General features: G+C 40.2%; 1 non-coding gene across 1 annotated transcript; it reads right to left on the bottom strand.

Moving 5' to 3' along the window:
* Window positions 1–24,725: 24,725 nt before the first annotated feature.
* Window positions 24,726–24,832, bottom strand: LOC131222092 (small nucleolar RNA R71). The gene has a single exon (XR_009159799.1). It is a non-coding gene; the product is annotated as a small nucleolar RNA R71 (small nucleolar RNA).
* Window positions 24,833–70,193: the final 45,361 nt, after the last annotated feature.

The following is a 70,193-nucleotide window of genomic DNA, read 5'->3' as shown; positions in this document are numbered from 1 at the left end:
GATTATGTTAGCCATAGATTAATTATGCCTATTCATCCAGTAGTTTGGGGAAGCTAGAACGCCTCTCTTTTAATCGTGGTCTTAACTGAATTACTAGGCACGGGACGACTACAGTGGTCCTATGCTTGTATTCTTGATCCATCTAGGCCCGTCACACCCAGGTAAATGCATAAGGTAAATTGTAAAAGTGGTGCTTATGGTCACTATGGGGAGGCTCGTTACCCCAGCATAGGCCAACAGCATGGATACGGTGTCCCATACCACCATGCCCGGCTCACGAGTCTTAAGGAACATGGTACCATGATTCATAATGGACCAAAACAATGGTAAGGGAGGTACCCCAGATTTAAGCAGTTGTGGTCGTACATGGTGAACATATGATAGGTCAGCCAGTTCTTTGGGAAATTTTTGTTGGTACGGGCACACAGTAACATAACTGACATGGAGCGCGTAAGCACCCCGCGTGGCCTAACCATTGTCGGTAGTCAATGTCCGACCCACATCGTTCGAACTTACCTAAGGTGGCCAACCTAATTTGGTCACCTAAATGCGAGAATTTACCGGCTACCTGGACTACACTGGTAGTCCCATTTTTATTCAAATCATGTCAACTAGCATTCACAACATAGGGGTTAACATTTTATAATCAGGTTTTGATAAACTACTCATTTACACATTTCATCAAACACATAAGTAACACTACAATACAACTTGCGATTTATTTAATAGAGATTTTAGTGTACTTAAGATAACAAGTAAACTTCACCATAGCAATCATAAATCATAACTGAACATTAACATTGATAAATCGCAACCTAAACATTTATAAACCACAAATTTCGGTAGCACGCCCGACTCGGACTCGGTCCTAGGAATATGCTTCCAAGGAAGAATCATCGGTCACCTATACAAGTACACGGGTTCGTTAGGGTTGGGAAAGACCCATTTGGAAACCTATATCTATAGGAAAGTTTGTAGTCTTTACCCTAAGTCGTAGCCGGAGAAGTTCTAGTAGCGGGAGTGGTGGTAGTTAGTGTCACGCCCCAAACTCGAAAAACGGGCTCACAAAATTTTCGATCGCAGAATTCGTCGCCAACAGCCTCCGTAGTACCCCATTCTCGGATTTCGGCACTCACATGCCAGATTCCGATCCTGGGATCCTACAAGGAGGATTTTCAATATGATTTTTTTTTTATAATGAAGCATAACCACAAGTATACCCAATTCATAAAGGCAACATCATCATCACATATCCACTAATATAATCAATTGAATACAATGCTGAAAGGGAAATACATAAATCAAAGCTCCAGAAGACAACTGCACACTCCAAGCTCAACGTTGCTACAACCTAATGCCACCTGCACGCATCTATCGTGCATAAGCTTATAGAAAGCTTAGAGGTTGGTGAAAGTGTAAGGTAAGTGCTAAGTATACAATAAAGCCCATAAGTCATGCATCATCAGGATAAGCAGAAATACTGACAAGATCAGGAATCGTATGATATTAGAGTAAGCTGAAATATATTGGTAGGTCCATGAATCATACAATAACAGAATACGCAATGCGGATCGGATATGTAAATGTAGCAACCAAATATCAGATGCCGATGATGCAATGCAATATGCAAATCATGCTAAGTCCATCTAGGCCATATAAGTGTAAAAACATAATAACCCAAAATACTAAGTACTGTGGATGCAATGTAATATGCGGTGCGAATGCAATGACATGCTGGAATGTGAAGTCGGGATGATAGTACATAGTATTGCAGGCTATGGGGTCCACCATAGGGGACTTCTATCCAAACTAGCCCCATACCTAAATTTGAATAGTCAGACTCAATGTGGTAAACTCCCGATCTCAGGTTAGTCACGCGCCCAACCGAAATCTTGGTCATGCGATGGTACACGTAACAAATAGTTACGCACCACCAGCCTGAGTGGATGGTGAATGAATGAATAAATGGATATGCAATTCCTGCTCAATAAATCCACATATTAGTACGGTTGCTCTCTGAGAAAATCACGGAGTCTATTACACTCAACACCGACTGCCTCCTCCTAGCTGCATAGCCCAGCGAGCGGAATAGACCTCACTATCCGCTGACTAGTAGTCTGCCAATACCTACCCGGCTCGTCGATAGCCGACCCATTTACGAGCTGGTCATACTTAGCCTAGCTTATAGCCCCCTCACTTGGGCGGATAAGGCCACACCCCCTCCCAATCGATCACAACATAATGGGAGACGCGGCCTACTGGTATTCAGCACTCGGGTGCTCATGTTCCACTCAGTCTAGACGTTGGGGCACCTCCCAGCCTTGGAGATTTTGAGATTTTCACCTAAGGACATCTTAAGTGCCCATAATGTTAGAACCAAGTATTTCCGGTGTCCCATTTAGCCATCCACAATGTGCCTGTGGAGGCCACGACCCTAATGTCACTATGGCGTATAATGATCACGTCACACATATGCGAGATGCATGAGTCACACCGTACAATCATGCAACAATCTTGTGCGTACCTGCACTCATATGAGGCACTCCGTCTCATAAGGAGTCCTGTAAATGTCTCAGCCCAACGACTTATGCTATGATCAAACATTCCTCATATCAAGCATACATATGATGCGTATGACATGAGGCATGGAATTATACTAAGTATGTTATAAAGTGATGAACTATCCTTACAACGAAGATGGGCCTAGACGGCCTACACGTAGCAAGTATGTGCCTATCAATGGGCCCTAGGGAGAGTGATAATAGAGACATTTAACCAACATTATTCTTACAATATTAATTAAACCAACATTGCTCCCAAGGCATGGCCCGCCATAAATATCATTACACAAACCATGGTGGAATCACATTCAATAGGCCTCATGTACATCCCATTGGGCCTCGACCCATGGGCCTCAAATACATCAAATGGGCCTCATCATATGGTCCTCATATATGTTAAGGTGGGCCTCAATAACGGGCCCTGAATACATCACAATGGGCCTCAACCTACGGGCCCCAAATAAGTCACAATGGGTCTTAACCCATGGGCCCCAAATACATTACAATGGGCCTCTAGGATGGGCCATAAACACATAAAAGGTGGGCCTCATAAGGCAGTCCCTGATTGGGTAAAAATAGATGGACAGTGGGTCCAACACATACATCATGGTGGGCTGGCCTAAGGTGGCCCATGATTGGGGCACATAAGTAGGGTGGGCCTCATAAGATAATGTGACCCATAGCCCTAATAAAATGAATAAACATGTGGGTATAATACACACATCATGGTGGGGCCACTGGGACATAAAAATCAAGTCAATCCGTGGCTTGTGTGGGCCACACCACACACATCAGTTGAGGGGTACATTCATAATCATTCGTTAGGCCCACCAATCTGTAGTTCACAAATCCAACCCATTCATAAGTTAACATATTGATAGATGAAGTGGAAACAAAAATATAAGCTTGATCAGCAACTTCTGTGGCCCCTAAGAAATTTGAACGAACGGTGGATGTCACTGTCCACTAATCTTTGGAGTGTAGTCCACCTAATAGGCAGATATGCCTCATTTTGTCTCAAGCCTTAAGGCAGCTTGCCAACTGGATGGACGGTTTGAACGTAACACAAACATCAAGAGTGGGGTCCACTGGCCGTCTAGTAACCCAATAAAATGGCTGGGCGGCATAGATACAATACATGCATCATGGTGGGGCACACATCACTTGTTGACGTCCTATACAGCAGCAATATTGTTGGTGTGTGGCGTACACCAGCCAATCCTCTAGAAAGAGGTGGGTCCCACGTGGGGCCCACCATAACACTTATCTTCCATCCATCCCATTAATATGGTCACATGGACCTGAATGAAGGGGAAAAATAAATTTCATAGGGATCCAAAACTCTCGGGACCTAAAAGGGTTTTCAAAGGCAGACGTGCAATCACCATTGTTTCATATGATGTGGGCCACCTGAGCCATGTATAGGGCTGATTTTTAGGTGGCCCACTGTCCCACAGGGGACCCAACAGATGCATGATGTGGATGTGCAAAACACATCATGGTGGGGCCCACGTATGGGACCCACTTCCCTGCCCTCCAGCGTCAAACGCAGGACACCGTGCATCCTGGCATCAGCAGCAGCAATAGTGCTGCTGCCTAATTTATTTTATTTTTTTAAAACTGGTTTTTCGCAGCACTTTCCTATGTGGGGCCCGCATCAGAAAAATCCACCCCAGCCATTGGCCTCTACAGACCATAGCAAATCCATCAAGCCCAATATTGGGCATATTTCGGTGTACAGAAACAACAGGGTGTATTTTAACGGTGAACACCACTGTTTCCTATGCTATGGCCCACCAGATACTCAGATCAGCTTCATTTTTCGGCTCAATGCCTAAAATGACCAGGAGAATGGAATGGACAGCGTGGATTAAACCCATACGTCAAGGTGGGGCCTATATGAGCAGTCATTCCCAAAAGCTTTTAACCAAAGTTACTATTTGTATTTCCAAGTTCACTTCCAAGTTCATGTCCAGACGCATGCTGGACTATTTTTGGGTATAGGAATATATTTAAGGTGGGCCCTACTTAGGTGGGCCATTACATGGCTAGGTGTTGTAGAACCTACACATATATAAAGTGGGCCTCACCTATAAGTGACTTGGATCAAATACATGCTTCATGGTGGGGTCCATCCAAGTGGGCCACATGGCCATATCAACACACAAAGAAAATAAATGAAAAAGAGAGGGAGAGAGAGAGAGAGAGAGAGAGAGAGAGAGAGAGAGAGATCGAGGGACACGCGTGATGGAGGGCTCTACCACTATGAGCCTTCCCTTACATTCAATCATACATCAAGGGGGGCCCAATACACGCGGGCCCACCAAATCAAAGATCAATAGTGGAAGTTCCTTCTCCACCAAAAATGGACGGTCTAGATGACCTCTATCCATACAAATTAAGAAAATAAACATCATGATGGGGTCCATGGAGAATGGCCCCACCATGAAATGATCATGATAATCAAGAGGGCCATCGGCCACATCGTAGGGTACAAAGTGAGATTCATACCATTGATCGGTAGGCCTTACTTAGTCCATCATAAAAACATAGAAACTAGCTAATAGAAGCACCCACCGTTCAATCTTCTTGGTCCGTTGGAACACCAGTCTCCTTGTGCTTTACTTTGATGGAGGGTGATGAGAGTTGAATGGCTAGGATGAGAGATCTTGGGATGGAAAGTGGGCCACACACATCTCACCTTCTCTCCTTAGAATGCATGGACATCCACCACTCTTGCTAGCTTGGAAAATGTGTTGAGAAATGAGAGAGAGAGGGTTGTAAGGGAGAGAGAGTGATGGGTGATGTGAGGTGAGTGATGGATGTGAAGTGAGTGATGGGTGAGGTGAGAGGTTAGTTGACTTGGTGGTTGCTTGACTTGTGGAGAAAGAAAGTATGGGTGCTTTGTACTTAACATGAGATGATTGATTGATTGATGTGACATGTTGTAGGGATTCTCTTAAGATTGCAAACGCGTGCCGTTTTCTTCGAATTAAACGCCGGCCCACATCTCCCTGCCAGGGTATCGGATTGGTGGGTGAGACGCGGCACCGGAACCGCGACAACGATGCGGTCGCAATAGTACAATCTTGAATTAAGCCGACTCAATCTACAGGATACGGCTTAGGGTCACACGCAAACATTGATTATACGTCGCAGGTTGCCGGAATTTGATGAAAATGATCGCGGTAGTCGACGGAACAGTACGGACTAGGATACGGGTCTTACAGTTAGGCTTGTGAGTCAACGGAAGAAAATCACCCTTCGTAGCAAGCATTCCTTCGATCTCTCCTTTCCTTATCTCTCTTTTCTCTTCTCTTTCTCATCTTAGGGCTCCCAATTTCGGATTGGGAGGAAATGGGGTGATTTGGGAGCAATTTATAGTTCCAAACGATGTGTAAATGGCCCTGGGGTCACTCTATTTGATACTTATACCCTATAGGTGGTCCTTTTTAACTAATGGGGCCCCTAGGAAGGCCTGTGGGCTCATCTATACCACGTAGTAGGTTTCCTATGAACGGATCAATGTTAGAACAGTTTCGGTGCGATCGGATAAGCAAATCGGCTGTGGGAAGCCTGTGTCCGATTAACAGTCGGTAATATTCAATAGGGGTCGCGATTATACGGATGTGTGTAGGGAATTATCCTTACCTTATGTATGAAGTTTGGTTACAAACCGATGGTTCGAAGCTCTCAACTTTACGCATGAGTAGCTCATGCACCCATCCTTCGGCTTAAGTTGAGCAGTCCTAGACACCATCCAGGCTTGACTCCCGCGATGGTCATCGAGCCCAGTAGGACGGATATTGCTCTATAGTTTCAAGGCTAGTGGACCCTCAATGTGAGCTTTAGGTTCCTTACAGAGTTTCATGGTACTCCCAAGAGGGGCGACCCCTCGGAATTTCACCCGGGCTATTGGATGGTGTTACGTTAGTGCACTTGTGATCCTAGACTATCTTCATTGGTAGGGATAGTGGCCCGAACTTAATTTTCCTAGTGTTAAGTATAACGCACACCTAGTCGTCGCTAGTTACTCGGGTATGGCCCTCGGGGGTCCCGTTCGTGGTTGAACTTGGGTCCCAATACGAACTTTTCCAGGACGTTATAACTGGTGGTACTTTTCTACTTGGAGGGGAACTGGGAAGGCTTTGGTCATAAACGTCCTGACCTCTAACAAGAACTGGAAGGACAAGTGATTCTGGGCCTCGGGAAGTTGGGAAGTGCCAGGAGTGACCCTGCACTACACTTGGGTCCCAATTGCTTTCTCTAATTCAGGTCGGTATTGTCCGGACTTGGTCCTTTTTCTTTGTTTTTATCTTGGTTGTCTTCACCATTCTAACTTGTTTACGTGTGCTTCTTTTTGCAACCATTCCCAAGTATCCTTCCATGCTTGGGGGTGAATCTTTTACTCAGATTAAAGGAGCAAGGTTGGTAGAGGCCCAGGAGAGATCTTAGAGAGGGCTTCTCTAGTCCGAGCTTCTGCTTAAGTCGAGCCTCGATGTAACATCCCAAACTTTCGCGGCTCGGGTACATACTTGTGCCCGAGAATTCTGGGTGTTAATAATGTAAAGATTTGGATGCTTCAAAATCTTACCTTGATGTTCTTTTCATTTATATCACATCCAGTTACATTCACGAAGGTAATCATTCACGAGAGTAAAATCAATTGCATTTATTATTCCATTAGATTACAAGAATTTAACAAATTATCAAATGCCCTCTCAATGGGAGCTTATTACATTATCAAAGTTTATAGTGAAAATAAATAAAACTAAACATAAAGTTATTTCTTTATTTTTTCAGACTAATCTTTCGTAAGGGGATTGTTATCTGTGTCTTCAATCTACACATCACATGCATTATCTATATGGTTAGAGAGGGTCAATGCCCTGCTCATAGTGATGGTTATCCTTTAAGATTAGCAATAATTCAAGAGATTCATAAGAGCAATGTAAGGGTTCCGATACATCTCGTACTTCACCACTGCGAGTGGTATCGGTATGCACAACCAAAAGATATGAATGCATGCCTAGCAAAGCATGTGCGGCTCATCATACGTAGTGATCATCATAATGTGGATTATAATTTATAGAAAACTAACTTGCCCCGCATCCCATTACTACGGAGATTCGTTGGCGTGTCTAACGCTTCCATGGATTTATGTGAATACCTCAAGATGACACAACACACGGATCAGATGAATTACGTGACACGATTTATTCATGGAGCAACTATTTGCGACATCCAATCCCGGAAGTGTTGTAACACGCATTGCAGATTGCTTACATCGATTTATGCACTACTAGAGTCGGGCATGTCTGACCTGATCCACTAGATCCGACCCGATCCAACCCGATCCTAACCGAACTGATGACTTGGATCGGTGCGGATCGAGTTGGCTCATTTAAATCTGACAGTTTATCGGATCGAGTTCGGATCAGGGTCAATCCAGACTGATCCGATCCGAAACCCGATCCGACCCGATCCGAGTAGGGCCATTCTCTCTCTCTCTACCATTCTCTCTCTATCTACAATTCTACTATAATGGCTGATATAGCTAAGTACCTAACGAAGCTGAAGAGCCTTCTTTCCATTCTCCAAGGACGAAGAATAATGGTATTCGCATACGGCTTCATGTTCGCATTCATCGCCTGCAACATCTTCCTCATCTTCAATCCCAACGATGGTTCTTCGCCACCTTGGGTCAATTGCATTTTCACAAATTCAACTTCAAATTTGACTTCTTATAAATCCCAATTCTTGTTGAGGGTTAAATATTGCATATTGGACGCCATCTATTACCTGGTTTTATGAACATGATAATGCTTAATGTTCTATTTTACTTATGTTTGTGTTGTAAGGTGAATTTAAGAGCTTGTATTGAAAAGGATATTAAAAGCATGAATTTAATACTCAAGAATCACTAAAGTCAAGATTGGATCTAATGAAACCAAGAATGAAGAATGCACATACTGAAGATCCAAGAAAATTAGGTCAAGAATGAAGAAAATTGGAGTTTTAAAGTGAAATTCGGCCATCTTCGATTCGTCCTGGCTACGGCTCAACCAGTCTTGGCTACACACGACTAGTCTTAGACTTTGCTCGACCGGTCGAAGATATCTCAACTCGAACTCAAACAACCAAAATCACTAAAATTAGGTCATCCTCGACCTGTCAAAGGAAACCCTCGACCAGTCGAAGGTGACCCTTGACCAGTTGAGGGTTGTCCTCGACCAATCCTGTGTTATGTAAAACTTGCGTGGTTTGCGTAAATTTGAGACGATTTTCAAAAATTTTCACTCAGTGCAAAAGTTTAAGACCTAAAACTATAAATAGGGGTCCCTAGGACACTCCTAGGTATCATCTAGGGTTTAGGGAGTGGAGTAAAAGCGTGGAGAAGCATACGCCAATATTTTTTTCTTCCTTTTCCTTAGTTGTTTTTATGCTTTTGTTAAGAGATTCTAGTTCAATCATGTCTATGGTTGGCTAAACCTCTTAGCTAGGGCTAAGAGGTGAAGCTTGTAGTGTGATTGAGATATTTTCTTTGTTTTGATTTATGTTTTATTGAACTCTCTTGGATTCTAGTTTGATTATGAAGGAATATTTTTAGTTTTTAATAGTTTGTTATGACAAATTACAATAGATCTGCAATGGCTTGAGATATCTTCTTTTCTTGAATTGAGATTATGAAATTAGGAGATTCTGTTGTTCACCATCATCCCTTAGGTATGATAGGATGATGGCATCCCTCCTAACCTTCACAATTCTCTTATGATTGGTTGTGTGATTGGTAGATCCTGTTATTTGCCTTGTCTCCTGGACATAGTTAGGTGATGGAATCACTTTCAAATCCTCACAACTTTCATCCATTGATGATTAGATCTATGAGAAGTTCAGAGATCTGACAAATCTCTTCGTCCTTGAATCAAGCAAGGTAGCATCCTGAGAACCTATAAGTGGATCCTTAGAAACCTTAGTTTCACACCTTTGAATTTCTTAAAGTTTTTCATTGTATCTCTCACAATTACTCTCTATACTTTCAGATTTAGGTTTACATCTTCTTCTAGTTCTAGTTCTAGTTACCTTCAAAAGACACACAAGTTCAGTCCCTATGGATTCGACCTCGGTCTCATCGAGATTATTATTGCATCGCGACCCTACACAGGGTTGTGAACAAGTTTTTAGCACCGTTGCCGGGGATTGACGGTTGCGTTTTTTGAGATTAGCTAGTTTTGGAATTAGTTTAAGATTAGGATTTTTCTAGTTTCTATTTTTAGGATTATGTTTTTTTTTTTGAATTATTTTAGAAACTAACTTAGCTTTCTATTTCTAGGTTTAGAAACTTTCCATTTTCTGTTTTAGAAACTTTCCTTCTTTTTTTTTCAAGGAAATAGTTTACTTTCCTAATTCGTTTTTAGAAACTTTTTAATTTAGAATTTCTATTTTTAGAAACTGACTTGTTTTGTTTTGTTTTGCAGGATCTTAATTTAGTGACTTCTAATTTAGTGACTTCTTTTTAATTCTCTCTCTCTTTCTATTTTTAAATTTTTATTTCCCTTCTTTCTTTTAGGTTTAGATTAGAATATGAAATTGAGGGCTGAGAGTTTTTCATGCCTAAGTGGTCCGTGACAACACTCAACGTCTTTTGAGTAAAGGAGGATTGGTTGAGGGGTTATCTATCCATCATAAGATTAGACACTACTCGAGATCCTTAGAGTTAATTGAGGTTATGGCTGCAAATCAACCAGGCAATCAACTAGGAAGACAACCTCAACCTCTGGTTGAGGAAGTCTAGGATGAGAATTGTAAGACCCGTATCCTAGTCCGTACTATTCCGTCGACTCCCGCGATCCTTTTCGTCTAATTCCGGCAACCTGTGTCGTATAATCGACATTTGTGCGCGACCCTAAGTCGTATCTTGTAGATTTAAGTTAGCTTAATCTAAGACTTGTACCATTGCGACCGCACCGTCACCGCGGTTCCAACACCACGTCTTGCATACCGATCCGATACCCTGACAGGAAGATGTGGGGTAGTGTTTATTTCGAAGAAATGCCGTGCTTTTGTGATCCCAAGAAAATCTCTACAACATGTCTCATCAATTAATCACATCATATCATGTCAAGTACAAGAGCAACCCATGATTCCTTTCTCCACAAGTCAAGCAAACCCCAAAGTCAACCAATCTCTCACCTCACCCATCACTCACCTCACCCATCACTCACCTCACATCCATCACTCACATCTCTCTTCCAACCACCACACCTCTCTCTCTCTCTTTCTCAACACAATTTCCAAGCAACAAAGAGAGCAAAAGAGTGGACGTCCATGGCTTTCCCAAGTGAGAGAAAAGTGTGATGTATGTGGTCCACTCCCTATTCCAAAATCTTTCATCTTATCCATTCAAACCTCATCTCCCTACATCAAAGTGAAGCACAAGGAGATCGGCTTTCCAACGGACCAAGAAGATCGAACGGTGGGTGCTTATTAGGCTAGATTTTTGATGTTTGATGATGGGCCAAGTGAGGCTTATCGATTGATGGTATGGATCTCACTTTAGACCCTTGATGTGGCCGACGGACCACCTTGATATTTATAAGGCCCATTTGAGGAGGCCTATCTTGATGTATTTGTGGCCCGTTGTTGAGGCCCACCTTGATATTTATAAGGCCCATTTGAGGAGGCCTACCTTGATGTATTTGTGGCCCATTGTTGAGGCCCACTTTGATATTTATAAGGCCCATTTGAGGAGGCCTACCTTGATGTATTTATGGCCCGTTGTTGAGGCCCACCTTGATATTTGTAAGGCCCATTTGAGGAGGCCTACCTTGATGTATTTGTGGCCCGTTGTTGAGGCCCACCTTGATATTTATAAGGCCCATTTGAGGAGGCCTACCTTGATGTATTTGTGGCCCGTTGTTGAGGCCCACCTTGATATTTATAAGGCCCATTTGAGGAGGCCTACCTTGATGTATTTGTAACCCGTTGTTGAGGCCCACCTTGATATTTATAAGGCCCACTTGAGGAGGCCCATCTTGATGTAGTCATGGTCCATCCATTAAGGCCCACCTTGATATACATGTGGCCCATGTTATGGGCCCATTGTAATGCATCCAAGACTCATGGGTTATGGCCCATTACAATGTATGTAAGGCCCAATTAGTGTGGCCTATTTAATGTATATATGATGCCATGTGATTAGGCCCACCTTGATGTATTTGGGGCCCATGAGTTGAGGCCCATTGTGGTGCATTTGGGGCCCATGGGTTGAGGCCCATTGTGATGTATTTGGGGCCCATGGGTTGGGGCCCAATTGATGTATTGAAGGCCCATGGGTCGAGGCCCAATGGGATGTACATAAGGCCCATTGTAATGTGACTCCACCATGGTTTATGTGTTGATGTTTAGGGCAGACTATGCCTTGGGAGCAATCTTGGTTTGACGTTCACATTGTAAGAATAATGTTGGTTAAATGTCCACATTATAACTCTCCTTAGGGCCCATTGATAGGCCCATATTTGTTGTGTGTAGGCCATCAAGGCCCATCTTCGTTGTGAGGATAGTTCATCACCATATAAAATGCTTAGTATAACTCCATGATTCATGCCCATACACATCATATGTATGCCTGATATGAGGAATGTTTGATCATAGCATACGCTATTGGGCATACTATTTATGGGACTCCTCGTGAGACGGAGTGCCCACATTAGCGTACCGTATGCGCAGGATTGCTGCATGACTGGATAGTGTGACTCATGCATCTCACATATATGTGACTTAATCATTGTACGCCCAACCGACATCAGGGCCGTGGCCTCCACATACACATCGTGGATGGCCAGATGGGACACTGGAAATGCCTATGGGCACATAGGATGTCCTTGGGTGAAAATTCCAGAACCTCCTTAGTACTAGGAGATGCTCCAATGTCTAGACCGAGTTGATTATGAGCGCCAGTGCCTATACTATGAGGTCGTGTCTCCCACTGTGTATGGTCGGTTGGAAGGGGGTGTGGCCTTATCTGCCCGAGTGAGGGGGCTATAAGCTAGGCTGAGTATGACTAGCTTGTAAATGAGTCCGCTATCGACGAGCCGGACCCGATATTGGCAGGCGGATAGTGAAATGGCCAAGCTATATGTCTTAGAGGGGGGGGGGGGGGTGAATAGGACTATGCAAATTAAAAATAAATACAGCGGAATATGAAGTAAATAATTGATAGCAATCATAGAATAGGAATGGAAAGCAATCTAAAATAGAGAAATAGAAATACAAATTGTTCTAAGGACAACCTTACACCAAAAACTAAAGTTTATGGTAGGACAACCTTATTTCTAGAACAAATAGAGAAACTGAAGCTCAACGTAATAATAAAGAGATAGTAAAAATATAATGCTAAAATGTAAATCTAAATTATTACAACATTCCCCACTGTGCTTGAAATGAAATGATTACAACATTCACATTCACATATACATTCCACAATTCTGAATGAGATAAGATAGGAAATATAAATCACACATCCACAACACAAAGAATTATAGTGGTTCGCCTTTGTGTTCACTAACTGTTAAACAACAGCCACACAGAATGCTACTCCGCTCCTAATATCCTCACACAAGGGATATTAGCGTTCACTATCAAATAGGTTTTCATAGGTTCATCCAAAACCTTCACAATTATGTCTTTTTCAAAGGGCTTACACAATTCAAAAACCCTCACTTCTGAGTTTTCTTGCTCTCCTCAGATAACCAACAACTTTGAGATTTTTCTAGCTTAACCTCAAACAAAATCAAACAATGTAAATTACACAAATTGTAAAATATCTGATTTTCTCCTTCATTGTAGCAGCCCAGAAGAACCAAGTCGGAGTAGAGATTTGAATGTCAAAGTTCAATGTCCAATATTCACTTTATAATGGTTCTAGGTTCTAATAGATTTTAATTTAAAACAAAAGGGCTAGCTCTAATTGATTTTGATTCTAGAAAAAGGAAAATAACAATTCCTCTTTTCAGATTAGATTGGAATGCAAGAAAAAAATCAATTAAAAAAGCTAAAGAAAGAGAATATTAAATATGCACACTTAGCTTATATGGAGCACCGACTTATCTCTCAGAAGACCGAATTAATTTAGCTTAAAGTTCATATTTTATTCTGAGATTCGTGCTCTATTTATAAGTGAGCAAATCACACCTTCGACTGGTTTAAGGACCTCTACGACTGATCGTAAAACCAACAAATATTTAAAAAATTCGGGCGCGATAAGATTTGGCAGTTTTACGACTAGTCGTAGGTCGTCTACGACTGGTCGTGGGTCTCCTACGACTGGTCATAGGCTCCCTTCGACTAGTCGTAGGTGGCCGAATTTCAACACTGTTCTTTGAGTCGTAGGTCTACGACTGGTCGAAGATGCAGTCGACACTGTTCCTACGACTGGTTGAACAGTCCCCAGGACTAGTTGAAGCTTAACAGAAAATTTTCAATATTTTTGTAACAAACTTACGACTGATCCAGGAATTTCTTAGACAGGTCGAAGCAGTGCTAGGACTAGTCGAACAAAGTCAAAGACTAGTCTTAGAACAAACCAAACTCACCTATAGAAAACATATGAATTATGTATCCAAAATGACCTACTCTAAAGGTCAACCTAAGGTCAGTCATACCTCGGGTGTGAAGTATTGAACATAGGAGACATGTGACCTTTGAAGTCTTGATGGAGCTCAAACTTGAAAGCTTCTTAAGATCTTGAGGTAGAACTTGAATGCATCTTGAGATCTTGATAACAATCTCACTTTCTCGAGTCTTGACTTGTGAACAGTGATTTTTAATCAAAATTGATCTTGATAGAGCATTGTTCTTCATATATACAAGCTTCATAGTAGTGTCTTTGGCACCACAAATTTGACAACACATAGGGCTATAAACTATGACACTTACAATCTCCCCCTTTGTCAAATTAGTGACAAAATACACTTTCAAGATATGTTTCATAACACAGAATATATGATTAAAGAATCATGCACCAGTTATTATCAACCAGCATCCTGCAGACTTGTAAATCAATATTCAGTCCACCTCTGCATACCACTACACATACTCCCCTTGTGTAACATACTCATAAAACATCATAGAAAACAATGCTACTCCCTCCTCATGACAACATCCATATATACATGTCTATAACATATCCATACTCCCCCTTTTTGTCATAATAGGACAAAGGAAGCACAAAATAGATGGCTGAGGAGAAATAATCAATGAGAAATATGAGAGTTAACATAGTATAAGCAACACACATAATTTATAAACTAAGTTAAGTTAAAGAGAGTGACAAACTCAAAAATAGTTAGGAGTAATAAAGTTATTACAAACCAGTAAACTTAAAAATACTAATCTGACCCAGATGAAGGAGCAGGAATGGAAGAATCAAGTTGATGCATGCCTTTGTTCAAGCGCCTAAGATATTTGCGCATATATTTGTACTGTAAATCATGGGCAACAGACATATTTTCCATCTTAACATTTAGATTCTCAACTTTATCTTCCAATGCACTCAGACGTGCATCAAATGAAGAAGGCTTATAATCTGGATCATTTGTAGAATCAGACTCAAGCTCTTCAAAAATATCATCCATGTTAATATCATCGGAGGAAGATCACCAGCTTCTTCCTCATGTTCAGCTTCAGCACTGCCAACACTATCACCTTAGTCAGGAAGGTAATCTAGTTTCATGTTATTGATATTGGAATTGTTAAATATCAGATGATGGATAGGGGCCTCTCCAACCGGCATGTCGACTGACATATGTGTAGCCAAAACAGTCATCAAATATCCAAAAGGAATGTCACTATGACCAGGATGGAGACGAAACTGAATGATGAAATGACAAATCAAGGATGGTAAATAAATGTTAACACCTCTAACAACAGAATGAAGAATACGAACCATGAAGGACGTCAATTCAGATTTGTTACCCGACCGAGGATACAAATTAGACACAAAGATTTTGTAAAGAATTCTGTATTTGGGTAACAAATACCTTGAGGGAAGCGCATTTCCTTTATGCATCCATTGTACATCTAAATTGCATAAGTCCTTAGTCAGCATATGTTTTTCAGCGACAGAGGGTTTATCATATAAAGTATGGATAGGAATACCCTCATCATTCACTGGAATATCCATAAGGGCTGAAATCAAATGTCGATCAACTTCAAATGGCCCTTCTCTTGAGGAGATAGAAAAAGTTAAATTTTTCAGAGAGAAAGCACATATGCATGCAAACATGGATTGGGCAATGGACCGGTATGCATGCCCACCCCAAAGCAATAAGTTATTCCGACCTACGGATTCGAGCATAGAAAAAATATCAAAAGGAGCAACATGATTAATATCAACTAGATGCTCAACAATAACATTACGTAATCGGATGTCCCAAACATAAGATGGATCGTTCTCAGGAGCCTTAAGATGACGCTTAGTGATAGGGGCTAACCTGGAAGAAGAAGACGGACCACGAGATGTAGATTTTCTTCCTTTAGAAGTCATATACAACAAAGAATTCAAGAATATAGAGAGTTGCAAAGGATTGGGAAATGAGTTTTCTCAAATCAGATTTTTCAAAAGAAAATCCCTAAATCTCAACTAAATTCGAAATAAACAACTCCAAGAGAGAAATAGAAGCAATCTAGACACAAATCTACAAGTAAAATGCAAATGGAGTACTAACCTTGAAGATTTTGGAAGATGGGTTTGACTAGTGTGTCGGCTTGTTGGAGAGAGAAGTTGAAATGAAGAAGAAGATGTTTTCCCCAAATTTTAAGTGAATCCACGCGATTCACGACTGGTCATGGATATACACGACCGGTCGTATCACAGACATGCATCAAATGAAGAAGGCTCAAATTTTATTTTTAAAATCTGATTTTTGCATATTTTTCAAGATTTGAAAACTAAACTAGCAAATATATACACTATGATACAAATAGGCATAATTAATCATTTTAAAATGCACATGCCGAGATCAAATTTCATTTTGTTAAACTTGCTTTTGTCGAGTGGTTTACTGAAAATATCAGCACGTTGATATTAATAGGGATATATTCCAAAGATATAACTTTTTCTTCTACTAATTCCCAAATATAATGAAATCTAATGTCAATGTGCTTAGTACGAGAATGCTGAATTGAATTTTTTGAAATATTTATGGCACTAGAATTATCATAATATAATAACATAGAATCCTATTTAATTCCATAATCACTTAGCATACGTTTCATCCAAACAAGCTGTGTACACGCATTACCAGTTACGATATATTCAGCTTCAGCTATTGAAAGTGATATAGAACTTTGTTTCTTGCTAAACCAAGAAACTAAACAGTTTCCAATATAAAAACAACCACCACTAGTTGATTTTCGATCATTAAGATTACCAACCCAGTCAGCATCCGAGTACCCAGCTAATTGAACACTAGTCTCATGAGGATACCAGAGACCGAGATTAACAGTACTTGCGACATATCGTATAATCCGCTTGACAACAGTCAGGTGCGACTCTTTAGGTTTAGATTGATATCTAGCACAAATACCAATACTTAGAGCGATATCTGGTTTACTAGCAGTTAAATACAATAGACTACCAATCATACTCCGATATAATTTCGGATCCACATTTTTACCTGCAGAATCTTTTGAGAGTTTCAAGGTTGTACTCATAGTAGTATCAAAGTTCTTACCATTCTCAAATCTAAATCTCTTAATCAAATTCATAGCATATTTAGACTGAGAAATGAACAATCCATCAGGTTTTTGTTTTACTTACAGCCTGAGAAAATAATTCAATTCCCCAACCAAGCTCATTTTAAACTGAGATTTCATCAAATCTGTAAACTCAATAGTCATGTCAGTACAGGTAGATCCATAAATGATATCATCAACATAGATTTGTACTAATAAGATGTGATCCTTATGTTTTTTTAATAAACAGAGTTTTATCAACACATCCCATTTGAAAATTATGGCTTAATAGAAACTTTGTTAGTTTCTCGTACCATGCCTGAGGAGCTTGTTTTAAACCGTAAAGAGCCTTTTTAAGATGATACACATGATTGGCATTTTTGGGGTCTTCAAAACCCATTAGTTGTTCAACATAAACTTCCTTATGCAGATCGCCATTTAAAAAACCACTTTTTATATCCATTTGGTAAATCTTAAACTTTCTAAAACACGGAATGGATATAAAGAGTCTGATTGGTTCAAGACGTGCCACTGGTGCAAAGGTTTCATCATAGTCAATACCTTCAATTTGAGTGTAACCTTGTACCACTAGCCTAGCCTTGTTTCTAATTATATTGCTAAGTTCGTCAGACTTATTTTTGAAAATCCATTTGGTTCAAATGATATGTTTATCTTTAGGTCTAGGTACGAGATACCAAACATCATTTCTCACAAATTTGTTAAGTTCTTCTTGCATCGCAACAATCCAGTTTTCATCAGCAAGAGCTTCTTTTACGTTAGATGGTTCTATTTGGGATGTAAAACATACATAATTACATATATCCTTAAGTTGTCCACAGGTACGAACACCAGTGAGAGGGTTTCCAAGAATCTGTATGGTTGGATGATCTTTAACAATCCTTAGTTCAGAATCAGTCTGATTAGATGAAGTATCAGGTTTATCAATTATAAGAACTTCATCATTATCTGAACTTGAGATAGGTGTGCTTAAGTGATCATCAATGACCACATTGATGGACTCTTGTATCACACTGGTCTTTTTGTTTAGAACCCTATAAGCTTGACTGTTTAAAGAATATCCTAAAAAGATCCCTTCATCACTCTTCGTATCAAACTTTCCTAGATTTTCACGATCTCGTAAAATATAGAACTTGCTACCAAAAACTCAAAAGTATTTGATAGTAGGCTTTTTATCGAACCACATTTTGTAAGCCGTTTTATTATTACCTTTACTTGTGTAAATCCGGTTAATAATATAGCAAGCTGTATTGACTGCTTCAGCCCAAAGATTCTTAAAGAGCTTCATACTGTTCAACATGACATTAGCCATCTCTTGAAGCACTCTATTTTTACTTTCAACTATTCCATTTTATGGTGGAGTTTTGGGTGTTGAGAATTCATGTAATATTCCATGGTCACTACAGAACTTCTCAAAACCGCTATTCTTAAATTCAGATCCATGATCACTACGAATCTTACTGGCTTGAGAACATTTTTCAGTTTGAATCCTTTTGAGAACCTTTTTTACTTTTTCAAGGGTTTCTGATTTGTCCCTTAAGAAGACAACCCATGTATATCTGGTAAAGTTATCTACTATTACCAAGATATATTTTTTGCCACCTCGACTTTCCGTCCTGGTAGGTCCTACTAGGTTCATGTGGAGAAGCTCGAGTGGTCTTGATGTGGTATTAGAATTTACCTTTTTGTGTGAGTTCCTTGTTTGTTTGCCAATCTGGCATTCACCACATATTTTATCTAATTTTTGCAGTTTGGGTAAACCTCTTATAAGTTCCCGTTTGCTCAATCTATATAAATTTCAGTAGTGTACATGTCCAAGATGTTTGTGCCATAAGTCAGTCTTGTCTGTATGGACCATGTAATACGATTGATTAGATGAGCTGGATTCGCTAACAATGTAGCAGTTTTCAAACGTTCTATGTTGAGTTAGTATTACTGAACTCTTGTTGTTTAGAATCTCACAGCTTTGATTAGAAAACTGTACACTATGGTTATTGTCGCATATTTGAGATATGCTAAGCAAGTTCTGTTTTAGATCTTTAACATATAAAATATTTTTAAACAAAGGAAGGTTATAGAGTTGAACAATATCTTTGCCCATAATCTTGCAATTGCTGCCATCACCAAATGTGACTGAACCATCAGTCATGTCTTTGAGATCGGTGAATAAACCTTTATCACTAGTCATATGCCTTGAGCATCCACTGTCTAGGTACCACTTTGAATGGCTTGTTGCTTTGAAAGCGGTGTGAGCTACCTAGTAGGCAACTTTAGGAACCCATTTCAGAACTGTTTTAGGTTTAGGAGTATATTTGGTCTTCTTTTGACTGATGTTGTAAGAAAGACCTACTGAGTTAGATTTTAAGAGCTCCTTGAGTAAATCTACTATCTTTTCAGCAAGAGGGTTTCGGTTTTGATTTTTAAAGTTGACATGGCTGCTTTTAGGTTTTTGAAAAGTTTTTGTATTTTTAGAAAAACCTTGATAAGTACTTTTCCCTTTTGAGTTTGAGGACTCTCCTTTCACAAACTTGAGAGGAGTATACTTTTGATTAGGAGTTGTATTCTTATCATAGCCCAATCCGAATCGATCACCACTTTTTCTTGATCTGGATAATAGTTTTTCTAACTTTGGATCTCCTTGGGCATAACTCCATGTATCCTTTAAACTCAGAAGAGAAGATAATTCATTTTTACGTATCTCATTTTCAGATTTCAGATTTTCAATCAGCGAGGTTTTGAATTCTAAATCGCATTTTGATTTTTCAAAACAATCTGAAATTTGTGATTTTTCTAAAATAAGTGATTCAAAACATTTTTTGAGTTTAAAAAACTTTTCTTTTTGAAGTTTAAGTTTGACAGCAATTTTACAACTTTCCTTGTATAGGACATTGTAAGCATCTTGAAGATCATTTTCATTTTCATAATCATTGTTCAGATTTTCTTCGTCAGTTGAATCATCGTGATCTAAAAAAGTGAATTTGGCTAGAGTCATAAGGGCTTTAACTTCACTGCCCGACTCAGTCTCAGAATCTTCTGATTCAGAAGAAGCTTCAGAATCAGATGATTCATCCCAAGTAGCCAACATACCCTTTCTTTTTGTTTTGTCCTTTTTAGGACATTTGTTTGCTAAGTGCCCATACTCTTGGCAGTTGTAACGTTGACTATCTTTCAAAGACTTCCAACTTTTAGATATAGGTTTAGATCTTTTCTTATCATTTGATTTTTGAAAATCTACCCTTTTCTTGCTTTTGAAAATCTTGTAAAATTTCTTCGCTAAAAGAGCCATATCGTCTTCAGAATTTTCTAAATTCGAGTTTTCTTGAGAAATAACTTTAGAAGATTTGAGAGCAATGGATTTACTTTTAGGAGCTTTAAAGTTTAACTCATAGGTTTGTAAAGAACCAACTAGTTCTTCTACCCTCATATTATCCGTATCACGAAGTTCCTGGATTGCGGTTACCTTAGAGTTGAACCGTTCAGGAAGTGAGCGTAGTATCTTTGCACACACTTTACTTTCTAAGATTTTATCGCCAAGACCCCACATTGAGTTTACAATGTCATTTAATCTTGTGTAAAAGTCCATAAACATTTTATTTTCCTCCATATGAATTTCTTCAAATTTAGTTGTGAGGAGTTGGACTTTAGATTTTTTAACAATTGTAGTACCCTCATGTATCATTTCTAATATATCACAGGCTTGCTTTGCAGTATCACAGGATATGATTCTTTTGAACTCATTCAGTGATAGTGCGCAAGTGATTGCATTTAGTGCTTTTGCATTGGCAATACTTTTATTTTTCTGAAGGGTGGTCCATGAGAAATATGATGTTACTTTCATTGATTTTGAACGATCAATACCAGTCACTTCAATGGTAGGTGGGTTTCATTCAGTCATTGTGGCTTGCCACACACTCTCATCCATTGATTTGAGAAAGATCCTCATCCTAGCTTTCCAATAGGCATAATTGGAGCCATCAAAGGGTGGAGGCCTAGTGACTGATAGGCTATCAAAATTTGACATCTTATATATAGCTTAGATCGTTAGCTCAGGAATTAAATCCAAATAAAAAGCAATAAGAGCGAGCTATTAGGCTTTGATACCACTTGAAATGGCCAAGCTATATATCCTAGAGGGGGGGTGAATAGGACTATGCCAAATTAAAAATAAATACAGCGGAATATGAAATAAAGAATAGATAGCAATCACAGAATAGGAATGGAAAGCAATCTAAAATAGAGAAATAGAAACACAAATTGTTCTAAGGACAACCTTACACCAAAAACTAAAGTTTATGGTAGGACAACCTTATTTCTAGAACAAATAGAGAAACTAAAGCTCAACGTAATAATAAAGAGATAGCAAAAATATAATGCTGAAATGTAAATCTAAATTATTACAACATTCCCCACTATGCTTGAAATGAAATGATTACAACATTCACATTCACACATACATTCCACAATTCTGAATGATAAAAGATAGGAAATATAAATCACACATCCACAACACAAAGAATTATAGTGGTTCGCCTATGTGTTCACCAACTATTAAACAACAGCCACACAGAATGCTACTCCACTCCTAATATCCTCACACAGGGGATATTAGCGTTCACAATCAAATAGGTTTTCACAGGTTCACCCAAAACCTTCACAATTGTGTCTTTTTCAAAGGGCTTACACAATTCAAAAATCCTCACTTCTGAGTTTTCTGGCTCTCCTCAGATAACTAACAACTTTGAGATTTTTCTAGTTTAACCTCAAATAAAACCAAATAATGTAAATTACACAAATTGTAAAATATCTGATTTTCTCCTTCGTTGTAGCAGCCCAGAAGAACCAAGTCGGAGTAGAGATTTGAATGTCAAAGTTCAATATCCAATACTCACTTTATAATGGTTCTAGGTTCTAATAGATTTTAATTTAAAACAAAAGGGCTAGCTCTAATTGATTTTGATTCCAGAAAAAGGAAAACAACAATTCCTCTTTTCAGATTAGATTGGAATGCAAAAAACAAAATCAATTAAGAAAGCTAAAGAAAGAGAATATTAAATATGCACACTTAGCTTATATGGGGCACCGACTTATCTCTCAGAAGACCGAATTAATTTAGCTTAAAGTTCATATTTTATTCTGAGATTCGTGCTCTATTTATAGGTGGGTAAATCACACCTTCGACTAGTCTAAGGACCTCTACGACTGATCGTAGAACCAACAGATATTTAAAAAATTTGGACGCGATAAGATTTGACAATTTTACGACTGGTCGTAGGTGGTCCACGACTGGTCGTAGGCTCCCTTCAACTGGTCGTAGGTGGCCAAATTTTAATGCTGTTCTTTGAGTCGTAGGTCTACGACTGGTCGAAGATGCAGTCGACACTGTTCCTACGACTGGTTGAACAGTCCCCAGGACTAGTCGAAGCCTAACAGAAAATTTTTAATTTTTGTAACAAACTTACGACTGATATAGGAATTTCTTAGACAGGTCGAAACAGTGCTAGGACTAGTCGAACAAAGTCCAAGACTATTCTTAGAACAGACCAAACTCACTTATAGAAAACATATGAATTATGTATCCAAAATGACCTACTCTAAAGGTCAACCTAAGGTCAGTCATACCTCATGAGTGAAGTAAGGACATTGAACATAGGAGACATGTGACCTTTGAAGTCTTGATGGAGCTAAAACTTGAAAGCTTCTTGAGATCTTGAGGTAGAACTTAAATGCATCTTGAGATCTTGATAACAATCTCACTTTCTCGAGTCTTAACTTGTGAACAGTGATTGTTAATCAAAATTGATCTTGATAGAGCATTGTTCTTCATATATGCGAGCTTCATAGTAGTGTCTTTGGCACCACAAATTTGACAACACACAAGGCTATAAACTATGACACTTACAAATAGTGAGGTCTCTTCCACTCACTGGGCTGTGCAGCTAGGGAAGAGGCAGTCGGAGTGGAGTGTAATAGACCCCGGTAATTTTCCCAGGGAACAACCATGCTGATATGTGGACTTATTGAGCAGGAATTGCATATCCATTCATTTATTCATTCACTATCCACTTGGGCTGGTGGTGCGTAACTATTTGTTACGTGTACCTTCACATGGCCAGGATTTCGGTTGGGCGCGCGACTAACCTAAGATCAGGAGTTTACCACATTGGGTCGGACTATCCAAACTTAGGTATGAGACTCGTTTGGATAGAAGTCCCTTGTGGTGGACCTCGTAGCCTGCGATACTACATACTATCATCCCCACTTCACATTCCAGCATGGTCATTTCATTCACACCTCATATTACATTGCATTTGCAGTACTTAACATTTTTGGTTACTATGTTTTTGCACTTATATAGCCTAGATGAGGTTGATGGTATTAATGACTTGTCAGGATTTGCATATTGCATTGCATCCTTAGCATCTATTATTGTATTTTATGTTTCGCATTACATGGCCTTGGTATGGCTGATAACATCCATGCCTTGCATCACATAGCTTTGGTATAGCTGATAGCATTTATGGACTTACCACATATTTTCGCATTACTTTGATGTTGTATGATTCATGATCTTGTCAGTATTTCTGCTTATTTCGATGGTGTATAATTTGTGGGCTTTATTATATACTTGGCACTTACCTTACACATACTTTCACCACCCTCTAAGCTTTCTATAAGCTTATGCATGATAGATGCATGCAGGTGGCTTAGGTTGCAACAGCATTGAGCTTGGAGCGTGCAGTGGTTTTCTGGAGTTTTGATTTTTGATATATGTATTTTCCTTTTAGCATTGTATTCAAATATTTATGTTAGTGGATATATGATGATGATGTTGCCTTTGTGATTTGGGTAAACTTGTGGTTATGCTCCATACAAAAAAATCATACTGAAAATCCTCCTTGTATGATCCCAGGATCAGAATCTGGCGCATGCGTGTTGGGAGCTGAGAATGGGGTACTACGGAGGCTGTCAGCACCGGATTCGGCGATCGAAAATTTTGTGAGCCCGGTTTCCGAGTTTGGGGCGTGATAAGAATGAGGTGCGTCAAGCACCCCCGCCTCGTACTTTGCGAGACATTTACAACCGGTGGGGGTGAGCACTCCCTGATGCATGGTTTCTCCAGAAAATACAGTACATATGGATATTAAGCCAGGGGTGATTCAACTCCTTCCAAAATTCTATGAATTAGAATCTAAAAGTCCATATCTGCACTTAAAAGAGTTTGACAAGATCATAGCCACTTTATATTTTCCTAATGTGTCTAAGGACACGGTCAGACTAAAACTCTTTCCCTTTTCTTTGAAAGAGAAAGCTAAGACGTGGTTGGATTCACTACGTCCTCGATCTATTGATACATAGAATGATATGATAAGGGAGTTTATAAATAAATTTTTTTCACATCATAAAACAAACACCCTTAGAAAGTCAATCATGAACTTCGCCCAAAAGGAGGATGAAACATTCTTCCAATGTTGGGAGCAGTTCAAGGATTTTGTCAGTTCATGCCCACAACACGGTTTTAAAACGTGGCACATTACACACATTTTCTATGATGGTCTGACATCTTCCATGTGCCAATTGGTTGAGACAATGTGCAATGGGGAATTCATGAATAAAAATGTCGATGATGTGTGGGACTACTTGAATAGACTTGTTGAAAATGCACAATTATGGGACACCTACCCAAAATCAAGCACCACTTCTTGGCCCACTTAATCAAGGAAAGGGGCGGATTATACCTTCTAAAAGAGGATAATGATATCAATGCTAAAGTGGCTAATCTCATAAGGAAATTCTAGGCCATGGAACTAAAGAAGGATAAGGTTAAAGAAACTGTTTATGGTATTTGTGCTTGCAATGTTCACACAATTGAAAATTGTCCAACAATACCTGCCTTTTAAGAGGTGTTGAATGAGCAATCTAATGTTATGAACAATTACCAAAGACCTTTTAATGGACCTACCTTTAATACATACAATCTTAGTTGGAGAAATTATCCAAATTTCAGTTGGAGGAATGGACAAAAAGGTTTCTTCAATCAAATTCCAAATCAAGGGAAACCTCAAGAGGATCCGGTTCTAAAACATATTCAAGATCAAGAGCTTCTAAGTTAGAGTATATTGTAAGCCATTCAAGACCTTTCAAAGGTCATACAAGGGCATGAAATAAAAATTTTGATTGGGGAGAAAGGGATCCTTCCGGCCCAACCTCTCCCTAACCCTAAACCACAATATGAAATTAGCGACCCAAGCTCTTCAAATCAATATGTGGGACAAGCTAAGTTTATCACCACTCTTAGGAGTGGAAAAGCAATTGACAAATCTATTCCGGTAAGGACTGAAAAGTCTAAGGACCTGGAAGAAGGCATGGATAATAAACCTTGCTTTGCCCCACATGGGTTAGAACCGGAACCTTAAGGCAAGCCAATTGCTCAATTTCCTCAGCGGTTGATTGTACCAAAACCTCTCTAACTCTTAGGACATTCTAGAGGTGTTAAAACAAGTGAATGTTAATATTCCTTTATTGGATGCGGTTAAACAAATACCTTCAAATGCCAAATTTTTGAAAGACTTGTATACGACTAAATGATGACAAAATATTCTAATGAAAATCTTTTTAACTGAAAAAATGAGTGCCGTCCTAAAGAAAGATATGCCATAAAAATACAAAGATCCCAGTAGCCCAACCATACGTTGTGTAATTGGGAACTACCAATTGAGCATGCACTTCTTGACTTAGGAGCGAGCGTAAATCTGATTCCTTACTCGGTCTACAAACAGTTAGGGTTGGGTGAACTGAAACCCACTTTAACCACATTACAACTTGTTGATTGCTTAGTTTGTATACCGAGAGGGGTAATTAAGGATGTGTTGGCCGGGGTTGACAGATTCTACTACCTGGTAGATTTTATCATTTTGAATACGTAACCCATCAGTAACATGAGCACTCAAATTCCCATGATTCTTAGTCACCCATTCCTCGCCACTTCAAACACAATCATTTATTGCAGGAATGGAGTTATGAGTATGTCTTTTGGGAATATGACATTGGAGTTGAATATTTTTTTCAACACAGGCAAATGGTTAGAGGATGAAGACGATTTTCACGATATTAACCTAATTGATTCTTTCATGAAAGATAGAGTACTTCTGACCTTATCCTCTGACCCTCTAGAGACATGTTTGACCCACTCCCATGATTTAGATGATGATATGATTAGGGAGACGGGTGCCATGCTTGATGATGTGCCTGTACTTGAAGTTAACTGGTGGAGACCATAATTTGAAAAATTGTCCCAAACTGATGTAGTGCCTCTACTGTCTAACCTCAAGGCACCAAAGCTTGACCTAAAACCTTTGCCCTTTGATTTGAAATATGTTTACTTAGGCTAAGAAGAGACATACCTGTGGTGATTTCATACTACCTTGAGAAAAAACAAGAGAGTACGCTTATTTCTACTCTCGAAAAAGATAAAGGATTTATTGGGCATATCATCACAGATCTCGATGTGGTGAATGAACTCCTTTTAACTGAATGTTTCGACTCTTTAGAAAATTGCCTAGTGCACTTTATGGATTCAAACAATCCCATGATACAAGACAGTGGATGCTTGGTAAGGCAATACCTCTGTAGTTGTTAATGACTGAGAGAACCCTTATTCTAAAGAACCGCCTCCCCCAGATCCTGAATGTTTACCATTAAAGGAGAAGGAGCTAAAAATTGAATCGAAGACTGAAACTTCGGAGTATGTTGAGATTACACCACCTACTAAGAATTTTTTTGAATTCCATTTACTTGTAGTCTCTGATTCATCATGGTTTACTAACCTCGAAACTCTTTTTGCCACAGGTGAATCATATATACTTAGAGGTTTTAGGAGATTAAAAGGAAACTTTATGCTGAGGTCCATCAATTTCTTTGGACATTCATGCTCCAGGACATCCAAGCCTACTGCAAAAAGGGCTTTTGGATGATCTTGTAGAGGCACCTTCTGAGAAATTTATCAAGATACTGGCTGGAGGAAGAACTTGGATGCATGACTGAGTAGATTTTCCGTGCTTTCACAGTTGAGGCTTATAATTTATTGCTTTCATAGAATTAAGGATTAGGATAGTTTACTTCCACTATTTTAGGATAGTTTACTTTTTGTTTGCTTAGGATAGTTTTCTTTTCGGTTGTTTAATTCCTGTGTTAACCCACCTTCAATCCTTTAAAAAAAGCTTCAAAATTCCTTCATCAGGTACTATCTTTTCATTACTTCTCCTTCAATTACATTGTCTCTTTTGCAAATCATGCATATTTCTTTTACATTGAGGACAATGTAGATTTTAGGTTGGGGATGGGAGATTAGGTAAACTAATCAGTATTTTCTCAGTTTTGAGCAAAATTTGTAAATTTTTGAAATTTTTTCAATGTTTATCTGTTTGGAAAGTGATAAGTTATGTATTTAAAACTGTTTTGAGTATGATGATAAGATAGAAATCGAATTTTGAATTATTGGAGTTGGAGCAACTAAGTAACCTATCACTTATGGTTCTTACATTCAATTGATTAAGAGTAAGTTTAAATATTATGTTATTCAAATTGTTTTCTGTGCAAAGTATTAGATTTTTTGATTGTTAGTATGATGATCATTGAAAGATATTGAGAACCAAGTTCGGAGAATTTTATCCACCTTAAAAGAAGAAAAAGAACCAATTAAAAAATAGGAGATCGACAAAGAGGTCATAAAAAATGAAAAATGACAACATCTTTGAGGGGAATGAAAAATGTCTTTGAAAATGATGTAATGTCTAAAGAAGAAGAATAAATACAAATGACCGTCGATATAAAATCAAAAACTGAAAAAAGAAGGAAAAGGGGATAGGTTCAGAATTAGTACTTGTGTTTTCAACCAATCTTGAAGTGATGAGCATGGCTAATATTACAGAAAGATGGTATTTTCACTGAGCACTTGAAAAACTTGATATGTGAATTATGCTCCGACTTAATGGATAAAGGACGTATTGGATTGGTTGCTAATGTGATTCAACTCTAGGTTTTCAAAATCTCAATTTCTTATCTTGAATCTACTCATTCATACTTGATTATACAAAAGATCATTTTCTGAAAAAGGTTTAAACATTGCGCATTATGGTTCATTGTTCGCATACTTTGATCAGGACTAGCAAAATACTGGTTGGGGATTGTGTTAAGGGTCAAATATTACATATTGGACCCCATCTATTGCCTGGTTTTATGAACATGATAATGCTTAATGTTTTATTTTAATCATGTTGATTTTACAAGGTGAATTTAAGAGCTTGGATTGAAAAGGATGTTAAAAGCATAAATTTAACACTCAAGAATCACCAATGCCAAGATTGGATCTGATGAAACCAAGAACGAAGAGTGCATATACTGAAGATCCAAGAAAATTAAGTCAAGAATGAAGAAAATTGGAGTTTTGAAGTGAAATTCGGCCATCTTCGACTAATCTTAGCTCCGACTTGACTAGTCATGCGTACGCTCGACTAGTCTTGGACTCTGTTTAACCGGTCGAAGGTGTCTCGACTCGAACTCCAGCAACCAAAACCACTAAAATTAGGTCATCCTCAACCCATCGAAGGAAACCCTTAACCAGTTGAAGGTGACCCTCGACCAGTTGAGGGTTATCCTAGACCAGTCTTGAGTTGCGCAAAACTTACGCGGTCTGCCTAAATTTGAGACGGTTTCTAAAAATTTCCACTTGGTACAAAGGTTTAAGACCTAAAACTATAAATAGGGGTCGCTAGGGCACTCTTAGGCATCATCTAGCGTTTGGGGAGTGGAACAAAAGAGTGGAGAAGCTGTCGCCAAGAGTTTTTTCTTCCTTTTTCTTAGTTGTTTTTATGCTTTTCTTAAGATATACTAGTTCAAGCATATTTATGGTTGGCTAAACCTCTTAGATAGGGCTAAGAGGTGAAGCTTGAAGTGTGATTGAGATTTCTTTGTTTTGATTCATGTTTTATTGAACTCTCTTGGATTCTAGTTTGATTATGAAGGAATATTTTTAGTTTTTAATGGTTTGTTGTGACAAATTACAATATATCTGCAATGGCTTGGGATATCTTCTTTTCTTGAATTGAGATTATGAAATTAGGAGATCCTATTGTTCACCATCGTCCCTTGGGCATGGTAGGATAGTGGCATCCCTCCTAACCTTCACAATTATCTTATGATTGGTTGTGTGATTGGTAGATCTTATTGTTTGCCTTGTCTCCTGGGCATGGTTAGGTGATGGAATCACTTCCAAATCCTAATAACTCTCATCCATTGATGATTAGATCCATGAGAAGTTCAGAGATCTGACAAATCTCTTCGTCCTTGAATCAAGCAAGTGGATCCTTGGAAACCCTAGTTTCACACCCTTGAATTTCTTAAAGTTTTTCGTTATGTCTCTTACAATTACTCTTTATACTTTCAGATTTAGGTTTACATCTTCTTCTAGTTCTAATCTTAGTTACCTTCAGAAGACACAAGTTCAGTCCCTGTGAATTCGATCTCGGTCTCACTGAGTTTATTACTGCATCGCGACCCTACACTTGGGGTTGTGAACAATTCTCTTCATTCTACTTTTACTTCTTCCTTAACAACTTGACTTTCATAGTAGAGAATTCCAATTCCAGTAAAGAGAATTGAAGTCCGGAATAGTGTTTGTAGTTATTCTTATTTTAGTTCTTTGTTTTTAATTCGCGGGCTAGGATTATAATTGCTCAGTGGAGTTCTTCTGGTTACCGTTCCTCGTTCAAGAATGGGAATTCTTGGAGCCGAATGGAACAGCGAGGGAGACCTTCGATTGGATTTAATTGAGGGATCGTCTCCAGAATATAAGAATGCAAATCTTGTTTTCTTCAATACAAGACACTGGTGGACTCATGAGAAGACTGCTAAGGGGTATGTTTTCGCGATTTGGATTTTACATCTGGATCGATCTTCGAACCGTGCCCAATCCTATCCGACTCGGTCGGATCAGGCCAGCAATGGTTCAGATCGGTTCTAGTCAGATGACCCGGACTTGGTCTCAGATCGGATCGAGTTCGGGTCAGGCTATGTAGATTTCAAACCGAGTCGAGTTGGGCCCAATTCGATCCGACTTGGTCCGATGCCCAGCTTTATGCACTACTACCTAAAATTCATAGAATTACATGTCAACCAAGATGGTCACTACCCAGAGCACATTATGTCCACGATAAAATATATGAATCACTAGATGTGAGGCCTCTAACACATCACTTGCACCAAAGGGGAAATAAATTGAACCATGAGAGTTTTGGAATTCAAAGACACATGCCCAAGCTATAAAGGTAGGAAGCACAAGGCTAATCTAATAAAGGAGAAAAGTAGCATTATGCTATCTCAATAAAAAAGAAGAGTAGTACATAGGCTAACTCAACAAGAATAAGAGGAGATGAGCAAAAGGGCAAAGCTTGTATCCATCACCCCACATAAATTCATAAAAATCATGCATAATTAAAATCATAATTGAACCATAATTCCCAAAATGATAAAAAAATGATAATGGTAAATCAATCAATTGCATGGAAAATCACAGTAATATGAAAGTATGCAAAACAAGATAAATCATAACTCAAATTAGTGTAAGCTTTAAAGAAATCCCTCACCTTAACCTTAGATCTAAACCCTAGGTAGATCTCGATATAAGAAAGCTTCTACATAAATCATGAAATCACTTGAGCAAGAGGGAGACACCATATGTTTGGAGAAGGAAGATGATGATGAATGTCTAGGCTTCTCTCTTTCTCTCTCTCTCTCTCTCTCTCTCTCTCTCTCTCTCTCTCTCTCTCTCTTTCTCTTTATTTTCTTTGGGCGTTAGAGATTGGGCTTTTGAGTGGAGAGGGGAACGTGCACCCCCTTTATAAAAGGAGTGAGTGTGTGAGAGAGGTGTGTTTCACATCCCACTTGGATTGGGTTTCTCCAATTTTCCTTTTCTGATGATCTTTCTTTAAATCTAATTTTTCCAGTGTGTCGGGGTCATTGAATGGAGCCGGGTATATGATTTTCTTGGTGATCCGAAATTTAGATTTGCCTATCTTGAAAATTCTCGTAATGGTGCTAAAACGAACTTGATCTTAATTAACGGTCCACACGTAATGATCAGGGGCCAATTTTAGGAGAAATGAGTAGTTAAGATAGGAAAACAGTTGGAAAAAATTTGGTGGTTGATTGATGGTGGAAAAAACTTAAATATAAAATTTCACCTTTTGTACCAAAATGAATGAGCTAAGTTCAACATTTAACGGTGTAGGATCATATATTGGGGTCTAAATTTTGTATAACCTCGTAATCATATGGGACCAAAGTGTGGTCCAAATTTGAGTTGCGATGTACGGAAGAAAGTAGTTAAATCGGAAGATCCAGATTTATAAGGGTGTGTAAGCCTCGATAGGATAACTTCGCATATAAGGAAAAGCCTACCAAAGTGGGGTCTTCATATTTCACATTTGGGTCATATGATGGGCAATCCACGTCGTTCATATGAAGGGAAATATCCTATTACGACTACCCATGAGGTTTCTTCACTCGATGGACACCAAAATCAATGGTTAAGGGGCTGATTTGTCAATTAGGTTACTTTTACAATGATCTAAGAGCTAAAATTTGACATGGATGGTTAATTTATGATACATAGGCGTGGAATAAAATTTCACATTAAACGGATCGTGGGAACCATGTGATCTAGAATCAAGGGTTTAGGTTAATGGCATTTTCATAATTATTGCTAAATAAGAGTTTTAGAAAATCTAATAGTTCTACATGGTTATATGCAGGTTTCTAAGTAATTCTTACAAAAGAACTTAAATTTAAATTATTATGAATAAAGAATTATTCACTAAATTAATTAAGAGAATGTATATATATCAACAAACATAATGGATGGTCAGATGACATGTTAAAAATATAAAAAGTTGATGGTTAGTACTCTGATCATGTATGTAAGTGGATTTATGGTCAATTTTATAAACGGATGATCACATGTGGATTTTTGGAGTAATCAAAAGACAAAACATGTATACCGTTAGATTCAAGTGACTTGTTCACTGGTGTAAGTTTCTCAGATTGTAGTTTTGATGGTGGGTTACGAATATCCATAGGTGGTGAATAAGATGAATAGATTAAAATATCAATTTAATATGTGTACGAGCAGATGCAGATATCAAGTAGTTAGTTTACTATGATTGGGTGGTCCAAATTCAAAGTGGACGGTTAGATATCTTTATCTATCGGCGGATAGTTGGTTGAATGGTTGGTTATGATGGATAAGTGGGAATACTTGGACATATGATGATCTTGTCTTAAAATCAATGGTCGGATGACTTAATCTATGGATGAAGATCATTCTCAATGGTCAGATTCATGTTGGAGAATATGTGTAAGGTTAAGATAGCTAAGTTGGTATTGTACACATGTACATATTAAGTTAAATTTCATGGTAACACTCGAGAACTTTCAATATTCGAGTATTGAAAAGTTCGGGGTGTTACACTCGATTCCGAGCTAACAGGTATAAATTCGGAATGACCTTAAGACTTGGAGAAACCATGACTTCATCGCTAATCTTTTGGTCATGTTGATGCAGATATGCTTGAAGTTCGACCAATCATGAAGCGTAGGGCACCCCTCCCTGGGGAGTTAACTCCAAAGAAGAGGGAGAAGATGACCTCCAAGAGCAAAGGGAAGGTCTGCCCTTCAGCCCCCGTGATCGTGGAGGTCGCAGACGAGGCAGTGGCCTTAAAGCCTATCTCCACAGTGTTCACACCCCAAGTATAGGGTTGTGATGTAGTAATAAACTCAGTAAAACTGAGGTCAAATCCGCAGGGACTAAAACTTATACGTAATCTGAATATAACCAGAACTAGAACTAGAATAAGATGAAATCTAAATTAAGTGAATATGAGGGAATAATGGTAAAATAGGAAACTAAAATTTGTAAAATTCAATGATAAGAAACTAAGGATTCAGAGGATCCACATGTAAATATCAGGGAGATCTATGCTCGATTCACGAACACAACTGGACTTCGAGTCCCATCTTCATCCAGTTGGAAGATACATCACTAAAGCTCAATCTGAACTTCCTTTGATCTAGTTTTCAAAGAGATGAAAGGTATATGAATTAGAATGGATTCCATCACAAAACTATGCCCATGAGACAAAGTAAACAACAGAACTAAACCAATCCACAACCAATCAGAAGATGTATGAATGTTAGGAAGGATTCCATCATCCAACCATGTCTAAGGGGCAATGGTGAACAACAGGGCTTCCTAACTTCACAATCAAATAATGGAAAAGAAATACTTAAAGCTATCACAGATTCATTGTAATTTCAGTCACAACAAACCATTAAAAACTAGTAGCATTCCTATTAATCAAACTAAAATCAACATAAGTTCAGTCTAACATCAATCAGAGCCATAGAAATATTCCCATCACTCCATAAGCTTCACCTCTTAGCCCTAGCTAAGAGGTTAGCTAACCACAGGCATGATTAACTAAGTCTCAAAAGAAAAGAAAAGAAAAGAAAAGAAACTAAAACAGGAAAAAACTAGAAAACAAAGCTCTCTCTCTCTCTCTCTCTCTCTCTCTCTCTTTCTCTATGCATGTCCCAACTTTTTGATGCCTCCCTCTCTTTGTTCTCTTTCTTTTATAGCAGGAGAGGGCGGTGGAGAGCTGTCGGTGGAGAAGGTCGGTTTACTCAACATCTGTGCGAAGAGGTGGTGACTGGAGTCGATTTACGCTCGGCCGCGTCTTGTGCAGGTAACAAGGAGTTTTTAGAAACTCCTTTCGCAGAAAAACGTGGAAGTGAACCCCATGATCAAAAGAGATTTGATCTAGCCTCTTGGTGGTGATCGGCCTCACCTTGGGTTTCATCTGAATGGTCCAGATCATCTGTCCGATTAGAGATGGTGGGCCACATCATCTTGTCATGCGTCAGCTGCTAACAAATCCATTTCCACATCCTTTGTTGCTGTGAATTCGTACATGTGCATTGACGCAAATGGTCACCATGGCTATGGTCGACACCCCCCTTGGATGCATTGGACGGTTTGGATCATCAATTTGGATGATGATTGTTGCCCACTGACGTTCAACCGATGCCCTGTTTCACTCCTACGCAGAAAAAAATGGAAATTTCCGTTTTAGCTAGAAGCTGCGGGTCAAAGTCGGTTTAACTCGACTCTGGCTGCAGTGCACGGCTAGTGCACTTAGTGTGTTATGCACACACTACTCAGGTGGGGTCCACTGTGATGTTTATGAGGAATCTAATCCATCCATCCACCTTGTCTCTTCATATAATGGGATGAGTCCAAATTTGAAGCATATCCAGATCTTAGGTGGGCCCTGAATAAGAGATTCATTAGTTAATTTGTCTGTTGGGCCACTTCCATAGGGATCTGAGAGCCGAAATTTGACGTGTACGGTTAATTTATGGTCCTTAGGCCATATCTAAAGTTTCGAGCCGAGCGGATGGTGAGAACCCTGTGATCTTTCATTTAAGATGATTTTCAGGCCTCTTTAGCGTGAAACACCTAATTTTCTTGAATCTCGGTCGTGTAAAATCATCGATCTCGGTCCACTAGAGTCCTTCCCTTGCCTTGGTGATTCCTGAGCGTTAAATCCATGCTTTTAGCATTGTTTTCAGTCCACGCTCGTCAATTCAGCTTGCATCACAAACACGATTAAAATAGACTGTTAAACAGTATCATGTTCATAAATTCAAGTGATAACTGGGGTCTAATATGGACTATTCAACCCTCAACACACATCTCTTGAAGTGATGGTTAGGACAACTTCGCCCGAGGAGGCTTGTCTTATAGAGGCCCAGGAGACTGTCGGGCCCACTACTGAGTCTCTTGCGCCTTAAGCGGGAGAATTGCCCTGAAAGAGCCACAGAGAGGGTCAACGCTCTCTCAGGACGGTACGAAGGACTTTAGAGGGCCTTCCGCTATTCATGACCCCAAGTGTTGGGTCATGATATAGTAATAACTCGGTAAGACTGAGGTCGAATCCACAGGGACTAAACTTGTACGTATTTTGAAAATAATTAGAACTAGAAGTAGAAAAAGATCTAAATTGAAACCTAAATAATTGAGAGTAGTGGTGAATAATATTGATTAAAACTTACGAATTTAAAGGTGGTAACTAGAGTGCCAATGATCCACTTGTAGCTATCAAGTTACTACCTTACTTGATTCAAGGAACACAATTGGAATTGGAATCCTAACCTATCCCATTGGAAGATAAAGCAATTTAAATGAAATATGAACTTTTCATTAACCTAATTTTCAATGGAGGAGAATTGTGATGATTGAAAGAGATTCCATCACCCTACCATGCTCAAGAGATGATGGTGAATAACAGGATTTACCAATCTCACAATCTCAAAATAGGAAAAAAAGATATCCAAAGCTATTACAACATTTATTGTAATTTGAGTCACAATAATTCATTGAAAACTGAAAATATTCCTTTAATATCAAACTAGAAATCAATGAGGTTCAATAAGATCAAGAACCAAAGCAAGATAATCATCCAAACACGCTACGAGCATCACCTCTTAGCCCTATCTAAGAAGTTTAGCCAATCATAGACATGATTGAAACTAAATCTCTTAAATAAAGCATGAAAAATAAACTAGGGAAGAAGAAAAACTCTTTGGTGGCTACTCCACCCTTGTGTATGCTCCTTGAGACCTTTCCAAACCTTGAAAGATGCTTTGGATCATCTTAGGGAGTCCTATTTATATTTATGGAACTCTAACTTTCACACCAAGTTGGAAAAATCTAGAAACTGCCTCAAATTTACGCACTCTGTGCAGTTTCCCAAAATATACTTCTAGAACTTTCAGTTTTTAGACTCAAAATTTCAAAATATGTTTTTTCAAGACAATTTTCAGGAATATGTTTTTTTAGGATAATTTTCAGGATTCCTTTTCTTTTTTTTTTTCACTTCAAATTTTTGATTCTCTTCATTCCTCACTTGGTTTCCTTGGATCTTTGGCATGTGAATTCTTCATTAATGACTTCCAAATCTCCAAATCTTCATTTAATAATCTTTTGAGCATAAATCTTCATTTTGACATCAATTTCACCTTAAGCTCTCGAAATCACCTCGCGTATGAAAACATGCATAATTAGATCGATTAAGCACTATCATTTTTATAAAACCAAGGTATAAATATGGGAAAATATGCAATATTTCATACTCAACACACCCCAACCAACATGTTGCTAGTCCCGAGCAAAACATGCGTGAAGTGATCTTCAATCTTCAATCTTCAAATCACTTTTAGAAAATAATATTTTCTGCAATCAAGTATGAATGAGTACAATCTAAAGAAGCGAGAGTGCAATTTTGAAAACCTAGAGCCAAATTACATGAGTAATCAATCAAAAAGTTTCTTTATCAATCATTTAAGGGCATAAGTTCATATATCAAAAATTTTCAATGTGCTTAATGAATTTTATTTACTTTCCATAACATACTACTATTTTATAATGTTAGCCAAGCTCACACCTTAAGTTTTCTTGAATAATCAAGTGCTAATTCCGAACTTATCACCTTTTCCTTCTTTTTCAGATTTTTATTTTATATTGACGGTCCCTTTTATTTATTCATTCTTTTCAGACTTTTCATTCATTTCTAGTCTTTTCATCATACATGACCTTTTTGTCATTCTCTCTGTTTTTTAATTAGTTTTTTTCATCTTTTTAAGGTAGATAAAATTCTCTGGACTTAATTATCAATATCTATTAATGATACACACACTAACAATGAAAAATTTTACTACAATTAACAGAAAGCAATTTCAATATGGCTTGTGATTTAGATTAACATGATATTCAAACTTCCTCTTAATCGATTAAATGAAAGAACTTAAGCGATAGTTTTACTCAGTTGATCAAACTCCAATAATTTTAAATTTAATCTCTTATCTTATCATCATACTCAAAGCATTCTTAATTCCACAAATTATCATTTCCCAAACATGTTTTTAGCTTGAAAAATTGAAAATTTTCACAATTTTCGTCAAAACTAAGAAAACATTGATTAGTTTACCTAATCCACACCCCCAACCTAAAACCTACATTGTCCTCAATGTAAAAATATATGAGCATGCAATGCAATGAGACAAAAAAATGGGAAGTGATGAGAAGATGATACCTAAAAAAGGAGAATTGAAGCTTTTCCGAAGTTCTTAACATGTAAATGGGTTTACATGAAGATTAAACAAACTGAAATCAAACTATCCTAATCCTAAATCGTATGAAAGCAATAAACCTAACTACACCTCCATCAGACTAAGAGGTCAATCCTAGTACACAGGATTAGTCAGAGGCATGGACATGTCCTTTGAATCAAACTTCTCAACAAATGGCTTGAGACGATGTCAATTCACTTTGAAACTATTGTCATTCGTTGAATTCTTTATCTAGATAGCCTCATGAGGATAGATATTAATAACAATGAAGGGACCGGTCCTTCAAGATCGAAGTTTACCTGAAAAAAGATGTAACTGAGAATTGTACAGAAGGATTTTTTGATCGGTTATGAATGATTACAGAAGGATGTTCCTGTCATGGAATACCTTCATCTGTCCTTGTAAATTCTCAAGTTCTCATAAGCGTCGTTCTAGATTTTTTTGAGTTCAGTCAATTGAAGTTTACGCAGCGAGCTAGCGTTGTCCAAATTAAAGTTCAAATTTTTCATAGCCCACTCGGCTCTATGCACCATCTCCACATGTAGGTGGCAAGCTTTCCTATAGACGAGTCTAAAGGGAGATATTCCAATGAGGGTCTTAAAAGCTGTACGGTAAGCCCATAAGGCATTAGTCAAGCAAATTGACCAATCCTTATGGTCAGCGTTAACCATTTTTCTAAAATTTGTTTAATTTCTCTGTTAGAAATCTCCGTTGCCCGCTTATTTACGGTTGGTATGGAGTGCTCACTTTATGAGAGATGACATATTTCTTCATTAAGTTCTCAAATGGCCTATTACAAAAGTGTGAACCTCCATCACTAATGATGGCCTGAGGCGTTCCGAACCGGGAAATGATATTTTCTTTTCAGAATCGAATGACCGTGTTATAAGCATTATTCCGACATAGGATTGCTTGGACCCACTTAGTGACATAGTTTACTCCTAACAAAATGTAAATATTCCTAAAGGATGGGGGGAATGGTCCCATGAAATCGATGGCCTAACAATCAAATGCTTCAATGATAAGAATGAGGTTCAGAGGCATTCTATTTCGATGGGACAACCCTCCCAATTTCTGACAATGCTCACAAGCTTTGCAAAACTTATGAGTATCTTTGAACATCATGGGCCAGTAAAAGTCATACTGCAGAATTTTGGCCGTAGTCTTTTTAGCAGAAAAGTGACCACCATGGGCCTGAGAATGACAAAAGGAGATGACACTCTGATGTTCATTGTCTGACACACATCTCCTTAGAATTTGGTTTGGGCAATATTTAAACAAATAAGGATCATCCTAGAAAAACTTACGTACCTCGACGAAGAATTTTTTCTTATCTTACATAGTTTAATATGTTGGTGTGAAACCTGTAGCAAGATAATTCGCAATGTCAGTAAACCAAGGTAATTAGGAGAGTTTAAACAATTGTTCATCAGGGAAAATGTTATTTATCGGTGTTGGCTTAAGGGAATCAGGGAGGTCAAGTCGAGAAAGGTGGTCGGCCACTACATTTTCTACTCCTTTTTCGTCTCGAATTTCAATGTCAAATTCTTGGAGTAAGAGAATCCATCTTATTAGGCGGGGCTTGGCATCCATCTTAGAAAGAAGATACTTTAGTGCCACATAGTCCGTGTAGATGATGATCTTGGATCTGATAAGGTAGGACCTAAGTTTATCCAGAGAGAACACTACGGTTAAGAGTTCCTTCTCCGTAATATAGTAGTTCACTTGGACAGAATTTAGAGTTATACTTGCATAGTGAATAACGTAGAGCTTCTTTTCTTTTCTCTAGCCCAACACTGCCCCAATGGCATAGTCAGATGCATCATAAATAATCTCAAAAGGGATGCTCCAATCGGGTGGCTGTATGATATGTGTGGTAGTTAGCATACCCTTGAGCTTAGTGAAAGCTTCTTGGCATTGTTCAGTCCACTCATATGGTACATCTTTTTGAAGTAGATTGTATAAAGGACGAGAGAAATTACTAAAGTCCATATGAATTGTCTATAGAATCTGGTGTGTCCTAGGAAGGATCGCACGTTACATACGCTTTTGGGTGGAGGTAGGTTAGAGATAAGATCAATTTTAGCCTTATTTACCTCAATTCCTTTGGACAAAATTATGTGTCCAAGCACAATTCTCTTGGGAACCATAAAATGAAATTTATCCCAATTCAGAACCAAATTCTTTTCCTCACATCGCTTTAGCACACATTTAAGATTTTTTAAGCCCTCGGTGAAGGATGGACCAAAGATGGAGAAGTCTTCCATGAAGACTTCTAAATATTGCCCCACCATGTCAAAAAAATACTTAACATGCATTGCTGAAAAGTGGCAGGAGCATTACACAGTCCGAATGGTATCCTTCAGTAAACAAAGTTGCTAAATGGACATGTGAACGTTGTCTTTTCTTGATCTTCAAGGGTATCTCAATCTGGTTGTAGCCCGGATAGCCGTCAAGGAAGCAATAGTGAGAGTGATCAGCTAGCCTTTCCAAAATTTGATCAATAAAGGGCAAAGGAAAGTGGTCATTCCTTGTGACGATATTTAATTTTCTATAGTCAATGCATATTTTCCAACCACTAGTAACTCTAGTTGGTACGAGTTCATTATCGACATTAGCTAGAATGGTAATTCTGTACTTCTTAAGAACTACCTGAGTTGGACTTACCCATTGACTGTCGGATATACGGTATATTATACCCACATCTAACAACTTAAGTACCTCAGCCTTAACCACTTCTTTCATATTTAGATTGAGTTGACGTTGTGGTTTTTGGGAGGTTTTCACATTATCCTCAAGATGAATGTGATGAGTACAAATCAAAGGATCAATTCCCTTGAGGTTCGCAATTGACCATCCAAGGGCTCCTTTATGCTCGATGAGAGTAGAAATAAGCATACTCTCTTGTTCTTTTTCTAAGTGGGAAGCGATCACCATCGGGTATGTCTCATCTTGACCTAAGTAGATATATTTAAGATTACTGGATAAATGTTTTAGGTTAAGCTTCGGTGCTTTGAGGATAGATGGTAGAGGCACTACATCAGTTTATGGCAATTTCTCAAATTGTGGCCTCCACCGGTTAACTTCAAGTACCGGCGTAACATCAAGTAAGGCATCCATCTCCCTAATCCTGTCATTATCTAAATCAGGGGAGTGGGCCAAGCATGTTCTAAAGTGTCAGAGTATAGAATCAAAAGTGCTCTATCTTTCATGAAAGAATTGATCATGTTAATGTCGTGGGTATCGTTATCATCCTCTGATTGTTTGTTCATGTTGAAAAAGATGTTGAGCTCAAATGTCATATTTTCGAAAGATATTCATAATTCCATTCCTACAATTGATGATAGCATTTGATATAGTAAGGAATGAGCGATCAAGAATGACGAGTATTTTAGTGCTCATATTTATAATAGGTTGAGTATTCAAGACATTAAAATCTACTGGATAGTAGAATTTATCAACTTGGACCAAGACATCCTCAATCATTCCTCTCAATACACTAATTGAGCGATCGACAATTTGTAATGTAGTTCGGGTGGGTTTCAATTCTCTTAGACCCAATTATTCATAAACTGAGTAAGGGATTAAGTTAACACTTGCCCCCAAGTCAAGAAGTGCATGCTTAATCCGGTGGTTCCTAATTACACAAGTGATGGTTGGGCTATAGGGATCTTTGTATTTTTGTGGCACATCTTGCTTGAGGATGACACTCACTTTTTCTATCAAAAAGATTTTCTTTTGTATGTTTTTCCATCATTCGATAGTGCATAGATCTTTAAGAAATTTGGCATATGAAGGTATTTGTTTAATGATATCCAGTAGAGGAATATCAACCTTCACTCGCTTAAGCACCTCTAGAATATCCTGAGAGTTAGAGAGAGGTTTTGGTGCAATCAATCATTGAGGGAAGGACACAATCAGCTTACTTTGAGGTTCTGGTTCTAACCCATGTGGAGCATTGCTACATCTCTCATTCTCAATTTTTTCCGGATCCTTAGGGTTTTCAGCCCTCACCAAAATGGTTTTGTTAATAATCTTCCTACTCCTAAGAGTTGTGATAGACTTAGCTTGCTTCATCTGATTTGAAGAGCTTAAGTCACTTATTTCATATTGCGGTTTTGGATTAGGGAGGGGTCGGGCTGGAAAAGTCTCTTTCTCCCCAATCGCTAACTATGAATCAATCCTTTGAATTGATGATGCAGATATTCCCATTGTTATTTTGAGATCTTGGAATGCTTGCATTGTGTTCTGGTTAAATAGCTCTTAGTTTTGCATGAATTTTCGAACTGGATCCTCTCGTGGTTTTCTTTAATTCAAAAGTTAAGTAAGGGCCTCTTGAGGATTGGCCGTTTGTCCGTTCCTCCAACTGAAGTTTAGATAGTTCCTTCAATTGGAATTATATGTGTTTGAGGTAGGTCCGCTGAATGGTCGTTGTTAAGTATTTACGACATTTGATTGCTCATTTAATAAATCTTGAAAAGCAGGGATTGTGGGACAATCCTGTGTCGCATGAATGTTGCTAGCACAAATATCACAAATAACTTATATGACTTCCCTTGGTTTGATAGCTTCCACCTTCTTAAGTTCCATGGCCTCGACTTTTCTTATGAGATTCCCCACCCTTGCACTGATGTTATCTTCTTCTTTTAAGGCATACATTCCTACTATTTCCTTTGATTGAGTAGGCTTAGAAGTGGTGGGTCATCGGGAGGTGTCCCATGATTGCGTATTTTTTGCCAGTTGATCAAGGTAATCTCACACATCATCGGCCTCCTTGTTTATAAATTCACCATTACACATCATCTCTATAAATTGGTACATTGGTGAAGTTAATCCATTATAGAAAAAACTTATTATCCGCCAAATCTCGTAGCCATGATGTGGACAGAAATTTGTGAGATCTTTGAACCTTTCCCAGCATTGGAAGAAGGTCTCTTCCTTTTTCTGGGTGAAGTTCATGATTGCCTTCGTTAAAGTGTTAATTTTATGAAATGGGAAAAATTTTTTAAGAAAATTTTGAGTCATCTTTGCCCATGTATCGATAGATTGTGACTTTAAGAAGTGCATCCATGTCTTAGCCTTCTCCTTCAGTGAAAAAGGGAACAATTTGTGTCGCACTGTGTCCTCAGATACGTATGGAAAATGTAATGTGGCGACTATCTCATCAAACTATTTGATGTGCAAGTATGGACTTCTAGATTCTAGTCCATGGAATTTAGGAATTAGTTGTATCACTCTAGGTTTAACATCCACGTTTCCTACATTAAGTGGAAACACCATGTAGGAAGATGTACTCACTCCCACCGGTTGTAAATAATCTCATAAAGTACGAGGCAGGAGAGCATTATGCACCTCATTCTCATCTTGAACCTCCTCAACTAGAGGTTGATAATGATTTGCAGCCATTCCTTCAATTAACTGAGAGGATCTCAAGTGGTGTTTAGTCCTTTGATAGATAGACAACCCTTCGACTAATCCTCCTTCACTCAAGAGATAGAGAGTGTTATCTTGAACCCAATTGGGCATGAAACACGCACAACCCTCAAGCACAACACACTAAAACCTAGAAGAAAGAAATCTAAAGCAAATAAGAAATCTAGAAAAAAAAGAGAGATTTGGAAAGAGGTTACTGAATTGAAGTTGCTATGTTAAGATCTTACAAAACAGAAAACAATGTTAGTTTCTAGAAATAATTTAAGAAAAAATCATAACAAAAAAGTTAACTCTTATCTTAACCTAATTCTAATACCAATTAATCTCAGAAAAATGTACCTATAATCCTCAGCAATGACGCTAAAAACTTGTTCACAACCCCAAGTGTAGGGCCGCAATGTAGAAATAACTCGGTAAGACCGAGGTCAAATCCACAGGGATTAAACTTATACGTATTATGAAAATAACTACAATTAGAATTAGAAAAGATCTAAATTGAAACTTGAATAATTGAGAGTAATGGTGAATAATGTTGATTAAAACTTATAAATTTAAAGGTGGGAACTATGGTGCCATGGATCCATTTGTAGCTATCAAGATGCTACCATACTTGATTCATGTCATGCCCCAACTCGAAAATTGGGCTCACAGAATTTTTGATCGCCGAATCCAGCGCCGACAGACTCCGTATTGCCCCATTCTTGGCTCCCAACACCCATATGCCATATTTCGATCCTGGGATCCTATAAGGAGGATTTTCAATGTAATTTTTTTATATTTATAATGGGGCATATTCACAAGTATAACCAAGTCACAAAACAACATCATCACATATCCACTATATCAAAAACTTAGAGTATAATGCGGAAAAGGAAATACAAATATAGATATCGAAACTCCAAAATAATTTGCCACGCATTCCTGCCTCAATGCTGCTACGATCCAATGTCACCTGCACGTAACGGTTGTGCATAAGCTTACAAAAAGCTTAGAGGGTGGTGTAAGTGTGTGCGCAAGGTAATTGCCAAGTATGCAATATCAGAGTAATGCGGAAATACGTTGGTAAGTCCATGAATGTTATCAGTCGTACCAAGGCTATGTGATGCAAGGCATGAATGCTATCAGCCATACCAAGGCTATGTGATGCAAGGCATGAATGCTATCGGCCATACCAAGGCTATGCGATGTAAGGCCCATATGACCCATGTTAAATGCGAGATGCAAAACATGCATGCCAGTCCTCATCCAGTACATATATAAGTACGGTTCCTCTTTGTGATATCACCGGGGTCTATTACACTCTACACTGACTGCCATCACCTTAGCCGTACAGCCCAACAAGTGGAAGAGACCACACATCTGCTTAACCAGTAGTCTGCCAATACCTACTCGGCTCATTGATAGCGGACCCATTTGCGAGCTGGTCAAACTTAGCCTAGCTTACAGCCCCCTCACTCGGGCAAGATAAGGCCACACCCCCTTCTAACCGACTATGGCACAGTGGGAGACGTGGCCTATTGGTATTCGGCACTCATGCGCTCATGTATCCACTTGGTCTAGACGTTGGAGCATCTCCTGGTACCAAAAAGGTTCTGAGACTTTTACCCAAGGATATCCTATGTGCCCACAGTGCTAGATCCAATATTTTCGGTATCCAATCCGGCCATCCACGATGTGCCTGTGGAGGCCACGACCTTGATGTCGCTAGGGCGTACAGTGATCATGTCACACAAATGCGAGATGCATGAGTCATACCATCCAGTCATGCATCAGTCCTGCGCGTACCGCACGATCATGTGGGGCACTCCGTCTCATAAGGGGTCCTGTAAATGTCTCAGCCCAACGACATATACTATGATCAAACACTCCTCATATCAATCATGCATATGATGTGTATGGGCATGAATCATGGAGTTATACTAAGCATGTTATATGGCGATGAACTATCTTCATAACGAAGATGGACCTAGACGGCCTACACACAACAAGTATGGGCCTAACAATGGGCCTTAAGGAGCTATAATGTAGACATTTAACCATCATTGCTCTTACAATGTGGATGTCAAACCATCATTGCTCCTAAGGCATGGCTCACCATATACTTCGTTACATATATCATGGTGGAACACACATCGCAATGGACCTCATATACATCACATTCGGTCCCTCACAAAGGCCTCACATATGTCTCATTGGGCCTCACTCATGGTCCTTATATACATCACATTGGGCCTTCAAATACATCACAATGGGCCTCATATACATCAAGTGGGCTGCATCAATGGGCCGCACCAATGGGCCTCATATACATCAAGTGGGTCGCATCCACGGGTCGCGCCATCAACACCATTAATCTATTTTAAGAGGTTATTTTAGAGCATTACCCAAATGAATCATAACGAAAGATCACCTGGACCATAACACAAATAACAATGGAGATAATGATTTTCACAGTTAAAACTTCACAAGGCCCACCATCACATTTATTTTCCATCCAATTTGTTCATACGGTCACAAAGACTTGAATCAAGAGGAAAAACAAATATCATATTGATCCAGAACTTCTATGGTACTAAAAGGATTTCAATGGTAGCCGTTCAACTCTCTATTGTTTTCTGCAGTGTGGTCCACCTGATAAATCTGCCTCATTTTTAGTCTCAGGCCTTGAGACGAGCTTGCTAATTGGATGGACGGTTTAGATGTAACACATACATTAGCGGGCCCCACAGAACTGCTGACGTCATGGGGCCCACTGATGGATGGTATAGATGAAGCACGTACAACGTACGGACCCACAGGGCCTTTTGACGTCGTTAATAGCCATATAGCTGGCGTGTGGTGTCTGCGTACATGTGTGGCCCACCAGAAAGAAATGGATGGACGGTCTGGATCACACCTGTGATTAGACCATCTTACTGACGTTAATACATCAGCTGCATAGCTGATGTAGGTACTCCAGCCAATCTGCTTCCGATCTAGGTGGGTCTCACGTGGGGCTCACCATCATATATTGTATATTATAATATTATTTATTTATTTATTTATTAAAAACATGCAGCAACGTCCAAGCCTGGGACGGCTTGGATGATCTGCATACATAAAGTACGGCCCCACATGTGGGGTGGGTCCCACCATCCAAGCAATGGACGGTGTGGATGTACAGTGCATACATGAGGGTGGGTTCCACCCTCCAAGGATTGGACAGTGTGGATACACCACATACATCACGAGTGGTCCCCACAGCTGGATGGTGTGGGTGCTACACGCACATCACGTGGGGCCCCCACCGTTTGGACGGTGTGGATAAAATACAAAAATCATGGTGGGTTCCCATGTGGTGTGGCCCACCCACTATATACATGTTACATATATATAATTTTATTTTATTTATTTATTTTAAAACTAACTGATGTTAGTGATTTTCCTTCATACGGTAGGGATGTAATACATCCATCAAGGTGGGGTCCACGTACACATGGCTCACCAATCACATACATCAAGGTGGCCCCACATACTCGTAGCCCACTGATGGACGATGTAGATCTAATCCATTCATCAAGGTGGGCTGTAAAAAGGGGAAAAAGAGAGAGAGATAAAGAGTATCGTGTGATGGAGGGACCCCGGCACTATGGGCCCTCCCTTCCATGTATACAACATACATCAAGTGGGTCCCATTACATCTGGGATCAGCAATCAAAATCAACGGTGGAGATCCCTTCTCCACCATAATGCAAGGTCTAGATGACCCTTTTCATATAAGGAAATAAACATCATGATGGGGTCCATGGAGAATGGCCCCATCATGGGATTGATATATGAATCATGGTAGGCCATCGGTCACACCTAAGGTCCAAAGTGAAATCCAGACCATCAATCGGTAGGCCCCACTTGGCCCATCATCAAAACATAAAGTCTAAGCCTATAAAAAAAACACCCACTATTCGATCTTCTTGGTCTGATGGAATGGCAAACTCCTTGGCTCTCTCTTTGATGGAAGATGATGAGGTATGGATGGCTATGATGGGAGATTGGATGGTAGGGAGTGGGCCTCACTTATCTTATTTCCTCTCCTTAGTTACTTGGAAATGGTGGAGAATGAGATGGGATGGAGTGAAATGAGAGAGGAGTGATGTGTGTAAGAAGGATGGGATGAGAGGGATGGGTAGTGTAAGAGAGGGATGGGTATGTGTAAGAGAGAGTTGACTTTTGGGGGGTGAGGTGGCATGGGGTATGGGTTGCTTGTCTTTGTTGGTAAGAAAGGGATGGGAGAGATATGGGTTGTGTACTTGACTAGTACTTAATTGATTGATATGATGGGTTGTAGAGATTCTCTCAAAATTCGTAACATGTGGCGTTTCTTCAGAAAATATGTGAGCCCATAATTCTTGGCCTGCATATCGCATCAGTGCGTAAGATGCGGCGTTGGAACCACGACGATGGTGTGATCGTGATGGTATAAGTTTTGAGTCGAGCGTACTTAGATCTACGGGATGCGATTCAAGGTCGTGGGCAAATGCTGATTACAGGTCGTGGGTTGTTGAAATTCGACGGGAAGGATTGTGAGAGTTTATGAAATGGTACGGACTAGGATACAGGCCTTACAGCTCTCCCCTGCTAATAAAAATTTTATTCTCGAAATTTACACTCTCATCGCAACTAAACATAACTCATAAAAGGAGAGAAATCATGACATCATTTATAATCAGGGACAATACAAAATACAATCAATTATAAAAAAGATGGGGATAACACTCGTGAATCTTAACCTCACGCTCGCAAGATGCCTCATCCACACTATGATGACCCCATTGAACCTTCACCAAGGGGATGACCTTGGTCCGGAGGACTTGGTCCTTTCGATCAAGGATACAAACTGGCTGCTCAATGTAAGAAGAGTCATCACGAACCTCTAACGGTTGCCAATCAATAATGGGAATGATTCTGATCGACACTTCCACAACATAGAGACATGGAAAACATTGTGAACGCCAGACTACTGAGATGACAAGGCAAGCCGATAGGCCATGGCGCTAATGCACCCAGTGATATCGAAAGGTCCTATAAATCTTGGGGCAAGCTTGCCTTTCGCTCCAAAACAAAACACACCCTTCATGGGTGAGACCTTGAGATATACATGGTCCCCAACGGAAAACTCTAAGGGATGACACTGACGATCAGCAAAACTCTTCTGCCGGCTCTGAGCTATGCGCATCCTCTGCCTGATGATGTCGATGACCTCTGATGTCTGCTGCACCAGCTCGGGACCTAGGAGATGCCACTCTCCAATCTCAGTCCAACAATTTAGAGATTTGCACGGTTTGCCATATAATGCCTCAAAAGGAGCCATGCCAATGGTCGCTTGATAACTGTTGTTATATATGAACTCAGCCAATCGTAGGTGCTCATTCCAGTTACCTGTGAAGTCAATCACGCAAGTTCTGAGCATATCCTCAAGGATCTGGTTGACCCTCTTGGTTTGCCCATCAGTCTGCGGATGATACATGGTATTGAATTGCAAAATAGACCCCATTGCCATATGGAAGCTCCTCCAAAATTGAGACGCGAACCTCGGGTCTTGGTTAGAAATGATCGAAACTAGAACGCCGTGTAGTCTCACAATCTCCTCGATGAGTAACCTCGCAAGCCGGTCTAAAGTCTAGGTAGCACAAATCCTAAGAAAATGGGCTGACTTTGTCATATGATCGACGATAACCCAGATGGCATCGTGACCACGCCGAGTCCTTGGCAAACCCATAATGAAATCTGTGGATATGTGCTCCCACTTCCACAACGGGACACTCAACAGTTGTAAGGGACTAGGAGGTCTCTGATGATCGGCCTTGACATGCTGGCACATGTCACACTTGGCCACAAAACTGGCTATCTAGTACTTCATCCTCGCCCAAAAATATTGACGCCTCATATAGTGATACATCTTCGTTGAGCTAGGGTGGATAGAAAACTGTGATCGATGTGCCTCGCTCATAAGATCTCTATGCAACTCAGAAATATCTGAGAAACATAATCAGCCTTTAAAGCGAAGTCCACCATCAGAACCAATCTGCCAATCTGACTAACTCTCAGATGCTGCCTCTGCCTGATAACTTTGCAACGACTCATCTACCTGCTGAGCCTCGATCACCCTTACGATAAGAGAGGGTTGAATCGACAGGCTTGATAATTGCACAATAGAAGACTACAAGCCGATTTCAAAGTCGAATGCTGACACATCCTCATGCATCTTCCACTCCTGAATCATCATGTGCACCACCAGGTCTTATAGCTGACGGCTAAGGGCATCCTCCATCACATTCGCCTTACCCGGGTGGTACTAAAGATCAAAATCATAGTCCTTCAGGAGCTCCATCCAATGCCTTTGCCTCATGTTCAGCTCAGACTATAAGAATAGATACTTCAAGCTCTTGTGATTGGAGAAGAGCTCGAACCTAACCCCATAAAGATAGTGTCTCCACACCTTTAGTGCAAAGACAACTGTTTCCAGCTCCAAATCATGTGTGGGGTAGTTTAGTTCATGGACCTTGAGCTGGCGAGACACATAAGCCACCGGCTTCCCGTTCTGCATAAGGACAGCACCCAAGCCAACTCACGAGGCATTGGTAAATACAATAAATTCATCACTCCCAGAGGGAAGAGTGAGGACAGGAGCGGACATGAGGCAGTCCTTCAGCTCCATAAATGCCTGCTCACAAGCATCACTCCAAATGAACTTGGTGTCCTTCCGGGTAAACCTGGTCAACGGGGTTGCAATACAGGAGAATCCCTCAATGAAACGTCGGTAGTAGCCCGCCAAACTAAGGAAACTGCGGATCTCGAATGCATTCGTGGGATGGCCCCACTGATGCATGACATTAATCTTCGAGGGGTTCACTGTGATGCCCTCCCTTGTCACCATGTGACCGAGGAACTTCACCTCCTCCTGCTAGAACTCGTACTTCTCTAGCTTCGCGTAAAGCTAGTGTGCGCGGAGAGTCTGCAAAGTAATCTCCAAGTGCTGCTCATACTCCTCACAGGTCCTCGAATATATTAAAATATCGTCTATGAATACCACAACAAACTGATCGAGATACGGATGGAAGACCTTGTTCATCAACTGCATGAATACCACAGGTGCATTGGTCAGTCCGAAGGATATGACTTAAGACTCAAAATGACCATAGTGCATCCTGAACGCTGTCTATGGGATATCCTCCTCACAGACCCGAATCTGATGATAACTGAAACACAGATCAATCTTCAAAAAGAACTATGCACCCTGCAGCTGATCAAATAAATCATTGATCCTCGGGTGTAGCTACTTGTTCTTAATCGTGACCTTGTTGAGCTCATGGTAGTCCATGTAAAGCCTCAACGAGCCATCCTTCTTTTTCACGAAGAGTACCGACACTCCCCACGGTGAACTGTTTGGACGGATAAAGCCTAACTCGCATAACTCGTCTAACTGCTTCTATAGTTCCTGCACGTACTGCGTGATCATTTGGGGCACTCCATCTCATAAGGAGTCCCGTAAATGTCTCAGCCTAATGGCATATGCTATGATCAAACACTCTTGCTATCAAGCGTACATATGATGCGTATGGGCATGAATCATGGAGTTATACTAAGCATGTTATATGGCGATGAACTATCTTCATAACGAAGATGGGCCTAGACGGCCTACACACAACAAGTATGGGCCTAACAATGGGCCCTAGGGAGAGTTATAATGCAGTCATTTAACCATCATTGCTCTTATAATGTGGACGTCAAACCATCATTGCTCCCAAGGCATGGCCCGCCATATACATAATGGTGGAATCACACATCGCAATGGACTGCATATACATCACATTTGGCTCCTCACAAAGGCCTCACATACGTCTCATTGGGCCTCACTCATGGTCCTTATATACATCACAGTGGGCCTCAGCCCATGGGCCATCAAATACATCACAATGGGCCTCATATACATCAAGTGGGCCACATCACATGGGCTGCACTAATGGGCCTCATATACATTAAGTGGGCTGCATCCATGGGCTGCACCAATGGGCCTCATATACATCAAGTGGGATGCATCAATGGGCAACACCAATGGGCCTCATATACATCAAGTGGGCCGCATTCACGGGCCGCACAATCTACACCATTCATCTATTTTAAGAGGTTATTTTAGAGCATTACCCAAATAAATCATAACGGAAGATCACCTGGACCATAACACAAATAACAATGGAGATAATGATTTTCACAGTTAAAACTTCACCGGGCCGAGCATCACGTTTATTTTCCATCCAATCTGTTCATACGGTCACAAAGACCTGAATCAAGAGGAAAAACAAATATCATATTGATCCAGAACTTCTGTGGTACCAAAAGGATTTCAATGGTAGCCATTTAACTCTCCACTATTTTTTGCAGTGTGGTTCACTTGATAGATCTGCCTCATTTTTAGTCTCAGGCCTTGAGACGAGCTTGCCAATTGGATGGACGGTTTGGATGTAACATATATATTAGCGGGCCTCACAGAACTGCTGACATCATGGGGCCCACTGATGGATGGTATAGATGAAGCACGTATATCGTGCAGACCCACAGGGCCTACTGATGTCATCAGTAGCCATATAGCTGGTGTGTGGTGTCCGCATACATGTGTGGCCCACCAGAAAGAAATGGACAGGCGGTCTGGATCACACCTGTGATCAGACCATCTTGCTGACATTAATGCATCAGTTGCATAGCTGATGTAGGTACTCCTCCCAATCTGCTTCCGATCTAGGTGGGTCCCATGTGGGGCCCACCATCAAATATTATATATTATAATATTATAATATTATTTAATTAATTATTATTTATTTTAAAAATGTGCAGCAACGTCTAGGACTGGGATGGCCTAGATGATCTGTATAGATCAAGTACGGCCCCACACGTGGGGTGGGTCCCATTGTAATGTCTCAGAAAAATCCATACAAAGACCCGAGTACCACCTCAGGCAGAAATCCCTAAAGACTGTATACTGTGGAAATTAGATGACAATTAATTAAGTGCTGAACTAAGTTAATCGGTGGGTTAGCTTGAACCACTATCTATACAAACTACAAGACCCAAAACCATTAAAATCACTAACTCAACATTACTTGAGAACCTCAGTGAAATCTCAAAACCCAGTTGCTCTCGGGAGCACATTGAAACTCCGTATCGGACTTAGACCGCACGTCAAAAGTCCGATGACCGCGAAACTATAAGGTTATGACTGCCTTAGTGGGCTTGACAACCAATGTGGGAATTGAGCCCAAATAGTATTTAAAAATGTACAATTTGAGCATTGAGCGAAGTGTGTGAGAAACACGAATATCTTTAGAAAATGAACCCAAACTTAAGTGAATTGGACCATTCGCTTGTGAGTGAAATTAAAGATTCAGACCGTCAGTTTCTGACCCAACTACACCCATGGATCAGGGAAATTTCCTTGCACCTACCGGTATACTTATGGCCTTGATCGAGGGACGACGACCGTTGATCTGATATGGGTCCATCACAGCCGATCAGTTTGTCAGATCACACCATAAACATCATCCTGGCATAGATCCATTGTCAGGGAACTTACTCCATGACGTGGGTAAGAAATGGACCTTCTTAAGGCCTTGTTTATAAAAAACAGGCATCCTTTAGCTATAACCTAAGTATACCGTGGCCCTGGGGCTATTGACATCACTTCTGGGCCTATATAAGGACCTTAAACCACCCCTCTCTCATTCCATACGAATTTCTCTAACCCTAAGAGAGAGAAGAGAGAAAAGAAGAGAAAAGAGTAAGGAGAGAAGGGAGATTCTTGGAGATAATTGCTAAGATCTTTACCCACGACTCCACAAGCCATTTCGCCTCCCCACCATCGCTACATGAACCTTTCTAACTACGATTTGGATAAGGATCCTAACCCTAATCTTACTTTAGAAATCTAGATAAAGTAATCAGTGAAATAACTAATCTATTTCATGATTTAGGTGCCCGTTGTTCTGTTTACGGTAACATAGGATTCGAACCACGTCCGAATCAAGTATTCTGATGAAAGGTGCGGACTATAATGTTTAAGTTATGCTTTTCAAGGATTTCAATGTCAGTAATGATTTGTGTTTAACTTGATTGCTACCATATGATGTTAGTTATGATATTTTGTGATAAACTATACGTGTGTGAATTTTGTTGAATATAAAATGCATTCCATGTATTTGTTAAAATGTTGAAATGAAATTGAAATTATGATTTGTGCTTGCCATGAATACTAATCTAGAATTCATGTTTATTGTATGTATGCCAACTCCTTTATGAAAGGATTTGCCATAATATATACTATAACTAATTTAGTTGATGTATGTAGTAAGGTGTAGTCTAAGTGTTTGATAAAATGTCTAAATGAGAAATTGTTTGACGAATCGCTTTTAATAATGGTGTCGAGATAGAATTCTCAACTACCTTATCCATATCTATAGTTTCCTTCATGTAATGTAAATTGCTACTATGTGATTAATGGATGAAACACATGTATAACAACATGTTCAATGTGTTTGATAAAATGCTTAAATGGGAATTATGTTTGAATTGTTTGTTAAATGCTGTTATGATTAACATATGTGACCACCAATTGCATTTGAGTATGATTGGGACTACTACATAGTCCAGGCAATCGGTAATGGTTCTCGATTGAGTGGCTGAACAAGTTTCGCCACATTGGATACGTTCGATGAATCCGAGCTGTACCGTGATTGTCAACAGTGGTTAGGCCACGTGGAGTGCTTATGCGCTCCATGTTGATTAATTCAGCGTGCGCTCATACCAAACGAACTTGTCAAATAACCCGATTGACCTATTGTGTGTTTATCATGATGGACACTACTGCTTGAATCTAAGATACCGCTTGCCAATGTAAAACCCGTTTCAACCATGGTACCAGGATCCACTAAGACTCATGAGTCGGGCATGGTAGTATGGGATACTATGGTTGAGCAGTCAGCCTATGTTGGGGTGATGAGCCTCCCCGTAGTGTCCAGTGAGCAACCTAAACTCGTGAACTAAATATGGTGGTGTATGGGACACTGTATTCAAGTTGTCGGCCTACGTTCAGGTGATGAGTCTCCCGTAGTGACCTCGAATATAAATACTTGAATTTACCTATCTTTTATTTTCATTAGGGGTGATGCCCTACAACTTGCCTATCGTATGTGATTAACTAGGATTGACGACCTTAGATGGATCCCTTCTTAGGTTAATGATATAAAGGGAGGTACCTTAGCTTCTCAAGCCTACTATATGAATAAGCCTAATCAATTACTTGGCTAACACAACCATGTACTGCATTGCATGTGCTTTGGCGAAGAAGTGCATGTTTAGTGAGTTCGCCATGCACGATCGTTATATGAAGTCGCTGAGGGAGTGCAGGCAAGGGCATGCATCATTACTGCATATGATTCCTGCATTAACAAGAGTAATTAGGAAGTGATTGCTGTATTGCTGTATCATTACTACTTAATTGAATTGATAACATATTAACCTTTGTCTTATAGTACCACTGAGTTGATCACTCACTCCCACTCTGGGACGGTATTTTAAAACACCAACCATACTCTGTTTTAGTTGCAGATGACGATGAGGCTTACGCGACGGAGCTAAATTTCTTAGATGAGGAGTTCTCCTACGTGTAGCTCTCAGGCGGGTCTGTGTAGACCTAGAGCTGCGTCGCCGGGATTACAGGGTTATGGATTAGTTGGACACTTTATGTTTTGCCATTTTATAGATTTTAAAAACAATGCATGTAAACATTCAGCCCAATTATGTACTTATACTCTGGAGGTTGTAAATCACTTGTTCAAATATGCATGTTACAATCTTCTGCTTGGTTAATTAAATTACCTTTGGGGTATGATATGCTGTTTTAGTATAATTTTACTCATGTTTAATGCACTAATATGGATAACATTTAAACATCATTATCTATGTTGCATAAGTGATGTGTTGGATCTCGGGAGTTGAGCTTTACTTGACCCTCGAAATCTGGGGCGTTACAAGTTGGTATCAGAGCTGATTTGGATTAAACTGGACCTAGTTTATGGTAACATGATGCACTCTGATGCACTTTGACTTAGGTGGGGGCGATAAAATGTACAAATGATCATAGGATCCAAATTTTCACCAACGGGCGAAATTGACCATTGATATGTGACTCGTACACGTCCAAGATCATGTGAAATGATTTCGATTCCTTTTTAGACTGTCAATCGAAGGGTTTAAACTATAAATCGACAAATTTCAAACTTGAAACGTGCCAAAAGGCACGAATATGAGGGAGTTAGACCGAGGAAGTGCATCACGCAGGCGTAGGGGCGTAAATTCTGGTAGGACCCAGGGGGTCCCTCGCACCTTTATGGCGCCCCGGGAGGGGGTGGCCACCACCCCAGGGTGGAACCACTGCCAACACCTTCAGAGATGCATGGTGGCACCGCCATGTTGGAGGTGCGCCGCCCGGACCTCCAGCAAGCCGAGGCGGGCCCGTAGTTCCGGCGGCCCACCGCCCTCACCCACATTTGTGGGGCCCTATTTCACTTGTTGGACCCTCCACTTAAACCCCTTTTGGCCCTTTTCACTTCATTTCACTCCATTATCACCTCCAAACGCCTCCAAAATCCCATTTTTCCTCTCAAATCTCCATTCCATGCACTCAATCTTCTTCTTCTTCGACATTACACACCCATCCTCCACCATTCTCTCAAACCCATCTCCTACAACCTTCCATCTCCCTTATTTCTCCTCATTTGAGCACACAAACCCATCTTTGTGTCTCAAAATCCTTAACTTTCCCATTCACTTCAATATCGAAGCTTTTCCACTTCCATGGCACTCTTCGTGCTAGTTACCGCCATATTCTCGCTCTCAACGCTCCTTTCCGTTATGGGAAAGAAGAGGGCATCCATGGATGAAGTCGGGCCTAGCTGCCCTACCTATGTAAGGAAGAAGACGAGCACCGAGGCTAGCGCTAGGATCGATTGAGAGCGAAGGTCAAAGCGGGATCTTAACCCGTGGATTCCCACCGAAAGATCTCTACCGCGGGACATCGAACTTGATAAGTTCCGTAACTGTAAAGTGGTATTCGAGGCTCATGTGGATGAAAGACTTTTCGGGTTGTACCCAGTGATGGACATGCTCCTAGAAAATGGATGGGGTCCCCTATTTGAGGAGAAACACCCATGGAGCGAAGGCTCCATATGGGCCTTCTACGCCCACATACGGGACCCACTATTAGAGCCTCCGCAGTTTTTTATCCCCCTAGGAAGAGAGGTGGCTGTTTCGAACAAGAAATAAATGCGTTTGATTTGAGAGATTATCTTATTTAAACATAACAGAGAAAGAGTACTTAAAATGATCATCACACTTTATTAGTATTGAGTTCATTTACATCCTTCTAATATCCCTTGATTCTAAGATAGATTACGTGGAATAAAGGAATTATTAAGAGTTCAACTGTCATAGTCAAATATTAAATTCGGCAGCATTTCGTCAGTGATTTCAGTCATCTCCTAGGACTTAGGAGGAATATGCTTTTCTGCTGATTACTCTCCTTTAAACTTAAATAGAAGGAACTTGAAGACTTCAACCATTTCAGCAGCATAACAGCCCCTTATCTTCACAGACTGTAGGGCAATCTGGTTATGCGGACCCACGCAACGGATGTTAGATGTGCGGACTCACGCAAACCACCATAACCTTCTCTCTCTCACCTTCGATCTTCCTCCTTACTCCGCTTCCTCTTGAAAATCTTTAATTGGTCCAAATGAAGGAGGGGAGGGGGTATTTATAGGCCCTCGCACGTGTGGTACCTCGATTTTAGCATCACGGGACCCACCTTTCAGTGTTTAAGACCTTTTTATAAAGAATCACTCCTGGAACTCATTCGTGCGGACCCGCGCAATGCCTATTTTGGTTGCGCGGTCCTGCGCGACGGATATCTGTTGCGTGGACCTGCGCAAACCACCCTCAAGTCACTTTATTCTTCTTCTTTTCAATTCTCTTTCTCAATTTCAATCTTCCTTTACTTCAGTCCTTCATCATTTTTTATGTCTCAATAGATGCCCCCTTGATCCTTTCTTTATTTCTCAAAAATAAAAAAAGGATCAAAATAATCATCCGGACTTGCTTTGCACAGCTCCGCGCAACTGAAACTCTTATACTGCACTCGACCGTGCATTTTATAAATACCCTGATCCCTCCTTCATTCTTAACTTTTCTCTCATTGTAGCGAACCCTTGCCTCACTTATTCTTCCCCGCGCAACAACTTTCGTTTGCGCAAACCCACGCAACAGTTTTCCTATTCGCGCGATCCTTTCCAGCCCTTGCGCCATCCCGCATAGCTAACTTTGGTGGCGCGGTACCGCACAATCAGAACTTAGAAATTTTTTGCTTCATTCAGACTTTCTTCGAGTACCTTTAAATCTTCAAGTAGATCATGCCATGTGGATTCCTCCTCCTAATCTTAAGGATTATCAGAAAGACCAAGGCATTGGCTATTTTGAAGAGACAAGCCCTCCTCCTTTTCTAGAACAACTTGGTACAAGGAATTCTTTAGAGAATGCCATATACGAAGTAAAGCTTACTGATGCCCTTGAAGGATGGAGAGCTTTTGGTACTCCTTTAACGAACACTCAGAATGATAGTTCATTACAGTTTCATCCTCCTCCACCTTTGCAAATATTACAAGATAATTCTCTTCCATCGTCAGAAAGGCAAGAGGCGTCGGGATATCATGATCCACCTCAAAAGGACAAACATATTGTCATTGAAGATTCATCCTCTTCAGAAGAATAAACATATTTTGAAACATTTTAAAGTAAAGGATTTCAAGTATTAGGTATTTCGATCTGACTCAATACAATTGTAATTTCATTTACTTTAGCAGGAACGCATTCTATATATGTAATTTTGTGATTGATTGTCATTAACATATTTTGGCATATTTTAGATGCACATTTCATTGTCATTGACTTATATATATGCATACATATATATATATATATATATATATATAATATACTAGTTTATTTTAATTATATTTATTTATGCAATAATCTTGTCGTAACAGTTAATAAAGAACTAATTATAAGACACCAACGTTTATGCCTGTTAGTGCAAGAATTCCTATATGAATTTTTTTAATTAGCGGTACTAAGTTTCAATTTAGTCAGTTGCACACAGTTTAAGCTCTTGAGTAGTGGAGTTGGGTCTCACGTGATGGCCTCTGTAACTCTTAGGAGTTCACTGGACTTCTTACCGCCTAGGGAGTTCACAAACCGCGATCTATCAGAGGGGCCCAATGAAGCTACCGGGGCCGTGAACTCGGTTGGAATTATGCACAGGGTTGGCCGCAGTAACTCTCTAGAGTTCATGGGGTGCATAAGGCGATCTTTGGGGTACCAAATCTAGTGCCGCCAGTCCGTCAATGAGTAGGTTTAAGCCCTTCCTCATGAGTTAGTACTGAAATCAAACCATAGATCTGGGGGGTCTTACGCATGCTTAGCCTATCTAAAGCTCACATTGCGACCCTCATTTTCTTTGTCTGCAAGGTCAAGCCCATTCACGGGAGGGCATTTTCCTCCATTCCCCGTGACACTTCCGGAAAGCTATACAGATGGCATGGGGGTTACACGTGACTGGCCGTTGAGGACTTTTGTCCATTTTTTAGACTTTGGGTCATTGGCTTCGTCAGCTGCCTGCATGGGTATGCGTACGATGGCCTTTAAGGGGTTTTCAGGGCCACTGGCTTCTCACCGCTACCCGAATGGTGAAAATGATAGGTCGCATACGCAATTGGCCATTGGCTTGACTAGGCTACTTAAAATGCCTTAGAAGAGAATGATAGGTATGATCAGTTGTTGTGAGAATGATAGACATCTCTGATTGAAATTGATACATCACCACTTTTGCTAATATCTTCAATTATACCCATTTGTCTGTCTGTGTTGTTCATAATATACCATCTTGGTGACGGTATCAATTTCAGACAGAATTTTGTAGGGCTCGCTTGATGATGGTGATGTTCACTTTCCTTTTGCAATATTTGCTATTACATTGTCTTGATATGCTCGCGAACCTTCTTCTTTATTCATTTGTCAGATGATACATGGCCATTGTCTATTCTTGCCCCCTTTTGATTCAGAATCATTATTCTGATAATTTTCTGGAGCAAAATCAAAAGTATTTTTATGGATGGTATCTCTTAAGGAAGCGAGCATTAACCGGTATACTGATTCCTTGCCCATCTTGATCCACAATTCTATATGCTCCATTGGAGTATACTTCTTTAATTATATACGGGCCGTCCCATTTAGGTTCAAACTTGCCCCCTGTTCGACAGGTGACCATGAAAGGTCTTTTCAACATTAGCACCATATCCCCTTTTTTGAAAGAGCGATACTTGACTTACTTGTCAAAGGCGGCTAATATTCTTGCCTGATACGTTTGTAATCACTGTTGGGCAGTAATCTTCAAGCAAATCTAGCTCTTTTAACCTTATTTTTACATTTTCGTCATCGGTTGTAGACTGGTGTACTGCCACTCTTAGTGACGCTACTTGTATTTCAATTGGGATCACTGCTTCCACACCATAGATTAGTGAATATGGTGTTGTTCTTGTTGTTGTCCGGTGAGTAGTTCTGTATGCCCATAATGCTTCTTGTAACCTTTTGTCCTAATCATGTTTGTTCGCTGTCACTGTCTTCTTCAGTATTTTGACTATTGTTTTATTAAATGACTCTGCTAATCCATTGGCTGGTGGATAATAAGGTGTTGAGAACGAATGATGAATGCTAAATTTTTAACATAATTTTCCCATGCCTTTGTTTTTGAAGGGAGTGCCATTGTCTGTAACAATTTTCTTTAGAATCCATGACGGTATATTATCACGTGTCGGATGAAATTCACCACATCCTTCTCTTTAACGCCGCGTAATGCAACCGCTTTGGTCCATTTAGAGAAATAATCTGTCGCTGCCAAAATATATTGATTCCCTTTAGTCGAAGGCGGATTAATAGGACCAATAACGTCAAGCCCCCAAGCAGAGAAGGGCCAAGAAGCAATTGACTGATGTAGGTCTTCTGGAGGAACATGTATAACATCTCCGTGAATCCGACATTCATGACTTCGTTTCGCATAATCTATTGCGTCTTTGAAAATGGTGGGCCAATAATACCCCATCCTATGTACTCGATGAAATAAATTTCAACCAACTTGATGTGCCCCACATTCTCCAGAGTGTGCTTCTCGCAATACCTGGCTTGCTTCTTGCTCATCTAAGCAACGTAAAAGCGTTCCATTGTAAGACCTTTTGTACAACACTTCATCGCATATGATGAATCTACTTGACCGTTGCCTGATTGCATGTCTCTGCGCGGGTTCTTCCAGCAAGATGTTAAATTTAAGATAATCTATGAAAGGCTGACGCCAATCATCTGTTGTGATCTCTAGATATGATACAGGAAGAGTTTCGGTAATTTCTTCAATAACTTCTGATGATGGTAAAAATCTTCTTTCTTCTATATTCACTTGAAGAGGGCTTCGATTTGGACAAGATAGAGCCGTTGCCAAGCTGGCCAAAGAATCCGCTTTTGCATTTTCTGATCGAGGGATATGCTTGATTTTGACATGGGAAAACTGTTCTAATAACTGTTGTGCCTTCCGACAGTATGGCAAAAGTTCTTGCTTTCTTATCTCGAATTCAGTTGTCAATTGATTTATAATCAATTTAGAATCCCCGAAGATATGTAGCTTTCTTATCTTCATTTCTTTAGCCATTTCCATTCTAATAATCAGGGCTTTGTATTCAGCCTCATTATTCATCCATGTAGTTCCCAACATAAAGGAGTAAGGTCAAAAGTCACCTTGGGGAGTAATGAATATCACTCCTGCCCTCGCTCCTGATACTCGAGAAGCACCATCAAAATACATCTGCCATGGGCTCTGCGATTCAGCTAACATAACTTGCTCATCTGGAAAATCGTCACTAATGGCCTCAGATTCTGTTACAGGGTGCGCTGCAAGGAAATCTGCCACTGCCTGCCCTTTTACTGCTTTTACTGGTTCGTATGTAATAGTATATTCTGAAAGTAACAGCATCCATTTAGCTAATCTTCCAGACAACATCGGTCTTGTCATCAAAAAATTTATCAGGTCGGCCCTCAAAATCAACGTTATATGATGAGATAGACAATAATGTCTCAACTTTTGCATTGCAAATATTAATACCAAACATTCTTTCTCGATCGGGGAGTAATTGTATTCTACACCCATTAGGGTCTGGCTTAAATAGTAAAGAGCAGTTTCTTTTCCAGACTCATTCACCTGTGCTAGCAAAGCTCCTAAAGAATGTTCAGCTACAGATATATACAAAATAAGTGGTTTTCCTTTCACTGGAGCTGCCAACACTGGTGGTTGTTTCAGCAATTCCTTTATCGAGTCGAATACGTTCTAACAGGCTTGATCCCATAGAAACTCTGCACCCTTTTTCATCAGATGGGAAAATGGCTGACATCTCCCTGCCAAGTTCGAAATGAAAGGGAGAATGTATGCCAATTTTCCCTGCAAACTTTTTAATTCTTTCAATGTCTTCAGTGGCGGCATATTTTGAATAGCCCTGACTTTCCCTGGATCAATCTCAATGCCTCTATGTCGGACAACAAAACTAAGAAACTTATTGAAGGACAACCCGAATACGCATTTAGCGGGATTCATCTTCAATTGTTTCTTTCCGAGTCGACCGAAAACTGACGCCAAGTGCTCATGATGTTCCTAATGGCCTCCCGACCTGACTACCAAGTCGTCGACATAACATTCAACATGCTTGTGCATCATATCTTGAAAAATGTTTTGCATCGCTCTCTGATATGTTGCCCTAGCATTTTTGAGTCCGAATGGCATAACCTTATAACAGAAAATTCCCAGTGAAGTCCTAAATGCTGTTGCTTCCTTGTCTTCAGGGGCCATTCGAATCTGATTATATCTTGCATAACCATCCATAAAGGACATGACAGCATACTAAGTTGTACTATCAATTAGTAGTTTAGTTATTAGGATCAAAAAATCATCTTTTGGACAGGCTTCGTTCAGGTCTCTAAAGTCTACGCACACCTTGACTTGTCCATTTTTCTTCCTCACCGGGACAATATTCGATATCCACTTGGGATATTTGACCTCTTTAATAAACCTGACCTTTATCAATTTATTGACTTCTTCTTCAATCAGAGGGACCAGGTCCGGATGAAATTGCCTTTGTGCTTGTTTAACCGGCCTTTTCTCCTTAGAAATATTTAGTCGGTGCAATGATACGGAAGGCTCTAAGTCAGGCATCTCTGCATATGTCTAAGCGAATACATCTTTATTTTCTCTAAGAAGTTGAACGTATTCTGTACATTCTTGTTCAGAAAGGCCGGCGCTAATGAACGTGTTCCGTGGCTCTTCTTTCGTACCCAAGTTTATCTCTTGCAAACTGTCTATTGTCGGTTGCCCCCCGTCTTCCATCTGCTTCGGAGCACCTCAAGATGTTCAACTATTTTAGGATTTTCTTCTGCTAACCACTCAGTTGCAACCATATTTACTGATGACTTTGCCCCCATGTCTTGAAATTTTCTTTGCTTTTCCTGGTCGACCCCAATAGGAATTTGAATTCCTCTCCTGTGATTTAAGCCGGTGTATTCTTCGCAGTTAAAACCCATACTTTCACGACCCTCTTGCTTGTTTTCTTTCCAATTATTATTTCATCTCTGTTTATCATTTGTTGTATTATACATTTCAATGTATAATAATTCTCTGTTGGATGTCCCACCAAGCGATGATAGTGACAAAAATTTCATTCTCCGATTCTTGTCACATCTTCAAGGCATTGGGTTCTAGCAATTTATTGTGCCGGCCTTTAATAGCTGGTCCATCATTGGAATGACATCTTCTTTATCGAATGCAAACCCTTCATGTGAATCGAGCGTCCTGGGTTTTTTATACCTTCTTAGCTGAATCGACCCTTCTTTTCGTTTTGGTTTTTCTTTCTTTAAATCTCTTACATTATTATGCTACTTATCACGATCAATAGTATTTACTGTTATCCTGCTGCGAGCCCCCTGAGCTGTATCATAGCGAAATGCTGGCACGATCCGATTTATCAGTTCTAAAGCATAAGCCTTAGTGGCCAAGTCATGAAAAGTTCTGATGTTGGCATTGGTAAGTCCAACTACGAATTCCATCTTCATAGAGTTTAGACATATCTTGACTTGTTCATTTTCTTCTGGTAGCTATTTACACGAAATTCCCAGTGTCTTCCATCTGTCTATAAACCTTCCTACTGATTTGCTTTCTTCTTGTCTCACAGAAGTCAATTTAACAATACTGACATCTCGTGCTGAAGAAAAAAAGTTAGACACAAAAGCATCTTGCATTTGCTCCCAAGTGCGGATTGACCCTGGAGCCAAGCTAGAATACCATCGGAATGCCTTATCTGCCAGTGACGCCCCGAACAACAGCAAGCAATACTATGGTGTTGTAGAAAAATTTCCCATGCTGGTAACGAAGTGCATTAAATGTTCCTCTAGAGATCCTTCTCCATTAAACTTTTCAAAATCCGGATGCTTGAAATTGGCTGGAAAGGGAATATCATCTACCTCTCTTAGATACAGCGTTTGATACCTGAAAGGACCAATAATTCCATGTTCCCTTTCTATTCTGACAACTTCTTCAACAATTTGCCTTGCCTCGTTTCACATTATGGCCCTTGTGTCTGGAGCAAACCCTCGTGATCTCGCCCCTGGTAGTTGAGAGTTTTCAGATTGACTTCCTTGTCTATTCATCATGCTTGCCATCGGGAAAGCCGCTATTTGGGCTACATCATGTGCAAGGCTTGTTAAACCCTCTTTAAGGTTTTTACACTCATTCATTAGTGCTCTTTGCACTTCTACCATCTCATTCACATGATCCTCTATAGTTATGATATTGTCTGGATTCGACTTCTCCATGCTTTCGATGCCATATGTCGATCGAGGCGATACAAACATTGGTGAATTTGTCTGGGGTGACGCGAATACTGGCAAGCTTGTTATTAACGCTTTACCTTTTTGTTCCCTTGTCCATCTGGCCCCTGAAATACCCAAAGCCGTTATCGGCCCTTTGACTCTTGGTGAAGGCAGATTCATTCTAAGGCTTCTTGCATTTTGTGTCCTCGTCTTGCGCAATGTTACAACAGTCCAGCCTTCATCGCCTCCCAGTGGTTTAGGCGAAGCAGATACTACCCCAACTGTTACTCTAGTCATGCTGTTTTCAATTGTAGGGATTTGAGTCAGGTGCTTCGGGATTTAATTCGGTGTGTATTCTATCACGAACCCAGTTGGAGTAAATCGGAAGTTCACTTTTCTTACGGAAGTTGCCATGGGTAGTAGGTTGTAATCGGATGCAGAAACCTTCGAACACGAAACATGATTGTAGTTAGTGGTTGAAGAATTAAATAATCTATCTTAGAGATGAAGGGGAGGATGTTCCCAATGAGAGTCACCATTTTGGCATCTAAAAGATGCCAAACATGATGAAAGTTTCATTACGATTTCACTGCTAATGTTAAATAAGATAAATAAAGTCCCTAGCAGAGTCGCCATTTTGTTTCGAACAAGAAACAAATGCGTTTGATTTGAGAGATTATCTTATTTAAACATAACAGAGAAAGAGTATATAAAACGATCATCACACTTTATTAGTACTGAGTTCATTTACATCCTTCTAGTATCCCTTGATTCTAAGATAGATTACTCGGAATAAAGGAATTATTAAGGGTTCAACTGTTATAGTCAAATATTAAATTCGACAGCATTTTGTCAGTGATTTCAGTCATCTCCTAGGACTTAGGAGGAATATGCTTTTCTGTTGATTACTGTCCTTTAAACTTGAACAGAAGGAACTTGAAGACCTCAACCATTTCAGCAGCATGATAACCCCTTATCTTCATAGACTGTAGGGTAGTCTGGTTGTGTGGAGCCATGCAACGGATGTCAGTTGCGTGGACCCGCGTAAACCACCCTAGCCTTCTCTCTCTCACCTTCGATCTTCCTCCTTGCTCCGCTTCCTCTCGAAAATCTTCAATCGGTCTAAATGAAGGAGGGGAGGGGGTATTTATAGGCCCTCGCACATGTGGTACCTCGATTTTAGTGCCACGGGACCCACCTTTCAATGTTTAAGACCTTTTTGTAAAGATCACTCCCGGAACTCATTTGCGTGGACCCACATAATGCCTATTTTGGTTGTGCGGTCCTGCTCGACGGATATCTGTTGCGCGGACCCGCGCAAACCACCCTCAAGTCACTTTATTCTTCTTCTTTTTCAATTCTCTTTCTCAATTTCAATCTTCCTTTACTTCAGTCCTTCAACATTTTTTATGTCTCAACAGCGGCCATAGTCAATGTACATGTGGTGGCTCGCATCATGGGAATGGAGCATGGAGTCGTACACGCCAGTGAGAAGAACCTTGCTAGTGAACGAGAAAGAAATCGCCGCACACATTTTCTTTACGGCCAACTTAAGTGGTAAAGGCGAGAAAATAGCCTTGCATCGACCAAAATGACGAACGATTTCTGCCTGCTCCACATATTTACATATAACGTATATCCCAAGTGGAGTAACTACAAGGAATGTACTCGGCTCATGGTCTCATGGTGGATTTCTTATACAAAGCTGGTCAGGGAGACAAGCTATGCCTGCCTACATTTGTCTTGTCTTAGATTGTGGGTACTGCATGATCTACCTGGGGAGATGCTTCACTTCCCTTTGACCGACTTATTTGTAAAATTGCCCACCACTTCATCTTCAGACTCCATATGGCTAACCTCACCCTGATCCACATTATCAGTGAGAGCACGCTCAACAATATGGGTATCGGCCCCAGGTAACGACAAGCAAGGCTTGATGAGTTCATGGATAAAATTGAAGAAGAGAGTGAAGAGGAAGAAGGCTGTGAAGAGGAAAGCATTGAGGAAGGAAATAATGAGGAAAGTACTGAGGATGAGGAGGAGGCCTAAGGTTCAGATGGGGGACCTCCTATTGCTACTCGTGAGGACCACTGTGATCAGGCCACCTTAGAAGCCCTCATGCCTCAGATTGAAGAGAATCAAGCCTATCTAAAATGGAAATTCAAGAGGATGTCTCGCACTCTGAAGTCCCTCCTGTGCTGTATGCAGGATAAGGGTGTGCCTTCCCCTTCACCAAAGTCAGACAACTAATCATATGTTGTAGTTGTCTTTGGGTTTCCCTTAATTCTTGTTTCCTTTGTAATAGCCTTGGTAGGCTTAGTTGGATGTTGGTGTGCTTAGTGTTTAAAAGCTTTTATTAAATTAGCTCTCATGCATCTTCTGTCATGATTCATGTAATACTACATCTCATGTATTGTGGCAATTTTTGGTTAAATGAAATGCATGAAGCTTCTTTTGAATCGAGATGTGTAGAATGATTGGAAAAATTTGAGTATTGTTATTCTAAATCTTACACATGTTGCACCCTATGTTGTATATAGGGAATGCCTCCTAAAAACACTCAGAACATAGCATGTCTCGCACTTGGCGTATTGATTGATGGGCCACCTCCCTGAGCGATAGCCATATGGACCCCAGTTTGGGCCCGTATAGGGACATAATGCCGGAGTCACAGCTAGCTACTGGCCCCACCAATGGGCCAACACCTTGTGCACCACCAATTTCGGAAAGGAACCGTGCATCTATATCGATGCCACACATGCCTCAGGCGGCTCCTCCCCCTGATAGGTCAGAGTTGATGATGCTCCTAATGTAGCAACAACAACAGTTTCTGCCCACTATTGTGGGGGCCATTGCCCAAAACATGAATATGGTCCCGCCGATGCCACCAGTGCAGCCCACTGGAACTATGAACACAAGTGGCTTGTTCGAGCTCTTTCAGCGCTTCCATCCTCCCACCTTTACAGGCACTTATAGGCCCAAGGAAGCCGAATACTGGATAGATCACATCTCTAAGATGTTGAAGCCGCTGCATTGCACTGAGGCAGAGCAAGTTGAGCTAGTCACCTATATGTTCGAGAAGGAGGCTAGTGTATGGCGGGACAACATCCTACGAACAGTTCCCAAAGGACACATGTGGACGTGGGATGCATTTGATACTCGCTTCCATGTAAAGTATTTCCTCCTCACTTACCTCAATGAAAAGGAGGGTGAGTTTCTCCACCTCCATTAGGGAGAAATGACTATGTCAGAATAAAAGAACAAATTCACGGAGCTGGCCAGATATGCTCCACTGATCTTAGCAGACGATCCGACGAGAATGTGGCAATTTTTAGAGGGTCTGCGGCCCGATATCTGCACGAAAATGTGTTGCACTAGCATTCCCAATTATGCTGAGCTAGTGAACATGTCCTTGGGAGCCAAGTAGGATGGAGATGGACTGTCTTGGGCATGTATGCCCATGGGCTCGAGGCCTCGACCTGATTTGCCAAACCGACCATTCCTCGGCAAGAGGCCACGTGCAGGTTTGCCTCCCAGGCTTATGGCTCCACTGACCCAGCCAAGGTGATCTGATCTGTGGTGCACCTAGTGTAAGAAAATGAGCCATTCAGACACCTATTATTTTACTAAGATGAGGGATAATGGTTTTACGCCGCCTCAGAAGATCAACCATCAGCTACCGTAAGCTATATCAGCTCCACCTCTACGATAGACATCGCCAGTACAACCATTTTACCGACTACCTACACCTCGAAATAGGCCACCTCAACGACCTATGACAGCATAACCAAATCGTTCTCAACAAGCTCGTGTACATGCACTAACAGCCGGATCATCTGAGATAGCAACTGCAGTGCCTTTAGCCTTTGAAGTCACTACCCACATTCAAGTAGACCTGTATTTCTATTGGTGGACACCAGGTACGCTATTTCGATAGTATCATGCTCTATAGTCAAGCGTTTGGGGTTGAACACTACCCTTATGATTGGGGTGAGAGTCCTTATCGCGACATGGACTTTCTCCGACACTACTAAGTTTTGTAAAGATTGCCTAATAGACTTAGGGAGTAGAACGGTGTGCATTGATCTAATTGTCACCCTGCTACATCATTACGACATCATCCTCGGCATGGATTGACTCACCAAGATGAAGGCAGAGATTGACTGTGATACCAGATTGGTGACTGCCCATGGACCTGAGGGCACGACCTTTACTTTCCTAGTTTAGGTCAGTTGGCCCTACCGTATAAGTTGTTATGCTTCCTTATTAGAGAATGTTGATGGTCCGACACTTGGGGACACGCCTGTAGTCCAAGATTTCACGGACGTGTTCAGAATGATACCTGGACTACCTCCTCAGCGAGAGATCGACTTTACCATTGACCTTGTGCCTGGTGCGACACTCATTTCTCTACCGACGCATCGTATGCCTCCATGTGAAATGGAGGAGTTGAATAGACAGATCGATGAACTGTTGGATGCAAGTTTAATACGGCTCATCGTTTCTCCTTGGGGAGCACCTGTATTATTTGTAAAGAAAAAGGACGAATCACTACGATTGCATATAAATTATCGCAGGTTGAACCAAGTGACAGTGAAGAACAAGTATCATTTGCCCAGGATAGATGATTTGTTCGACCAGTTGAAATAGACATAGTATTTCTCCAAAGATTAAATTACAGTCCGAGTATCATTAGTTGTGTGTCAGGAATGAAGACGTGCAGAAATAGCATTCAGAACTAGTTTTGGGCATTATGAATTCCTTATGATGTCATTTGGACTTACAAATGCACCGGCCGTGTTCATGAACCTCATGAACCAGGTGTTTCGGCCGTATCTGTATCGGTTCGTCATTGTATTTATAGATAACATTTTGATATACTTTAAGAGCTGAAAGGATCACGAAGAGCACCTGTGAGCAGTCTTCGATACTCTCAGGAAGAGTCAGCTGTTTGCTCAATACCGGAAATGTGACTTCTGGAAGGAAGAAGTCAAGTTTCTGGGGCACGTGGTGTCCAAGGAAGGTATTGTCGTGGACCTTGCTAAGGTAACCGCAGTACAGGACTGGGAACAGCCCGGTTCAGTTATTGAAGTGAGGAGTTTCCTCAGCTTTACAGGCTACTATTGTCGATTTATTAAATATTTTTCCAAGATAGCTAGTCCGTTATCGCAACTCACTCGAAATGATCTTAAGTTTTCCTGGAACTAGAAAGCAGAAGTAGCCTTTTTGGAATTAAAAGACAAGTTGACGTCCGCACCCGTGCTAGTATTGTTAGAGCAAGGGGTCAGATATGCTATATACATCGACGTGTCTCGTGTTGGTTTGGGTTGTGTCCTTATGTAAAAGGACAGAGTGATTGCTTATGCATCATGACAGTTGAGGAAACATGAAGAAAACTACCCTACGCATGACCTGGAATTGACAGCAGTTATCTTTGCATTAAAGATCTGGAGACATTACCTCTATGGAGAGGAGTTCAAGCTCTTTTGTGACCATAAGAGCCTCAAGTACATATTCACGCAGAGAGACCTGAATATGAGGCAGCAACAATGGATAGAAACCTTGAAAGACTTCAAGTTTGAGGTTTCCTACCATCCTGGCAAGGTAAACCTTGTGGCAGACGCGTTGAGCCACATGAAGACAGTAGAATTTTTAGCTCCGCTGATGGTAGAAGAATGACACATGGTAGAGTTTGTGCGAGACTTCGAACAGAAGCTTATAGTAGAAGAGCCATTCGAGAGCGTCACACACATCCACGTACAACCAGTTATTGATGATCGAATCATTGTGGCTCGGAAAGAAGATGAACTGTTGGTGAAGATGAGAAAAGAAGCAAGTGACAGTGAAGACTCCGAATGAAGGGTTGGCTTAGATGGAGGTTTGAGATATCGCGGTCGCCTATACGTCCCGAATCTCCATGACTTGAGAAAGGAAGTCCTGGACGCCGCTCATAATTCAAGGATGACAATGCATCCGGGTAATACGAAGATGTATAGAGACATAAAGTGTTCGTACTGGTGGGATAACATAAAGGCCCACATAGCAGATTATGTATCCCGTTGTCTCACGTGCCAGCAGGTCAAGGCCGAACATCGACGACCTCCTGGTTTACTTCAACCCATGCCTATAACTGAATGGAAATGAGACTTCATATCTATGAATTTCATTTTC

This window comes from Magnolia sinica, chromosome 12 (assembly GCF_029962835.1).
Source record: "Magnolia sinica isolate HGM2019 chromosome 12, MsV1, whole genome shotgun sequence".
NCBI classification, from domain to species: Eukaryota; Viridiplantae; Streptophyta; class Magnoliopsida; order Magnoliales; family Magnoliaceae; genus Magnolia; species Magnolia sinica.
This window is presented reverse-complemented; position numbering and strand designations above follow the sequence as displayed.